The sequence below is a fragment of the Lolium rigidum genome, chromosome 6, assembly GCF_022539505.1.
Source record: "Lolium rigidum isolate FL_2022 chromosome 6, APGP_CSIRO_Lrig_0.1, whole genome shotgun sequence".
NCBI classification, from domain to species: Eukaryota; Viridiplantae; Streptophyta; class Magnoliopsida; order Poales; family Poaceae; genus Lolium; species Lolium rigidum.
Genome location: NC_061513.1, coordinates 91,930,763 through 92,002,851, shown reverse-complemented (window position 1 = coordinate 92,002,851; position 72,089 = coordinate 91,930,763). Strand labels below are relative to the sequence as shown.

Below are 72,089 nucleotides of genomic sequence, written 5' to 3'. Positions count from 1 at the left end.
AACCCTCAATGCCGGAGTTAACAAGCTCCACAATAATGCTCATGTTTAAGTAACCTTTAGTGTAAGATAGATCAACGCTACTAAACCAAGTACTAGCATAGCATGCACACTTGTCACCTTCATGCATATGTAGGAGGAATAGATCACATCAATATTATCATAGCAATAGTTAACTCCATAATCTACAAGAGATCATGATCATAGCATAAACCAAGTACTAACACGGTGCACGCACTTGTCACCTTTGCACACGTGCGGGAGGAATAAACTACTTTAATAACAAATCACTAGAGTAGCACATGGATAAATTGTGATACAACATGCTGCAATCTTAAAGAGATATAAATAAGCACCTCACTATACCATTCAATGAGTAAGTATTACGTGAAATCTAGCCTAAGAGACCCACACGGTGCACACACTTGTCACCTTTACACACGTGGGACGAGGAGTCTCCGGAGATCACATAAGTAAAACCCACTTGACTAGCATAATGACATCTAGATTACAAGCATCATCATATGAATCTCAATCATGTAAGGCAGCTCATGAGATTATTGTATTGACACACATAGGAGAGAGATGAACCACATAGCTACCGGTACGGCCCCGAGCCTCGATGGAGAACTACTCCCTCCTCATGGGAGCAGCGGCGGTGATGAAGATGGCGGTGGAGATGGCAGCGGTGTCGATGGAGAAACCTTCCGGGGGCACTTCCCCGCTCCGGCGGCGTGCGGAACGAGAGATCCTGTCCCCCGGATCTTGGCTTCGCGATGGCGGCGGCTGCGGCGGGTTTACGTGGGTTTCGTCAATTGGTATCGGGTTTTCCGATCCGGGGGCTTTATATAGGCGAAGAGGCGGCGCGGGAGGGCTGACGGGGGGCCACACCATAGGGCGGCGCGGCCCCCTGCGGCCGCGCCGGCCTAGGGTTTGGTGGCCCTGTGGCCCCCCTACGGTCCTTCCGGGTGTTCTGGATGCTTCCGATGAAAATAGGAACTTTGGCGTTGATTTCGTCCGATTCGAGAATATTTCGTTACTAGGATTTCGAAACCAAAAACAGCGAGAAAACGAGGAGCGGCACTTCGGCATCTTGTTAATAGGTTAGTTCCAGAAAATGCACGAATATGACATAAAGTGTGCATAAAACATGTAGATAACATCAATAATGTGGCATGGAACACAAGAAATTATCGATACGTTGGAGACGTATCAATAGCCGCCAATTTCTCTGCCAAGAAAGATAGAACTTTGTTAAAATATCGACAACAAAGGAGTAACAGAGTAATGGTACAAAAGAAAGCGGCAAGGCATCACCTTCAGTTTGGTGAGCATATTCACGATACCCAATGAATTGAGCACCGATGCGAATAAGCTCTTTGATCATGGGCTGTTAAGGAAAGAAAAGGACAAAGCAAGAAAAATTTCGGTATGAGGAAAATATAATGGCATTTAGAAACAAACAGAGGAAGTATAAACAGTGACAAGAGTATGGAGAACTTACATCATCCAAGAGAGGGTTCGAAGAGCTACTCAATTGGAGACTCGGCTCTGGAATTGCTTCAGTCCTTGCCCTTTTCGGCGAAGGGACAAGGGGGCTCGAAGGAGGAGTAGATGTGCTGACATTTTGTTGAGGAGGCGACGATTCTTCTCCTTCAACTGGCTTTTCCGAAATAACTAAAGTATGTGACGTACTCGTTCGAGCAGCCACATCCAAAGTTGGTGTTTCTTCATCATCATCACTGTGAAAAACAAAAAGGTGGCAGCATAAAAAGCAAGGCAAACAAAAATTCTTCGAATAGAAAAATAAAAAAAAGACAGGGAACTCACGAACTGATGAGACTCTCAAGGTATGGGTCATACGCTGCCTTTCGCGGTGAAGGAGCAACTTCTTCGGGTTGGGAGGTCCCGGAATCTTCGACATCATTCCTTTTCCTTTTGTTCTTGGGAGAAACAGCGGGAGGAGGAGATTGTGCCGAGGTAGTACCTTCGAAGCGGCATCCTTTTCAATAGATCCCGCAGATTTTCGAGAATCTGCGGGTTCATTCACAAAAGAGGGGGCCTCCTGGTTGTCATCGGCGACAACGGCCCTTTCCTCGACATCTCCACCCACAGGAAGAGGAGGAAGAGAATCCATAGTAGGATGGTTCTGCAAAAAAATAACGACAAAAGAAAAATTAGAGAGATATCAATACAATGAGACGCAGGAAAAACTCGGAACAAGATAAAAACTCGAGAAGACAAAATACCTTGGGGAGAGGATTGGTGGAGCTGTATGGTTCCACGCGGCAAGAGGAAGGAATAGGATCCCTCTTGCTCAGCGAGGAAATTCTTCGAATAAGCTTTTCCAAGTCCTTCACAGAAAGATCATTGGAGAGCCTATTGGCGTCATTGTCACCGACATATGTCCAAAGGGGATTTTTGCGAGCCTGAAGAGGCTGCACTCTAATCCTAAGGAAGTAGGCAGTGATTTGGACACCAGACAGCTCTTTGCCTCGAGTATTTTGAAGAGAATGAATACGAGATATAAGTGCTTCTGTCGCCTTTTTCTCTTCTTCGGAAGCTTCAGCATCCCAGGAACGGCGGCGTTGAATTTTAGCACTTCCGTCAAAAGGGACTATGTTGTGCTCGACAGAGTTGGCACTTTCTTCGTGTATGTAGAGCCACCTTTTGCGCCATCCTTGGACAGAATCAGGAAATTTGACGTCGAAGTAATCAACGTCAGTTCGGACACAGATAACAACTCCACCTATGTTATAGGTGGCGTTGTGAGCGCCATTGCGGCGAAGGAAGAAAATCCGTTTCCAAAGAACCCAATTAGGAGGAATTCCAAGGAAGCATTCGCACAGTGTGATGAAAATAGAAATATGAAGGATGGAATTGGGGGTCAGCTGGTGCAGCTGAATCCCGTAGACAAAGAGAAGGCCGCGGAGGAAATCGTGAATTGGGGTAGAAAGGCCGCGGATGAGATGATCAACGAAACTAACCCGGTACTCCATTGGAGGGTTGGGGTAGCTTTCTTCGCTGGGAAGCGGATGGCGTCTTCTTTCTTCATCAAGCCAAGCCTCTTCGGCATGTTGACATCCTGGTTGGAGATTTTGGATCTCTCCCACTCAAGATCTTCGGCAGCCATCTTGGATTACGGAGTGCTGTGGCGAGTGAGTCGCGTGCGCGGTGGCATCAACGGCACTTGGAAAAAGCAATGCTTGTGCGTGCGGGAGATCAAACGAGTTGGGCGCAAGGGAAGTTTTTGCGAGAGGGGAACAATGTGCGGCGCAAGCGAAGGAGTAGACGAGAGGTTGAAGAAAGGTTTATATAGGATTCGGACGAAGCAGTGCACCGTTGGATGAAGAAATCGTGTGGTGAAAAAAGGATCTTGTAGATACAAGGGTAAGAAGGTATTTTTACTGAGATGGAATGGAGCAAGCGTTACCGTACGTGCGCCAGGAAAAGCGGAGGACGTGTGTCCCCCACTTGCACGACGTGTCAACGTGGTGGGAACAATGGACCCACAAGGCAGAAAAATCCCGACTATTGATAGAGATGAAGTGAATTTGACAAAGGAAAGTATGTCGACAAGAAAAATAAAAAGAGAATGGCGACAGGACAAGTCATTTGAATACTTCGGGAGCCTTTGGTCAAACACAAGTTTTTGCCCAAAATGCTCGGGAGCTACTTCGATAAGAGTAAAATTTCGACTATGGCAATATAGAAATTGCGGGAGCCTACAACCAAGCACAAGTTCTTGGCTGTAGCCTCGGGGGCTACTCCCATCGGGAGCGCTGTTCGCGCACCCGAGAGATAAAAAAAAAGAATATTGGGAAATACTGGCAATATAGCGACAAGGTGGATTAAAATGTTGAGCCTACAACCAAGCACAAGTTCTTGGATGTAGCCTCGGGGGCTACTCCCATCGGGAACACTGTTCGCGTGCCCGATGGAATTAAAAAAGGAAAAGGAAGAAAGATAGAAAAGCAAGAGAGTATATTTCGAGTTATAATTAACTCTACATATACTCCCATCGGGAGATTAATATAAGTCATATTTGACTCGATAAAATATGTCATTCCAACAGCCGGAAAAGCACTCGACAATATATTCTCAGAACGCCAAAGTTGCGATCAATTTACGAATGCCGCAAATTTGCGAAGGTAAGACCCGAGATCCGTTCTGCTGGGCGTGGCATCGCCTAAGACTGCGCTCTGCTACTTTTATCCGTATCAACGAGATACGAAGAAAAATCCTAACGGACGCGTTAGGTACTCGATAAATTTGGTCGGGACTCGACGAATGGTAAGACCTTAAGCGGCACCTGTCGGAGTTTACACCGGTATCCCGAGATCATGTCCAGGGACGTGATCTTGAAGTAGGTTTTTGCGGATTGCCACTAGAGCGGTTAACTAGTACCCGATCCGTCGGATGAACTAGCCCCAACTACCGGTATCCCTGTACAATATAGAAATTTATATGAAGAAATATAGAGAAGTTTAAATTGTCAAATAAAAATAAACAGTGGAGATTTTCCCTGACTCTATGATTCAAGCAAAATCTCGGGGGCTACTGACATAGGCATCCCAAATGGGCCTGCCGGAGATTGTACCCGGGGTTTAATGAAGGCCCACTACCCGAAGAATAAGAAGATTCGGGATTCCAAGATATATTAAGGAAAGTAGAGTTGTAATAGGAAGTGTTGTTTGTAATCTGGCGGGATGAGTTAGAAACCGTCCCGGACTACGTAACTTGTACAAAACGAAACCCTCGGCTCCACCTCTTATATAAAGGGGGAGTCGAGGGACGAAAAGATCATCGAATCATTGCTCACAAACCCTAGTTTTCATAATCGTCGAGTACTTTTCGGCTGAAACCTTCGAGATCTACTTGCCCTCTACTTCTAACTAAACCCTAGCCTATAACCCGTAGGCATTGACAAGTTAATCCCTTGTCACTCAATGATGCCCTCACCGGCTTCGCCAACAAGGCAGGCCCCCTCAAAGTAGAGAGGAAATCCCGAGGAGGCTTGGTCTTAACCCACACAACCAACTTCCCCTGCCTCAGGCAGTCGACGCAAGACAATGGGATGGACGCGTGGTACGCCATCCTTCGGATGCGGGAGTACATAAAGTACGCAGATGACATGTTGCTGCCGGAGAATCTCGAAACAGGTTTGCAAACATGGCGGATGTCCACGATAGAGAGATTAGAAAGAGCTGTGGTCGCATCCAGCGGTTCATTTGCACGGTAATCCTGCGGGATGTCAACGCTAGGTACGGCGAGTTCTTCTACGGCTACGGTCTACCACCTAATGACGAGATAGAACTCCGCTTGGAGATGTCGCGTGATGAGAGGCCGTTCAACTCTCTTGAGGGCTGCCGTCCATTCCCCCTAGGCGTACAACCTGATCCTACGACGGGAACACTTGCTAAAGCTTGAACGATATGTCCTTGAACTTCCGTATTGTAATAATTGCTATATATTCCAATAGAATCGACTTGTTGCTTTTATTTAGTTGTATGAATGTGCATGTGAACATGTGTCTATAGTTTCATTTACTTTGCTATATATTTCAAGATTATGGCGTAGATAGCTTAATAATTATTTGCATTACTTGCCTCGTATTTGGAGTTCGCCGATGATTAGAATGTTCGGTCACTCGTACACTCGGGGGTGGAGCCGGTGAGCCTTGGTGCGACGGCCACAAGTATCAATCTCTTGTGCATCCTACCTAGCATCATCGACTCCATCCCTGGATGTTAATATTTGTTTCGACCAGACAAAGTATGAGGCACGCTATTTAATTCGTACTATTTGTCTTTTATTTGAGTTCACACTTCTTAATTGCATTGGCCGATGATTAAAATGTTCGGTCACTTGTACACTCCGGGGTGGGGCCAGTGAGGCTTGGTGTGATGGCCACAAATATCAATCTATTGTGCATCCTACCTAGCCTCGCTGACCCCATCCCTGTATGTTATTATTTATTTCGACCAACAAAGTATGAGGCACATGCTATTTAGTTCGTACTACTTGTCTCTTATTTGAGTTGGCACTTGTTCATTGCATTGGTACTAACATTTTACTTGTCTTGTGAATGGAGATGCCGACGACATATGTCGTGTACAAGGGGAGGGTTCCTGGAGTCTACGACGACTAGGAGGACTGTCGGAGACAGGTGCACCGTTTCAGCGGCAACAGCTACAAGGGATACCCCACTAGGGTGGAGGCGGAAGGAAGATACGCCCGTTATGTAGCGGGAGAGATGAGGAACATGAGGAGGAACCGGATGAAGACCATGGCCTTCGTGATGATGGTCATCATGACCATGTTGGTCATGTTCTATGTGATTGTAGTTTAGGTTAGGACCTACATTGTGAGGTGTATGACGATACTTGTGACGACTATGTACCGAGACTTCTAACTTTGTGAAAATTCGTCGTTCGGTGTTGCATATGCACATGTGTTGTATGAATCAACGAGACTTGCGTATTTGTGTATTGATACCGAAATGAAACTTGGCTCTCTATGTGCTTCTCATATTGCATGTCTCTGCTGTCTAAATGTGAACTGTTATATACTGCTATATAAATATGCAAATATGAATTGTAATATCTTTGGAAAAAGCGGGAAAATTGAATTTTCGAATATTACTGCCGGCGCACCTCAATGCCCTTACGCCGGCGCACATCGCACGCGCCAGTGCTGGCAGCCCTACTGCCGGCGCAGTGGCACGTGCGCCGGTGGAACAAGCCCTTTGCCGGCAAAGTAATGCTGGTGTGCCGGCAGTAGATGAACTTCCGCCGGCGCACAGGGTGGTGCGCCGGCAGTAGCCACTTATCACCGACCCGTTCGCACCGGCGGGCTAGGGTGCGCCGGCAGTAGACCAAATAGGTGCGCCGGCAATAGGCCTTTTCCTTGTAGTGGGTTGAATCCCTTCAAGCTCTTGAAAATCTCATCTGTATTTGGATTTTGGTGGATACCAACATTGTCCAGGGGCAAATGCAAGGTTAATTTGTAAACAGTTTGTTGCCCTACCTCCCTTGGCGGTCTTGCAATTCTCAATCATGATATATTTTCACGCGTACGTTGGCTTAGTTGTCCGTTACTTAAATGGACATAACCGTATAGATTTGAACTCCCCTGCAACAAAGACGACATGGAACTTGTTTTCTCCTAGGTGAAGGTTAGCATCGGGACGGGAATAAAGCTAGTTTTCGGAGTGCTCCATGGGGAGACGAAAATAGCCCCAAAACCATTGCTCCATCCATTTCCGCCTTTTCCAAAAAGAAGGCTTGGATGGTGAGAAAGGTCATGCATGAAAATGCTTAGGTTCAACAAATCGACTACTCCAACGGTCTTTTGGTCCAACACCTTGAGGAGTTCTCACGGCTTTGGCACTACACCTCGCAGTTCCACTTTCATGATGGCACCCAAGACTCGATTACTTGGAAACTCACTACTTTTGGGTCGTATTCTTCGGCCTGCGCTTGTGAGGATCAGTTTGTCGGAACTATCCACACGCAAATGAATGATAGTATTTGAAAGGTTTGGGAACCTCCCAAGTGTGTATATTCTCTTGGCTCATCATATATGCAAAATAGAGTTTCGACGGCATATCAACTTCAACAACGTGGGTGGCACAATTGCGGATATTGCCCCCTTTGCAACTTCGAATCGGCAACTCACATGCTATTTCAATGTTGCTCCTCCTATAAGCTAAGGAACATGGTGAAAATTGGCTTGGCCTTCCCCCCTTTGAGCCAGCGGAGTGGGCAACTTTTCAAGACATCAAATTATGGTGGCTTGACATTGTTCATGCTCACCTCAGAAGAAGGAAAGCATTGGCCACCCATGTCATGCTTGTCTCATGGAAGATAAGGAATGAACGCAATGTAGAAAGTAGGAGTTCCACTCCCTTGGTTGCTGACATGGGTATACCATATCGGGTACTCATTATTACCATCGCTGGTACAAAGTCCAGGAAGGAATAAGCGAAGGCTCATGAAGAAACCTACGTGAAGCCGAAGCCCAGTTCGTATGTAAGTAGGAAAGTTAGGCCCATATCGGGTAAACCGACGTACACGATGTAATTAGACCTAGAGGTGGACTCTGAGACCTAGCCTACTATATAAAGTCTAGGAGGAGCCACTGAGCGGACAGATTCCACAACTCGTAACACCCTGTTACCCTAATTCTTGATAATATAGCCTCGGCGATTTGCCTTTGATCATACTTTTTGAACTGGTCTTTGAATTCACCAGCGTTCTCCTTCCTTGAAACCCAAACCCGTCATTATAGACATTGATAAGGTTACCCCTTGTCAGTTGCGCTCGCATCAAACTAGAGGCTAGATCTTGGATCTTCGCCGGTACTGAACACTTGGGTTACATCAGTCTGGGAGAGTGGGCTTTTGTTGTTGGGTTGTAGCCTTTAGGCATAAGAATTTGTGCCATTTATTTATTCTTATTCAATGCATTAAGAAAAAACTTTTCTTGTTCGTTTTCGCTTTTTTTTTAATGTAACAACGGTTTATTACGAAACAAGAAGCCCCAGGAACCGAGAACAATTATTATGGAGTACCTGATAAATTGCACCTAGCAAACCACAATGGATTTGTGGATTATAAACCAAAATCCAAAATTAAGTCTAACCATATGACTCTAAGAGCTTGTTTGGTACTAGTGTATATGTGGAGATTATCCCTCGTAAACCTCAAATTTCCACTTATTACAAAAGCATGTCCGGATCCCATTGTTTCCCATAATCTAGTGTATTTTTCTCAATCCCAACATTTTAGGGGATTCATAATTTGAAGGGATGAGGTGAAGGCAAAGGTTTCACCCAATCATCTAAAAAATTATCCCCACTAATCTCGAAAAACCTATAGTACGTACTCTAAACAAGGCCTAAGGAGGAAGAAAATCAACACATAGGCTAGGTGATCGTATCTATTTGTAATTTTAATTTATTTGAGATATATTTATACTACGTAGTATTGCTGATGATTATTAATAGATTGATAAATTTCCAAAAACACTAAAAATATAGGTTGTTTTTTCTCTGACGGAAATACTTGCATTTTTTACAATGTAACGAATGAACAAATACAAGTTTTTCAATAAAGGATGCTTTATTACTTTTGGAAGCAATTACATCCAGCCTCTGCATAACCAGGATGCACACAGCCGTTCGAGTGTCTGAAGTCAAAATATAAAAAAGTAGGCGTAATACATATCGAAGCGATGAATCGTATAACGCCTAAGGCGAGGGTGGTGCTGCAATCCGTAGACTATGCTGCCACCCATGTACGGAAAAAGTATCCCTCGCCGTAGCCTCCAACCGTGTACAGACCTTCGTAAAGAGGTCTCGGTTCTCCACCCGCTGAAGAGGTAACCACGAACGGAGAATACCTGTACATCTGTAGATGACCTGCAACAAAGAACAATTTTTATCGTTAAAAATCTTGTCATTTCTACTTAGCCAAAGCGCCCAGATAACTGCTAGCGCCCCCATCCTAAGAAGCAACTTAAATCTTGATGAACAAATACAAGTACATATACAAAGAGGACATGGTGGACAGCTGTCGAGAAGAAAGAAAAGCATCCCGAAAGAAACAGAATTAACAGATAGGCGGTTTTACGACAAGGTGTTGTATGCTAACTCTGACATTATCATCGGCTCATCATTAAGACAGCTGGCTCGCCACCCCCCAAAACATATGGTACTCGATATAAACACGTGCGGATTGATCCAGAAAAGGAATCTTGTTCGATCTTCCGTACCACACATACGTCGGCTGCGCGAGATCCCCAAGTAACAACCGTCTTGGGCTCCGACTACCGTTAGCGTCGGCCGCGAGAACCTGCATCAACGATGGCGATGTCGGAGTCGTCGGAGTCGCCGCCGCAGCATCCCGCCGGCGCCGAAGCAAAGGCGAAGTACGTGGGCATTCCCGGCGTGCGGTTCGTGCCGTCGGACGAGGAGCTCATCCTCGACTACCTCCGGGCGAAGCTTGACGGCGTAGAGCAGCCCACCGACCTCGTGCAGGAGGCGGACGTCTACGAGAAGCATCCCAGTGTAGTGAGTGAGTTCGAGTTCTGACGCAGCTTCTGAATGCTCATTACCCCATCCTTCTTTTTCTCTCTCTCCAAGATCGCGAGCAGATCTTTCTTTTTTACAAGAACACCTGATCGCAACCCTATCAACTGATCCCTTTAGTTTAGTTGATGATGATGAATTGCTCTATAGTCCATACGACCGAGCATCCGAGCAACAGCTTTTCCCGTCGAACGGCGGCAGTTTTCTGCTCTTGCTCTTAGAGTAGATCGATATGCATTTAGACCACAGAACTTGATGGTTGCTCAATTTTTTGGGGTGGAACTTGTTTTGATGATTTTGGTGTTGGCAGCCGGGAGTCTGGGCGGCAGCGTGGAGGACTTCTGGTACGCGTTCACGTCGAGGCAACGCAAGTACCCCAAGGGGAAGCGGCCGAGCCGGAGCACGGGCGACGGCCGCTGGAAGCCGGTGGGCCTTAACGGGCCGGTCTGGGGCTCGGACGAGAAGATGATCGGGCACAAGTCGGCGCTCTCTTATGAGGAGTTCGTGCCCGACGACGGCCAACCCCAGGGGTCCAGGCGGCGGCGGCGGATGGTGAAGACGGAGTGGAAGATGTGCGAGTTCGTCGCCAAGGACACCAACAAACCCATCTCCTCGGCGCCCAACAAAATGCTGGTCAGTGCCCATCTATCCTACCCATGTCGACATCCCTGGCTGCATCTTCTTCCGAATGCCGATGTCGATTTTACTGAATAATAACAGACGTTTACACCGTGTGTTTTGTTCTGCAGCTGAACGAGTGGGTGCTGTGCCGGATTACGCGCAAGGCTGGTGCGGATCAGATGTTGCAGGAGGTTCACGGTGGGCAAGCAGCGCTCGTCATCACCGAGGACGAGCAGCTGCAGAATGCTGCTCCTCCTCCTGACGACCCGTCCCAGCAAGCGCAGGTAGACGACGGCGCGGGCCGTCCGGATGGCACCGAGGTTGGATTTCCGCCGTGCGACTATTATGATTATCCGCAGCTCTGGAACGAATGCGGCGAGGACTTTGATCACGAGCAACTGAACGTCCACGGGAACCAGGTTGGAGCGACTGCCGATCCTGACCCAATGGTGAACCAGATCAAAGCGCCTGCTGATCCTGACTCGACTGTGAGCCCGTCGGAAGAAGTGCCAACTGATCCCGAGTCTTGGGATATCAGTTTTCTCTTGGATGATTTCGTCAAGGCCATGGATGACGCTGAGAAAGGCAATACAGCAGCTGCTGCACCTTCACCTGCACCAGCACCTGCACAACCACCAGCAGCAGCAAACAAGACCTCCGCCTCCGCGCCGGCAACACCCTCCGATAAATAGAATTTCCGATTTGCTGTACCACATTGATCTTTTTGTTGCTGAGAAAAAAACCTCAGGCTGTGCTTTTGTTTTGAGACCAAAGTTTGAATTTTGTTTAGGGTAACTCATCTGGATAATCATGTGTTGAGGTGCTGGTGTGCTTTTGTTGGAATTTTTTGCTGTTAAGAAAAGACACTAAGGCTGTCCGTGTGTGCTTTATCATATTGAAATCACAACACCAGAACTGCCGAACCGTTCCCCATCCCCAAGTTGCTCCTCTAGCAGGGACTCAGGGTGAACCCTGAATTTGCCACCAACAGGGCCCCCACCTCCGCCTCCCTTTGCCGCCGCTACCACGGTCCATCGTTGTGGTGTCGGCGGGCACCCTCACCACCGAAGTTGCCGGGGGGGCGTGGAGGCGTTTTGAGGTGGGTGGTCTTCTGCTAGCTGATGGCTAAGGCAGCAGGTTGCCCCCCCCCCCCCCCTCCCCCGAGTAGGCTGCGACCGCTCGACGCGTTGATGGCACAAGAACAAGGTGGTGGGGATTCGTGGCTAGCATCCATTTGCGGTTGTTCGGCTGTTGCTCGTCAGAGTCGCCGTGCTCCATTTGTTCAGCGTCGGAAGATTAGTATGTTGTCCTCTTCTCTTCTATAGTTGGCTGGTGGCGTGGGGGTTGCTGGCTCGATCGGAATAAAGGAGGCGGTCCTAGATCCCCCTCACGCCATGACGAAGGTCTACTTGATGTTTCTCTTCATTGATCTTGCCGGAGTGTCGAGTGCTGGAAGGCTCCATCGACGAACTTCAATGGATGACATGTCAGGAGATTGCCGGATCGGATGGTATTCGGTCGCGTAGCCATGTTTTTTCTGGCCGTTTTGTTTTAGAAGAAGCGATGTGAAGTTCTGTATTATGTTGTCATCGTGGGAGATATCTTTGGTTCCATGGTGAAGTCGGATGCGGAGAATGGCATGAGGCTGAGATATGAGGACTAGTAGGTGGCGAAGAGATTTTGGCTTCCGATAAGTGGGGGTGACATCATAGGAGAAATTTAGAGTCCCTACTTGTAGGGTGAAAATTCAAGATCTGATCTTCATTGATTGGGTCCGGCAATTGCCTTGTTTAAGATTATTTTGTGGGCGCTCACTTCGTGGGTGAAAACTTATGATCTATAATCAGAATGATTATGGTGGTTGTGCACTGTTTTCGTTTTGGAGACGTTGCTTTTGGTGAAGATGAATTTTTAATGTTGGCTTGGATTCTTGGTGGACATTGATATAAGGACTAAATTACTCTAGAGGGGCTTTTTTTAATTTGTTTTTTTTGTTACGGGCATCCATAATGTCATTAGGTACTATATTATTGCAGAATCTGGATGTAGTTGGTATTGACGATATTATTATATGTTTTTCCGAAAAATCTGGATAGTCATTTGTTAAGGTGTGCTTTTGTTCGAATTTATTTTGTATACTACAGTAGTTTGAATTTAGCAAGAATTTTATCAGAACATAGAACCCTGTGTGCACCGACGGAACCTTGCTGCTTCCTTTCTCAACGAACCAAACCTTTGCCTCGCCTTGACAGTTGATACAACTTTCAGGCTCGCAGCCACTCGCCAGTCCCCAGCAATGGCGGGGAAGCAGTTCCCCTCGCTGGCGCACGCGCGCCCCGCCTCCTCCCGCTGCCTGCTCGCCGTCGGCGCGCTCCTCCTCCTCTCCGCCGTCTACTTCGTCCTCCTCGCCCCCTCCCCGCCGCGCCCCGTCCCCGGCCCACTCTCCAACCCTAGCGCCGCCACCACCTCCTTCGTCGCCTCCCTCGACCGCTTCCTCGACTCCCCGCCCCGACCCGCCGCTTCCCCCGCGGCCCCCGCGGACCTCGACGCCGCGATCCGGACGCAGGAGGAGGCCCGGCTGTACGGGGACCCCGGGAGCGCGTGGCCGGCGGCACCGGCGCCGCTCAGGGTCTACGTCTACGAGATGCCGCGCAAGTTCACCTACGATCTGCTCAGGCTCTTCAGGGACTCGTACCGCCAGACGGACAACCTCACCTCCAACGGGAGCCCCGTGCACAGGCTCATCGAGCAGGTACGCGAGCGAGCCAGCAGTCTTGGTTCGGTGCCTCGAGATCTCTGTCCTTCTAGATTTGATAGCAGTTGCTGTAGTTCGTACAGTACACGCAGTTTTAGCTGTCCAGAGGTTGAAGTCTCAGTACATTGATCTGCATTGCTTGCTGGTTAAGAGTGGGGACATTGCTAGTATAATCATTCCTGATGCATAACGTGTCTCTTCTCTGCTGCTATCGGAAGGCTTTTAAATGTTGCTGAAATGAACTGTATGCTTGGATCTATAGGGGTTGAAGTTTCACTACATTGATATCGATTGCTTGCTGGTTGAGAGTAGGAGCACTGCTATATTCATTTCTGATGCCGAATCGTATCTCGTGCCATTTAATTCCATGCCACAAGATCTCCGTGCTTCTAGAGATGATCATACAGAGCTTTATTTGGTTAGGGGTTGCAGTTTAACTACATTTATATCAATTGCTTGCTGGCTGATAGTAGGAGCATTGCTATGTTCATTCTGATGCTGCATATGCCCGTATGTTCTCTGCTGCTATTGGAAGGTTTTCAAATGTTGCTCAAATGAACTGTATGTTTGGATCTCGGTGAATCGTTATCTGCTTATCCGCTCTAGGAATTGTTCTAGGCTGGCCGTCTGTCGTATTTTTTTTATCTGATCAGACGCTACTAAGTTATTCTTGTCAGCCGCACATGCTTCTAGACTGGACCTATATAGAGTACTGTAGTTTTCATTTAACAGGAAACGGTAAAGCTGGAAAAGCATGAGCTAATATTGGCTGGGATGGGGAAAGTTTGCGCCTAAATAACTGTACTCTAGTTTCTGAGGCCTAGTCACGATTATAAGATGAATTCGCATGTGCGCTGCTTGTTCAAATCTATCATCTCTTGCGTGTCACAGATCAGTACAACACTTCTGCAGCATGGTTTTGTTACACATCTGCACATTTAGTAATAATGCAGCATTATGAATTTGGAGCTTCCCAATTTTTTTGTACCATCTTAATGGATTTCCATTTCCTTATGCAGCATTCTATTGACTACTGGCTGTGGGCTGATCTCATTGCTCCTGAATCACAACGACTTTTGAAGAATGTTATCAGGGTTGAGCGGCAAGAAGAAGCAGACATTTTCTATGTCCCATTCTTCACAACAATCAGCTACTTCTTGCTGGAGAAACAAGAATGCAAGGCACTTTATAGGGTGTGGGAGCATTTCTCAAGGTTTAATGTTTAGCTAGTGTTTGTCGTAGGACATGCATATGGCCAAGCTAATGTTATTTAGGAAAATCTCTTCATGAAAATGAAAGCTTTAATCCTTCCTACTAGAAGCATGTCATTCAGTAGGAAAGACATTAAATTTATTTCCCCAGTCGAACCAGAAATCGTAATACAGAGCATAGCCTGAACTCAATTTTTCATTGCTATCTACTACGTATAACGGCTCTGTTTTGGTTCAGCTGGCTGTAGGAAATCATCTGAAGTATCTCTGTTTAGAGTGCAAATTACTCACCTCTATTTCTTTCCAAGAGGATCTTACTAGTGTTACTTTTCTGGTGTTAGGAAGCATTGAAGTGGGTGACTGATCAACCTGCTTGGAAACGCTCGGAAGGCAGAGACCATATTATTCCAGTTCATCACCCATGGTCTTTTAAGTCAGTCAGGAGATTCGTGAAGAAAGCAATATGGCTTCTGCCTGATATGGATTCTACCGGGAACTGGTATGGTGTTCATTGTCCACCAGTTGGTCCTAGAGCTGCTTGTGTACATCAGTTGAACAACACACCTCACATTCTCACCTTATATCAGGTACAAACCTGGGCAAGTATATCTGGAAAAGGATGTTATCCTTCCATATGTCCCAAATGTTGATCTTTGTGATTATAAGTGTGTGTCAGAAACTCAATCTAAAAGAAGCACGCTGCTGTTCTTTCGAGGAAGACTGAAGAGAAATGCTGTAAGTTGTTTGGTACTATTTCCAGCTTTTGTTAACATCAGGTTTATCTATGTGTGTGATAGTTCCACTTGTTGTCGTTTGCTTTTTAACCTTTTTTTACCTTGCTTAGGGTGGTAAGATTCGGAGTAGTCTTGTGACAGAATTAAAAAATGTAGAAGACATAGTCATAGAAGAAGGGACTGCTGGAGTTGAGGGAAAAGTGGCAGCTCAGAATGGCATGCGCAAGTCTCTCTTTTGCTTGAATCCAGCTGGGGATACCCCATCTTCTGCTCGCTTGTTTGATGCAATTGTTAGTGGATGTATTCCAGTTATAGTAAGTGATGAGCTAGAACTTCCTTTTGAAGGAATACTTGACTACAGAAAGGTAAAGTTGACTCTTTGTTCTTGCACAGCATGCCTTTACCATTATTCAATTATCTTGAAGTATTTAATGTTTGTAAAGGTCGCTATATCTTATTGGAGCTCCAAAACTTAGCCTGTTACCCAGGAAAACAGACAATGCATCTTGCTAGTTCAATCCCTCAAATAACCAACAAATATATTCTTATCATTAAGTCGCTAACAACAGTAGAACTATTGCTGGCTTGCTGCACTTTTTATTGGCAGTGGACATGTCTGGATTCTATTCTGCAAGGGCATTGATAGTTGGGCAGTGGTGCCTATATTTTGACAGATACCAACCTTGTTATCTGCACGAATAATGTTTCTGAAGCTTGTGTAAACATTGATATTGGTCGCTAAACAAAAGATAAGCTGCACGGGCAATTTTGATCAATTGTAAACTGCTGTGAAGATTATGTCTTTGTGTGGGCATGCATAGAAAAGATTGCGCATGCAGTCTTGTAGCTGTAGATATTAAACTCCATCCAGATAAATATAATCATTTCATTATGGCATGATACTTATGTCTCTGTGTCTCACCATTGGTCATCTGCATTTCTTTGCTGCATTTGGAAAACACAACTTTTCTGTAGTGTGAAACATGACGCGCTCAATGATGGTGTTATTATTTTTCTCTCCAGATAGCATTGTTTGTTTCATCAAATGATGCTGTGCAACCTGGCTGGCTGGTGAAGTACCTAAGAGGAATCGATACCAAAATAGTTAAGGAAATGCAATCTAATCTTGTCAAGGTTAGCTGTTTACCTCAATCAAACTTATCTCGCATTAGGTTTTCTCGGAAGATACAATCTTTTTGACTATTTTTTACTCATGATGCATTTACAGTACTCAAGGCATTTTATCTATTCAAGTCCAGCTCAGCCCCTTGGACCAGAAGACCTTACATGGAGAATGGTAATTCCGCATCATTCTTCTAGCCCTATTACATTTGCATAATATTTTTTCTTTGTCGTTAGATTGGTTCAACTATTGTGATTCTTAGTCCTTACGCAAAAAGAGTTATCTTATCTGCATTTTCGTTCATATATTTTATTAATATTAACTTTACTATCCTCTGTCAGGAATACATAGTACTCCGTATATCTTTTTTGAGATTGGAATACGTAGATTTCACTATAACAGTTTATCTGTTTCGTGCCTGAAATGCAGATTGCTGGTAAGCTGGTAAACATCAAGTTGCATATTCAGCGTTCACACCGTGTGGTCAGAGAATCTAGGAGCTTATGCACTTGCGAGTGTCGAGTTGGGAACATCACGAGGCTGCTCTAAAGTCTGAACCGTTTCTCCTTGTACCCAATTTCCCAAACAGTCATTCTTTAGTCATTGTTAGCGTACATGTGCCACGTTCTTTTGTGAGATCGACGGTAGTTTTGACCCGCCCCCTCGTCCCTGTCCCTTGTGTGTAGTTGGTGTAACTGATGCTACAGTGACATATCCCATTGTAGCTAACCAATGATGAGACAAACTGGAGTAAGTGTATTCTAACGGATTTCTAGTAATTGTATACATGCTATGCGCATGTCTCATCTATGAGCAAAGATTTTTTCTTGGTGTGAGGGGTTCTCCGTGATATCTCGTGATGTGATGCAAAATCATTGGAGCAATGTGATCCGTTTTGATTTAGACAGTTTGATGGCTACCATAATCTGGATCCACCACAACTCTTGCTTTTCATATTATTATTAGTTGTAGTAGATGCAATGAAAAAAAACTACCCCTATCCCAAAATATAGGGCAACCTTAAATTTTCCTGGTCAACAACCACAACTTTGACTACGATTTATGCTTATTTGTATAAATATATGTGAAATAAAAGAGATTTGAAAGACATATAATTTAGGAGAAATACAGAGTGGCTCCCGGGTGCCACACACCCCTATACTTGGAAAAATAAAAAAATATATTAAAAAAAGTTTAAAAAAATTTAATTTTTTTTGGAAATCAAAGATGATCAGGTATTGTACCTGAAACAAAATATTTTCCTAGAAAATTACTTTTATTGTATCCTGGGTAAAAAAAACAAACTCGAAATGCCCCATGACCAGGTACTATTCACTTTTTTTTTGTCATAATTTTGTCTTTTTTGCCCTGGTGTCCATGGGAATCATTTTGTGTCCAACCATTTTTTTACGAGTACAAACTTGATCATCTTCTATTTCCAGGAAGATTCAATTTTTTTTTAACTTATTTAAATTATTATAATTTTTTTGGTCTATGGGGGTGCGTTGCACCCAAGAGCCAAAAGTCCGCGTTATATAATTTAGTATATATCATCGGCCATGCATCAAAGACCATGAAGTGTGCCTTTTATTTTGGAACTGAGGGAGTTATGTAGAACATAGGGAAGCAATTTCTTAGGAAATTTGCAAATCCATTTTGTAGATTCCAACCAATCCTCCGGTCCTATTTAATTGACTCAGATTTAGTATAAAGTTATGCTAAATCCGAGTCAATTAAAGAGACAGGAGGGAGTAGATAACAGTCATGGCAGAAACTTCTGAACAATATGCCAACCTATTAATCTGGATATAGTCGGTAGTTTCACTTTACGCGCTTGAATTCACAGTTGCGCGCAAAGAGCTTAGTTCAACTTAACCTAGTACCAAAATTGACCTCACAAGGCCTACGGTCAGAACTCAGAACATGCCTGTGTCACAACGGGCATTGCAGTTTGCGGAGTTTGACAATAATCTACTACATACTTCCACTACGGCCAAGTCATGAGGCGAGCCACTTGAGACGCTCCTACCTCCTTCAGACTTGAGCACACTTCCCTTCTTCCAGGTACCACCAGAACGGCCAAAAAATTATCTGCAAAAGACCAGAACCAACAACCAAGAGATCATCCAGAGGCAGGTTCACGAAAAAATAGAGATGGCTTGTTTACAACATCAGAAACTACATCCACTCTGGTAGTAACACAAGTAAAGCAACAATTGGAAGCTAATAGCGGAGGATAACAGAAAATCATAAGCAGGATATGATATGCATTGACAGATAGTCCAAATGTAAATAAATCGCTGATCCAAGATAATTTATATCATGTACTAAACCATAAAATGTCTGAGTTCTTAGAAGAGAATTCCTGAAGTTACTAGACAGGACAGGAATAACATTGTTCTCACATGCATTCCTAAATGTACACAATTTCTATTACAGCTGCAACGAAGCTAAACTGCAAATATCCCAACTAGTATCTATCAGCACAAATTGGTTGCTTATGCAATACTGATAAGACTGACTGTAAATATGCATGACAAGCAGGGATGTCCAACAACAAAGGAATTACATGTGTGCATGATGATCAATTCAGAGAATACCATTCAGTTCTTACCTAGAAAATAGATTGGCATGTTGAGAAACAGAATTCACATCTTCCATAATCAGCAAAAGTAGCCCCGGCAATTTGAGGATCCACAGAGGCAGCTCTTGGCTCTAGGAGAACCTATACCACTAGAATCAGCTCCAATCTCACCGTAGTCATAGGTCAGCTCTGTCATGGGAGGGATATGCTTGAGCGCAAAGAACATGATGTGTGGGTGACCATCATCTCCATGGTCAAATTGAACTGGCTGCCAGAAGGCGTTAGGGGCACAGCTATGGTTCATGAAACGTGAGATGTTCCCCATCTTCTTTGCACTTATCTTAATTGGCAGTGGCTCGAAAGTATCAGGTGAAACGTTTGTGCTTTGCTCCCCTATCAGTTCAGGCCCATAATTCCATTTCAATGTCTTCCGACCAGGGCACACAGTCTGAAAAAGGTAATCATCTTCGCTGTCATCCAGACTGAATTTCTCATCATCAATAACCTCACCAACATACTCGCAAATGAATGAGCCAGCCCGTATAGGATCCCATGAACGAAGACCCCAGCCTCGATTCTCTGTCCTGAAGACCTCAAAGTGAATCTTAGCCCCCTTCTGGGTCACCCTGTTACGGCAGTTAACTGAACACAGGCAAGATTCACCACATTCATATATCATAGGTTTGCGGCATACAAGCAACCCAGTTGAACTATATGGTAAGTTACCTCCATTACACTGCGCACAGCCACAAGTGGAATCAGTAGGCAGACAAGCACTAACGCATCTACAACCCTGTAATGGTTTCAGAGAACTTAGTGGCTTCAGGTATTTGACCTCAGAAATATAGGTGAAAAGGCCCGGTCCTTTCTCACTGTTAACATCATTGACAAGACACACCGGGAGATACTCAGCACCAGATGATAGATCAGGGTGTAGAACATTGTCTCTAGTGTCTGGATTCGCTACCCATTTTCGCGACATCTTCCAGATTGCAAATCCCTCAGGCTGTCCCGGTTCCCGCACCAGCTTGTACTTGAAGCAATTGATCCCAGCTCTTGTTCTCTCCTTCCAGGACTCATGAATCTTATAGAGGCCATCATACATATAAACCTTCCCAGCCAAGCAACCTGGATCTTTATATCCCCGTACAACCCGGATCACGTTCTTTCTCGACAGGCTCCTCTCAAGGGCAAGGTTACCTCTCTCAAGCTTCTGGTCATGCATATCCTCATTGTTCCTGTTATTACCTCCTGAACCGCTGTAGACTAGCGTGTCTGTGGCATCATCATCATTCTCATAAACACCTGCAGCGACAATACATATTGCCACAGAATCATCATCCCTATCACCAAACGTGGCAGTCATATAATCAATCCCAGCCATGCTAGGAGCATGCAACCCAATAATGCTTAGCTCCATCCTGAAGTAGAAAATATCCCCTATCTCAACTCCAGGGACAACTCCGATCCTCCTCCCGGCGTTAGCCCTTAGATTTTTGGCATTCATGATGGCAGAAGCCTTAAGGTCTGCACGTTTGCCAGTCTCTTGCGCCTCATCCAACTGAAGATGCCTACGCCGCAGTGCCTCGAAGGTCATGAGAACCTCCTCCACAACCTCCCTGGGATCGCTGGACGAATGGGGCTCCAAGGTAAACTCATGGTCAGTACCAGCCATCCTGTTAGAGGACTTGTGTCGCTTGTTCTTCACTCCACTATTGCTGTCACTGCCCAAACCACCACTCGTCCTATATCCACTTAGGCGGGATGGCCTCTTGATTGCTCGCCCAGATGCTGATGTCTGGTTGACAGCGTAATCATCATCATCGTCGTCGTCATCCAGTTGTATGACATTTGGCGTCTTAGGCTTGTAAGCTGCAAGAGGGGTGGCGAAAATTGGCGCGTCAGCACTGCCGCTTGCATTTGAAGTTCCATCTGCAGCAGTGTGGCCTCCGTTATCAGCAGACCGGCAACCGAAAGCAGAAGCTGGCGGTGTCGACTTGTAGGCTGAGATAGGGATGGCGTCAATTGGCATGTCAGCACTGGCGCCTGCATTTGAAGCCCCATTGGCAGCAGTCCTGCCTCCATCACCAGCAGACTGACCACCAAAACCTGCAGCATGGCCTCCATTCCCAGCAAACTGACCACCAAACCCTGTAGCCTGGCCTCCATTACCAGCAGGCTGACCACCAAACCCTGCAGCCTGACCTCCACTACCAGCAGGCTGGCCACCATAACCTGTAGTCTGACCATTGCACGAAGCAGGCCGCCGTCCAGCAGCATCCTGCGCACCGAAAGCAGAGAACGACCTGAGCCCAGGAAACTGCCCAGCTGTAGTGACAAACACCAAGGGCGGGGTGCCAGGGCTGGACGGCTGGTTGAAGGTGTTGAGCCCCAGCGGAGCCGGGAACATCGGAGACAGGGTCCGCAGGGGCTTGATGTCCAGCACATCCTGGTCAGGCGTCGGCACGAAACTCGATGGCCGGCTCATCGCGGCCCGTCGCAGCTGGACCCCTGCATCATCAAACATGTACTAGCAGAGTCAGTGTCCGTGACTTGCCCTAGCCGTGCGGGGGAAATGTAAAGTTTCGGTTTTTCCGCGGACTCGGGAGCCGCCATAGCTCGAAATGGAAGAATCAGAGGAAAACCCGAAAGACAGTAGTAGATGACATCGATTCTGCAGCCATAAAGATGGTAATCGCGGAGTAAAGCAGGAATCAATCGAACTACCCGAGGAGGGATTGTTGGAGGAAACCCTAGAACGCCCTCTCCCCAGCCCGGGAAACCCCAATCCGGCCGCCGCCAACCAGGTTCGTCAAAAAATGGGGTTTTTGCGGGTTGGGGGCGGAGAGATCCCCACGAACCAGCGGGAGACACCCAAAGAAAACCAAGAACTGCGAGGAGCTTCGCTCTCCGTGTGGAGAAGGGCTCACCTTGGCGAGAATCCGGGGCTTTGGCGTGCAGATTCTACGAGGCGGGGGAATCCATGGGCGGCGGGAGGCGGGCAGAGCTGTTCTAAACTTGATAGGAGGGGGAATTTGGGTGTGAACTGGTCTTTGGACTGTGGACTGTGGGTGTGGGTGGGGACTTTATTTGGGCTTGTGGGAAATGCCGAGGCACGGTGGGTCTCCAGTGGTTCGTTCTCGTCCGTTGATCGAAGAATGGACGCACCAGATGCGGTGTCGTAGAACATGGAACGTCTGAACGGGCTTCTCGCGTGCGTGTAGTAGGAGACAGGTCCGTGTGTGTGTCTGGGGGAATTTTTGCGAGTACTCTGTGCGGTACATTTTTCTCTCGTGCATACATTTCTCTCTTTCAACAAAGCTTTCTTATTTATTTTTTTGAACATCAAACAAAGGCCTCGAGAGGCCTAGAAGCTGCATTAATAAAAGGCGTGTACAAAATTACCAGAAGGCCCTCTAACGTCTATTGCGCTAGCAAACGTAGAATTTGAAGATAAGACCTTAACTTTTACAAAAAGGGCCCTAGCAGAAAGAAAACAAAGCAATCAAGTGTCAGAGATCCTCCTCCGCCGGTCGCCGGTGACCTCGAGGGCATAGAAAACGCCGAGGTCCGAGAAGAAGGTGCCTAAGATAATCGCATTGCCGACGAAGAGCCGAAACCGCCGGCCACAACAACGCCTCCGGGGACGCACTACTTGAAGGAGAAGCAGTGTCGAGCTCCAACGATTGACTCCAAAGAGGACCTCCGCGATGGAGGCAGCATTCGGACCGCACTTTTGGGCAAAGATTAATCTAGGACACCGCGTGCTCCACGCAAGGAGAAGAATAAGCAGCCTCGGATCTTCCCCGATCCCCTCCCAATTTGCAGACCACCACACCATACCACTCCACCACCTCGCCACCACGTCCGGGTAGGAAGAGTGGTAGATTAACAGGCCTCCAAATGAGGAGAAAGATCAAACTAGCCCGCCTGTTGAAGAAGGCCTCACCATCTGCTGGTCGTGTGAAGCCTCCACCTTAAAGGCTTGACGAGCAGCTTCACCGGTGACCACTCTGCACCACGGGAGAGCGCAATAGCAGCTAGCCTAAAAAAAACAGGAACAAGAAGATGGCCTTATTTCCGGAGATGCTCTGCTCCATCCATCCCATTTGCCACCATCGTAAGAGCATCTCCACTCGTCTCCCCGACGAGGCCCCCGAGCGACGTTTTTTCCATCCGGACGGCGTAATTCGGCCCAGTCGCGCCCCCGGTTCCTCGTTTTCGTCCGGATTTGGCCCTTCATCCATCCGGCGAGCCCTCGCCATCCCTGGTCCCCCGGGGTGCGCTCGGGGACTCCGGATGAAAGAATTTGGCGCGAAACGTCGTGTGGACCCGCGTAGTCGGCGACAGGAAAACCAAATCCTGTCGATTTTCCCTCCAATTTGCTTGCATATCCCCATTCTCTCCCGCCGAATTTGTCCATTCTCCTCCTCGTCTTCCAGTTCCCGGCCTCGTCTTCTCGTCCACCACCGCTCTCCTCCTCGTCTTCTCATCCACCACAATGCCGCCGAAGGCGACGACGAGGAAGCCGCGGGCGAAGAAGGAGCAGCCGCCGGGCATGACGAACGCAGAGTGGGCGGCGGACGAGAAACGGCGCGAGGTTGAAACAAGCGGCAGGGCGGAGAGGGTGAAAAAAGCCGCCGCCAAGAGGGCGGCGGCGGCCCAGGATGAACAAGCGAGGAAGATCAGCATGGCCATGAGCATGGGCCATGTTCCCGGTGGCGGCGGCGGCGCCATGTTCCCCGGCCAATGGCCGACGCAAGGTACAAGCAGTTCCCCATCGTCCTTCTCCCCTTCGATGTACTCGCCGTCGCCGCCTGCCATGTTCCAAGAGGGTGCTGATACGCTGATACGCGTATAGCACGCGTCCGTTGGGAACCCCAAGAGGAAGGTGTGATGCATACAGCGGCAAGTTTTCCCTTAGTAAGAAACCAAGGTTTATCGAACCAGTAGGAGCCAAGAAGCACGTTGAAGGTTGATGGCGGCGAGATGTAGTGCGGCGCAACACCAGGGATTCCGGCGCCAACGTGGAACCTGCACAACACAACCAAAGTACTTTGCCCCAACAAAACAAGGTGAGGTTGTCAATCTCACCGACTTGCTGTAACAAAGGATTAGATGTATAGTGTGGATGATGATTGTTTGCGAGAGAACAAGTAGAACAAGTATTACGATGAGATTGTATTCGATTAAAAGAATGGACCGGGGTCCACAGTTCACTAGTGGTGTCTCTCCCATAAGATAAATAGCATGTTGGGTGAACAAATTACAGTTGGACAATTGACAAATAGAGAGGGCATGACCATGCACATACATGATATGATGAGTATTGTGAGATTTAATTGGGCATTACGACAAAGTACATAGACCGCTATCCAAGCATGCATCTATGCCTAAAAAGTCCACCTTCAGAGTTATCATCCGAACCCCTTCCAAGTATTAAGTTGCAAACAACGGACAATTGCATTAAGTATGGTGCGTAATGTAATCAATAACTACATCCTCCGACATATCATCAATGTTTTATCCCTAGTGGCAACAAGACATCCATAACCTTAGAACTTTCCGTCACTCGTCCCGCATTTAATGGAGGCATGAACCCACTATCGAGTATAAATACTCCCTCTTGGAGTTAAGAGTAAAAACTTGGCCGCAGCCTCTACTAATAACGGAGAGCATGCAAGATCATAAACAACACATAGGTAATAGATTGATAATCAACATAACATAGTATTCTCTATCCATCGGATCCCAACAAACACAACATATAGCATTACAGATAGATGATCTTGATCATGTTAGGCAGCTCACAAGATCCGACAATGAAGCACATAAGGAGAAGACAACCATCTAGCTACAGCTATGGACCCATAGTCCAGGGGTGAACTACTCACTCATCACTCCGGAGGCGACCATGGCGGTGTAGAGTCCTCCGGGAGATGAATCCCCTCTCCGGCAGGGTGCCGGAGGCGATCTCCTGAATCCCCCGAGATGGGATTGGCGGCGGCGGCGTCTCTGGAAGGTTTTCCGTATCGTGGCTCTCGGTACTGGGGGTTTCGCGACGAAGGTTATATGTAGGTGGAAGGGCAGGTCAGGGGGCCACACGAGGGGCCCAGACGACAGGCCGGCGCGGCCAGGGCTTGGGCCGCGCCGCCCTGGTGTCTGGCCACCTCGTGGCCCCACTTCGTCTCCTCTTCGGTCTTCTGGAAGCTTCGTGTGAAAATAGGCCCCTGGGCGTTGATTTCGTCCAATTCCGAGAATATTTCCTTACTAGGATTTCTGAAACCAAAAACAGCAGAAAACAGCAGAATCGGCTCTTCGGCATCTCGTTAATAGGTTAGTGCCGGAAAATGCATAAATATGACATAAAGTATGCATAAAACTTGTAGATGTCATCAATAATGTGGCATGGAACATAAGAAATTATCGATACGTCGGAGACGTACGCATCCCCAAGCTTAGTTTCGCTCGTCCCGAGCAGGTAAACGATAACAAAGATAATTTCGGAGTGACATGCCATCATAACCTTGATCATACTATTGTAAGCATATGTAGTGAATGCAGCGATCCAAACAATGTAAATGACATGAGTAAACAAATGAATCATATAGCAAAGACTTTTCATGAATAGTACTTCAAGACAAGCATCAATAAGTCTTGCATAAGAGTTAACTCATAAAGCAATAATTCAAAGTAAAGGTATTGAAGCAACACAAAGGAAGATTAAGTTTCAGCGGTTGCTTTCAACTTGTAACATGTATATCTCATGGATAGTTGTCAATGTAAAGTAGTATAACAAGTGCAATATGCAAGTATGTAGGAATCAATGCACAGTTCACACAAGTGTTTGCTTCTTGAGATGGAGAGAGATAGGTGAACTGACTCAACAATAAAAGTAAAAGAAAGGTCCTTCAAAGAGAAAAGCATCGATTGCTATATTTGTGCTAGAGCTTTGATTTTGAAAGCAAGAAACAATTTTGTCAACGGTAGTAATAAAGCATATGTGTCATGTAAATTATATCTTACAAGTTGCAAGCCTCATGCATAGTATACTAATAGTGCCCGCACCTTGTCCTAATTAGCTCGGATTACCTGGATTATCATCGCAATGCACATGTTTTAACCAAGTGTCACAAAGGGGTACCTCTATGCCGCATGTACAAAGGTCTAAGGAGAAAGCTCGCATCGGATTTCTCGCTATTGATTATTCTCAACTTAGACATCCATACCGGGACAACATAGACAACGAGATAATGGACTCCTCTTATATGCATAAGCATGTAGCAACAATTAATTTTCTCATATGAGATTGAGGATATTTGTCCAAAACTCGAAACTTCCACCATGGATCATGGCTTTAGTTAGCGGCCCAATGTTCTTCTCTAACATTATGCAATGCTCTAACCATTCTAGTGGTAAATCTCCCTTACTTCAGACAAGACGAACATGCATAGCAACTCACATGATATTCAACAAAGAATAGTTGATGGCGTCCCCAGAAACATGGTTATCGCTCAACAAGCAACTTAATAAGAGATAAAGTGCATAAGTACATATTCAATACCACAATAGTTTTTAGGCTATTTGTCCCATGAGCTATATATTGCAAAGGTAGAGGATAGAAATTTTAAAGGTAGCACTCAAGCAATTTACTTTGGAATGGCGGAGAAATACCATGTAGTAGGTAGGTATGGTGGACACAAATGGCATAGTGGTTGGCTCAAGGATTTGGATGCATGAGAAGTATTCCCTCTCGATACAAGGTTTAGGCTAGCAAGGTTATTTGAAACAAACACAAGGATGAACCGGTGCAGTAAAACTCACATAAAAGACATATTGTAAACATTATAAGACTCTACACCGTCTTCCTTGTTGTTCAAACTCAATACTAGAAATTATCTTGACCTTAGAGAGACCAATTATGCAAACCAAATTTTAGCATGCTCTATGTATTTCTTCATTAATGGGTGCAAAGTATATGATGCAAGAGCTTAAACATGAGCACAACAATTGCCAAGTATCACATTATCCAAGACATTTTAGCAATTACTACATGTATCATTTTCCAATTCCAACCATATAACAATTTAACGAAGAAGAAACTTCGCCATGAATACTATGAGTAAAGCCTAAGGACATACTTGTCCATATGCAACAAGTGGAGCGTGTCTCTCTCCCACACAATGAATGCTAGGATCCATTTTATTCAAACAAAACAAAAACAAAAACAAACCGACGCTCCAAGCAAAGCACATAAGATGTGATGGAATAAAAATATAGTTTCACTAGAGGAACCCGATAATGTTGTCGATGAAGAAGGGGATGCCTTGGGCATCCCCAAGCTTAGACGCTTGAGTCTTCTTGAAATATGCAGGGGTGAACCACCGGGGCATCCCCAAGCTTAGAGCTTTCACTCTCCTTGATCATGTTGTATCATCCTCCTCTCTTGATCCTTGAAAACTTCCTCCACACCAAACTCAAAACAACTCATTAGAGGGTTAGTGCACAATTAAAATTTACAGGTTCAGAGGTGACATAATCATTCTTAACACTTCTGGACATTGCACAAAGCTACTGAAAGTCAATGGAATCGAAAAATCCATCAAGCATAGCAAAACAGGCAATGCGAAATAAAAGGCAGAATCTGTCAAAACAGAACAGTTCGTAAAGATGAATTTTATTGAGGCACCGGACTTGCTCAAATGAAAATGCTCAAATTAAATGAAAGTTGCGTACATATCTGAGGATCACTCAAGTAAATTGGCATAATTTTCTGAGTTACCTACAGAGAATTAGGCCCAGATTCGTGACAGCAAAGAAATCTGTTTTTGCGCAGTAATCCAAATCTAGTATGAACCTTATTATCAACGACTTTACTTGGCACAATGATACGTCTCCGACGTATCGATAATTTCTTATGTTCCATGCCACATTATTGATGATATCTACATGTTTTATGCATACTTTATGTCATATTTATGTGTTTTTCGGAACTAATCTATTGACGAGATGCCGAAGGGCCGATTCTGCTGTTTTCTCGCTTTTTGGTTTCAGAAATCCTAGTAAGGAAATATTCTCGGAATCGGACGAAATCAACGCCCAGCATCTTAGAATCCCCGGAAACATCCAGAACACCCGAGAGTCGCTGATACGTCTCCGACGTATCGATAATTTCTTATGTTCCATGCCACATTATTGATGTTATCTACATGTTTTATGCACACTTTATGTCATATTCGTGCATTTTCTGGAACTAACCTATTAACAAGATGCCGAAGTGCCAGTTGCTGTTTTCTGCTGTTTTTGGTTTCGGAAATCCTAGTAACGAAATATTCTCGGAATTGGACGAAATCAACGCCCAGGGTCCTATTTTGCCACGAAGCTTCCAGAAGTCCGAAGGAGAGACGAAGAGGGGCCACGAGGGGGCCACACCCTAGGGCGGCGCGGCCCCCCCTTGGCCGCGCGGCCCCCCCTTGGCCGCGCGGCCCTGTGGTGTGGGGCCCTCGTGCCGCCTCTTGACCTGCCCTTCCGCCTACAAATAGCCTCCGTGACGAAACCCCCGAGCACCGAGAGCCACGATACGGAAAACCTTCCGAGACGCCGCCGCCGCCGATCCCATCTCGGGGGATCCAGGAGATCGCCTCCGGCACCCTGCGGGAGAGGGGATTCATCTCCCGGAGGACTCTACGCCGCCATGGTCGCCTCCGGTGTGATGTGTGAGTAGTCTACCCCTGGACTATGGGTCCATAGCAGTAGCTAGATGGTTGTCTTCTCCCCATTGTGCTATCATTGTCGGATCTTGTGAGCTGCCTAACATGATCAAGATCATCTATACGTAATTCTATATGTTGCGTTTGTTGGGATCCGATGAATAGAGAATACTTGTTATGTTGATTATCAAAGTTATATCTATGTGTTGTTTATGATCTTGCATGCTCTCCGTTACTAGTAGATGCTCCGGCCAAGTAGATGCTTGTAACTCCAAGAGGGAGTATTTATGCTCGATAGTGGGTTCATGCCTACATTGACACCCGGGACGAGTGATGAAAGTTCTAAGGTTGTGTTGTGCTCGTTGCCACTAGGGATAAAACATTGATGCTATGTCTAAGGATGTAGTTATTGATTACATTACGCACCATACTTAATGCAATTGTCTCGTTGCTTTGCAACTTAATACTGGAGGGGTTCGGATGATAACTCCGAAGGTGGACTTTTTAGGCATAGATGCGGTTGGATGGCGGTCTATGTACTTTGTCGTAATGCCCAATTAAATCTCACTATACTCATCATGATATGTATATGCATGGTCATGCTCTCTTTATTTGTCAATTGCCCAACTCGTAATTTGTTCACCCAACATGCTCGTTTATCTTATGGGAGAGACACCTCTAGTGAACTGTGGACCCCGGTCCAATTCTCTTTACTCGAAATACAATCTACTGCAATACTTGTTCTACTCGTTTTCTCGCAAACAATCATCTTCCACACAATACGGTTAATCCTTTGTTACAGCAAGCCGGTGAGATTGACAACCTCACTGTTTCGTTGGGGCAAAGTACTTTGGTTGTGTTGTGCAGGTTCCACGTTGGCGCCGGAATCCCCGGTGTTGCGCCGCACTACATCCCGCCGCCATCAACCTTCAACGTGCTTCTTGGCTCCTCCCGGTTCGATAAACCTTGGTTTCTTTCCGAGGGAAAACTTGCTGCTCGTGCGCATCATACCTTCCTCTTGGGGTTCCCAACGAACGTGTGAGTTACACGCCATCAAGCTCTTTTCTCGGCGCCGTTGCCGGGAGATCAAGACACGCTGCAAGGGGAGTCTCCACTTCTCAATCTCTTTACTTTGTTTTTGTCTTGCTTAGTTTTATTTACTACTTTGTTTGCTGCACTAAATCAAAATACAAAAAAATTAGTTGCTAGTTTTACTTTATTTGTTATCTTGTTTGCTATATCAAAAACACAAAAAAATTAGTTTACTTGCATTTACTTTATCTAGTTTGCTTTATTTATTGTCTTGCACTCTATATTAAAAATACAAAAAAATTAGTTACCATGTCTAGCTCTGAACCTGTTACTTCTTCGCCTGAAGAATTAGTCTTCACTTTTAAACAAGGGGATGAGGAGAGTTTTAAGGATGCTTGGTCTAGAATTTTTACTTCTTATCGTAAAACTGAACCTCAAATGACTCTAAGTTTGCTCCTTAGTAATTTTTATTTTGGTCTTATGGTTCGCTATAGATATGCTTTGGACACTTTAGTGGGAGGAGATTTCCTTCATTGCAATGGGGATCAAGCTTTTAATGCCATAAAGAAGTTGGTTGCGTCACATGATTCAGCTAATAACTTTGATTCAGCCCTCACTAGCATTTATAATAGATTAAACAATCTCGAGATAAGTACATCTCGCTTGGATGATAACTATTGCCATGTTCGTAATCGTCTTGACCAAGTTTTAGTGAACTCTAAACTTTCATTGTGGGATCCTACTGTTAAAATTGTTATCGGTGATCGAACTCTTCATGCCTACTGTGATATTATGTCTGAATTTTGCCTTATGCCTGAGAGCATTTATAAATCTTTGAAACTTTGGGGAGTCGAGGAAGGAGGAGAAGAAATAACTTTCATTGATAACTCTGTTATAATTCCTAAGGGAATAGCTGCAGGTGTGCATACAACCATTCTTGGAAGAACCAGTATCCATTGATTATCTTGTTATTGAATGTGTAGGGACAGGAAAACTCACACTCGGAAGATCCCTGCTGAAACTATTGGGAGCAGTCATTGATGTGGGAGAAGGCACTCTGAAATTCACCTCTATACCGGGGGGAAATCATATATTTCCTAAACCAAAGGGAAAGAAAAACAATAAGAAAGGTAAGGGTAAAGCCCAAGGTAAGGATGACGCACCACCCCTTGATAATACTTGATATACACTTTCTGCGCCTAGCTGAAAGGCGTTAAAGAAAAGCGCTTATGGGAGACAACCCATGTTTTTACCTACAGTACTTTGTTTTTATTTTGTGTCTTGGAAGTTGTTTACTACTGTAGCAACCTCTCCTTATCTTAGTTTTGTGTTTTGTTGTGCCAAGTTAAGCCGTTGATAGAAAAGTTCATACTAGATTTGGATTACTGCGCAGAAACAGATTTCTTTGCTGTCACGAATCTGGGCAAAATCCCCTGTAGGTAACTCAGAAAATTATGCCAATTTACGTGAGTGATCCTCAGATATGTATGCAACTTTCATTCAATTTGGGCATTTTCATTTGAGCAAGTCTGGTGCCATTTTAAAATTCGTCAATACGAACTGTTCTGTTTTGACAGATTCTGCCTTTTATTTCGCATTGCCTCTTTTGCTATGTTGGATGAATTTCTTTGATCCATTAATGTCCAGTAGCATTATGCAATGTCCAGAAGTGTTAAGAATGATTGTGTCACCTCTGAATATGTTAATTTTTATTGTGCACTAACCCTCTAATGAGTTGTTTCGAGTTTGGTGTGGAGGAAGTTTTCAAGGATCAAGAGAGGAGTATGATGCAACATGATCAAGGAGAGTGAAAGCTCTAAGCTTGGGGATGCCCCGGTGGTTCACCCCTGCATATATCAAGAAGACTCAAGCGTCTAAGCTTGGGGATGCCCAAGGCATCCCCTTCTTCATCAACAACATTATCAGGTTCCTCCCCTGAAACTATATTTTTATTCCATCACATCTTATGTGCTTCGCTTGGAGCGTCGGTTTGTTTTTTGTTTTTGTTTTGTTTGAATAAAATGGATCCGAGCATTCACATTGTATGGGAGAGAGACACGCTCCGCTGTAGCATATGGACAAGTATGTCCTTAGTTTCTACTCATAGTATTCATGGCGAAGTTTCTTCTTCGTTACATTGTTATATGGTTGGAATTGGAAAATGATACATGTAGTAATTTGCTATAATGTCTTGGGTAATGTGATACTTGGCAATTGTTGTGCTCATGATTAAGCTCTTGCATCATATGCTTTGCACCCATTAATGAAGAAATACATAGAGCATGCTAAAATTTGGTTTGCATATTTGGTTTCTCTAAGGTCTAGATAATTTATAGTATTGAGTTTGAACAACAAGGAAGACGGTGTAGAGTCTTATAATGTTTTCAATATGTCTTTTATGTGAGTTTTGCTGCACCGGTTCATCCTTGTGTTTGTTTCAAATAACCTTGCTAGCCTAAACCTTGTATCGAGAGGGAATACTTCTCATGCATCCAAAATACTTGAGCCAACCACTATGCCATTTGTGTCCACCATACCTACCTACTACATGGTATTTTCTGCCATTCCAAAGTAAATTGCTTGAGTGATACCTTTAAAATTCCATCATCACCTTTGCAATATATAGCTCATGGGACAAATAGCTTAAAAACTATTGTGGTATTGAATATGTAATTATGCACTTTATCTCTTATTAAGTTGCTTGTTGTGCGATAACCATGTTCATCGGGGACGCCATCAACTATATTGTTGAATTTCATGTGAGTTGCTATGCATGTTCGTCTTGTCTCGAAGTAAGAGCGATCTACCACCTTATGGTTAAGCATGCATATTGTTAGAGAAGAACATTGGGCCGCTAACTAAAGCCATGATCCATGGTGGAAGTTTCAGTTTTGGACATATATCCTCAATCTCAAATGAGAAAATTATTAATTGTTGTTACATGCTTATGCATAAAAGAGGAGTCCATTATCTGTTGTCTATGTTGTCCCGGTATGGATGTCTAAGTTGAAGAATAATCAATAGCGAGAAATCCAATGCGAGCTTTCTCCTTAGACCTTTGTACAGGCGGCATAGAAGTACCCCTTTGTGACACTTGGTTAAAACATGTGCATTGTGATGATCCGGTAGTCCAAGCTAATTAGGACAAGGTGCGGACACTATTAGTATACTATGCATGAGGCTTGCAACTTATAAGATATAATTTACACGATACATATGCTTTATTACTACCGTTGACAAAATTGTTTCATGTTTTCAAAATCAAAGCTCTAGCACAAATACAGCAATCGATGCTTTTCCTCTATGAGGACCATTCTTTTACCTTCAATGTTGAGTCAGTTCACCTATTTCTCTCCACCTCAAGAAGCAAACACTTGTGTGAACTGTGCATTGATTCCTACATACTTGCTTATTGCACTTGTTATATTACTCTATGTTGACAATATCCATGAGATATACATGTTACAAGTTGAAAGCAACCGCTGAAACTTAATCTTCTTTTGAGTTGCTTCAATGCCTTTACTTTGAATTATTGCTTTATGAGTTAACTCTTATGCAAGACTTATTGATGCTTGTCTTGAAGTGCTATTCATGAAAAGTCTTTGCTATATGATTCACTTGTTTACTCATGTCATATACATTGTTTTGATCGCTGCATTCAATACATATGCTTTACAAATAGTATGATCAAGATTATGATGGCATGTCACTCCAGAAATTATCCGTGTTATCGTTTTACCTCGCTCGGGACGAGCAGAACTAAGCTTGGGGATGCTGATACGTCTCCGACGTATCGATAATTTCTTATGTTCCATGCCACATTATTGATGTTATCTACATGTTTTATGCACACTTTATGTCATATTCGTGCATTTTCCGGAACTAACCTATTAACAAGATGCCGAAGTGCCGATTCTGTCGTTTTCGCTGTTTTTGGTTTCGTAAATCCTAGTAACGAAATATTCTCGAATTGGACGAAATCAACGCCCGGGGTCCTATTTTGCCACGAAGCTTCCGAAGTCCGAAGGAGAGACGAAGAGGGGCCACGAGGGGCCACACCCTAGGGCGGCGCGGCCCCCCTTGGCCGCGCGGCCCTGTGGTGTGGGGCCCTCGTGCCGCCTCTTGACCTGCCCTTCCGCCTACAAATAGCCTCCGTGACGAAACCCCCGCACCGAGAGCCACGATACGGAAAACCTTCCGAGACGCCGCCGCCGCCGATCCCATCTCGGGGGATCCAGGAGATCGCCTCCGCACCCTCGCCGGAGAGGGGATTCATCTCCCGGAGGACTCTACGCCGCCATGGTCGCCTCCGGTGTGATGTGTGAGTAGTCTACCCCTGGACTATGGGTCCATAGCAGTAGCTAGATGGTTGTCTTCTCCCCATTGTGCTATCATTGTCGGATCTTGTGAGCTGCCTAACATGATCAAGATCATCTATCTCGTAATTCTATATGTTGCGTTTGTTGGGATCCGATGAATAGAGAATACTTGTTATGTTGATTATCAAAGTTATATCTATGTGTTGTTTATGATCTTGCATGCTCTCCATTACTAGTAGATGCTCGGCCAAGTAGATGCTTGTAACTCCAAGAGGGAGTATTTATGCTCGATAGTGGGTTCATGCTCGCATTGACACCGGGACGAGTGACGAAAGTTCTAAGGTTGTGTTGTGCTGTTGCCACTAGGGATAAAACATTGATGCTATGTCTAAGGATGTAGTTGTTGATTACATTACGCACCATACTTAATGCAATTGTCCGTTGCTTTGCAACTTAATACCGGAGGGGTTCGGATGATAACCCGAAGGTGGACTTTTTAGGCATAGATGCAGTTGGATGGCGGTCTATGTACTTTGTCGTAATGCCCAATTAAATCTCACTATACTCATCATGATATGTATGTGCATGGTCATGCTCTCTTTATTTGTCAATTGCCCAACCGTAATTTGTTCACCCAACATGCTCGTTTATCTTATGGGAGAGACACCTCTAGTGAACCGTGGACCCCGGTCCAATTCTCTTTACTGAAATACAATCTATCGCAATACTTGTTCTATCGTTTTCTCGCAAACAATCATCTTCCACACAATACGGTTAATCCTTTGTTACAGCAAGCCGGTGAGATTGACAACCTCACTCGTTTCGTTGGGGCAAAGTACTTTGGTTGTGTTGTGCAGGTTCCACGTTGGCGCCGGAATCCCTGGTGTTGCGCCGCACTACATCCCGCCGCCATCAACCTTCAACGTGCTTCTTGGCTCCTCCTGGTTCGATAAACCTTGGTTTCTTTCTGAGGGAAAAGTTGCTGCTGTGCGCATCATACCTTCCTCTTGGGGTTCCCAACGAACGTGTGAGTTACACGCCATCAGTCGCCAGAGTGGACCCACAGGGGGCCCAGGAGGTAGGCCGGCGCGGCCCAGGCCCTGGCCGCGCCGCCTTACCCCCTCACCGCCTCATCGCCCCTCCGACTCCGCCTCTTCGCCTATATAAAGGTCCTCGACCTAAAACCTCGAGACGAAAAAGCCACGGTACGGGAAACCTTCCGCGAGCCGCCGCCATCGCGAAGCCAAGATCCGGGGGACAGGACTCTCGTTCCGCACGCCGCCGGGACGGGAAAGTGCCCCGGAAGGCTCCTCCATCGACACCACCGCCATCTTCATCAACGCTACCGTCTCCCATGAGGAGGGAGTAGTTCTCCATCGAGGCTCTGGGCTGTACCGGTAGCTATGTGGTTCATCTCTCTCCTATGTACTTCAATACAATAATCTCATGAGCTGCCTTACATGATTGAGATTCATATGATGATGCTTGTAATCTAGATGTCATTATGCTAGTCAATGTGGATTTTACTTATGTGATCTCCGGAGACTCCTTGTCCCACGTGTGTAAAGATGACAGTGTGTGCTCCGTGTGGGTCTCTTAGGCTATATTTCACGTAATACTTATTCACCGTTATGAAGAGCATAGTGAAGTGCTTATTTATATCTCTTTATGATTGCAATGTGTTTTGTATCACAATTTATTTGTGTGCTACTCTAGTGATGTTATTAAAGTAGTTTATTCCTCCCGCACGGTGTAATGGTGACGAGTGTGTGCATCGTGTTAGTACTTGGCGTAGGCTATGATTGTGATCTCTTGTAGATTATGAAGTTAACTATTGCTATGATAGTATTGATGTGATCTATGCCTCCTTTCGTAGCGTGAAGGTGACAAGTGTGCATGCTATGTTAGTACTTGGTTTAGTTGTGTTGATCTGTCATGCACTCTAAGGTTATTTAAATATGAACATCGAATATTGTGGAGCTTGTTAACTCCGGCATTGAGGGTTCGTGTAATCCTACACAGTTAGTGGTGTTCATCATCCAACAATAGGGTGTAGAGTCTAGCATCTATCTATTTATTTATGTGATCAATGTTGAGAGTGTCCACTAGTGAAAGTATGATCCTTAGGCCTTGTTCCTAAATACTGCTATCGCTGCTTGTTTACTGTTTTACTGCATCTCTACTGCCCGCAATATTACCACCATCAACCACACGCCAGCAAGCACTTTTCTGGCGCTGTTGCTACTGCTCATACTTATTCATACCACCTGTATTTCACTATCTCTTCGCCGAACTAGTGCACCTATTAGGTGTGTTGGGGACACAAGAGACTTCTTGCTTTGTGGTTGCAGGGTTGCATGAGAGGGATATCTTTGACCTCTTCCTCCCCGAGATCGATAAACCTTGGGTGATCCACTTAAGGGAAACTTGCTGCTGTTCTACAAACCTCTGCTCTTGGAGGCCCAACACTGTCTACAAGAATAGAAGCTCCCGTAGACATCAAGCACTTTTCTGGCGCCGTTGCCGGGGACGAAAGGTAAACGGCACACACACAACGGAACCCGGCAACTAAGCACTTTTCTGGCGCCGTTGTGTGTGTGCTCGAAGCTATTTCCTTTAGATCCTGCAATTGCATCTTTTTGTTTCTTGTTTACACTAGTTAGGCATAATGGAAAACAACAAAAATATGAGAGATCTTTATGAACTTTATCTTGAATTAGGACATGATGTGTTTGAAGAGAGAATTAAAAAACCCATGGAACTTTATATGCATGCTAATGGGAATCTTATTAATATGAATGCTTTGAACACTATTGTTGCTAATGCTATGGAAAATTCTAAGCTTGGGGAAGCTGGTTTTGATGAGCATGATCTTTTTAGTCCCCCAAACATTGAGGAGAAAATTTACTTTGATGATACTTTACCTCCTATTTATGATGATTATAATGATAGTAGCCTTTTGGTTCCACCTGTTATGGAGGATAAATTTGATTATGATTACAATATACCTCCTATATTTGATGATGAGAATAATAATGATAGCTACTTTGTTGGATTTGCTCCCACTATAACTACTAAAATTGATTATGCTTATGTGGAGAGTAATAATTTTATGCATGAGACTCATGATAAGAATGCTTTATGTGATAGTTATATTGTTGAGTTTGCTCATGATGCTACTGGATATTATTATGAGAGAGGAAAATATGGTTGTAGAAATTTTCATGTTACTAAAATACCTCTCTTTTTGCTGAAAATCTTGAAGTTGAGCTTGTCTAGTTTTTCTATGCTTGTTGCATTATGCTTCTTGAATTTATTTATTTACAAGATTCCTTTTCATAGGAAGCATGTTAGGCTTAAATTTGTTTTTAATCTGCCTCTTTATGCTCTCTTTTGCTTCAAATACTATTTTTCGCGAGTGCATCATTAAAACTGCTGAGCCCATCTTAATGGCTATAAAGAAAGCACTTCTTGGGAGATAACCCATGTGTTTATTTTGCTACAGTACTTTGTTTTATATTTGTGTCTTGGAAGTTGTTTACTACTGTAGCAACCTCTCCTTATCTTAGTTTTGTGTTTTTTTTGTGCCAAGTAAAGTCGTTGATAGCAAGGTTCATACTAGATTTGGATTACTACGCAGAAACAGATTTCTTTGCTGTCACGAATCTGGGACAAATTCTCTGTAGGTAACTCAGAAAATTATGCCAATTTACGTGAGTGATCCTCAGATATGTACGCAACTTTCATTCAATTTGAGCATTTTCATTTGAGCAAGTCTGGTGCCTCAGTAAAATTCGTCTTTACGGACTGTTCTGTTTTGACAGATTCTGCCTTTTATTTCGCATTGCTTCTTTTGCTATGTTGGATGGATTTCTTTGTTTCATTGACTTCCAGTAGCTTTGGGCAATGTCCAGAAGTGTTAAGAATGATTGTGTCACCTCTGAACATGTGGATTTTTGATTATGCACTAACCCTCTAATGAGTTGTTTTGAGTTTGGTGTGAAGGAAGTTTTCAAGGGTCAAGAGAGGAGGATGATACAATGCGATCAAGAAGAGTGAAAAGTCTAAGCTTGGGGATGCCCCGGTGGTTCATCCCTGCATAATTCAAGAAGACTCAAGCATCTAAGCTTGGGGATGCCCAAGACATCCCCTTCTTCATCGACAAATTATCAGGTTCCTTCTCTTGAAACTATATTTTTATTCGGTCACATCTTATGTGCTTTACTTGGAGCGTCTGTATGTTTCTTGTTTTTGTTTTTGTTGAATAAATGCTTGTGTGGGAGAGAGACACGCTCCGCTGGTTTGTATGAACACATGTGTTCTTAGCTTTTAATTTTCATGGCGAAGCTTCTTCTTCGTTAAATTGTTATATGGTTGGAATTGGAAAATGATACATGTAGTAATTGCTATAATGTCTTGGATAATGTGATACTTGGCAATTGTTGTGCTCATGTTTAAGCTCTTGCATCATATACTTTGCACCTATTAATGAAGAAATACATAGAGCTTGCTAAAATTTGGTTTGCATAATTGGTCTCTCTAAGGTCTAGATAATTTCTAGTAAAGAGTTTGAACAACAAGGAAGACGGTGTAGAGTCTTATAATGTTTACAATGTGTCTTTTATGTGAGTTTTGCTGCACCGGTTCATCCTTGTGTTTGTTTCAAATAAACCTTGATAGCCTAAACCTTGTATCGAGAGGGAATACTTCTCATGCATCCAAAATCCTTGAGCCAACCACTATGCCATTTGTGTCCACCATACCTACCTACTACATGGTATTTCTCCGCCATTCCAAAGTAAATTGCTTGAGTGCTATCTTTAAACAATTCAAAATTTATTACCTCTGATTTGTGTCAATGTTTTATAGCTCATGAGGAAGTATGTGGTGTTTATCTTTCAATCTTGTTGGGCAACTTTCACCAATGGACTAGTGGCTTCATCCGCTTATCCAATAATTTTGCAAAAAGAGCTGGCAATGGGATTCCCAGTCCCAAATTAATTAAATAAAAATAGACACTCCTCCATGGTATGTGATTGTTGGACGGCACCCGAAGGATTCGGTTAGCCATGGCTTGAGAAAGCAAAGGTGGGGAGGAGTGTCATCATAATAAAACTAAAATAAAAAGGCACTCCTTCATGGTATGAGATTGTTGGCAGGCACCCGAAGGATTCGGTTAGCCATGGTTTGTGAAAGAAAGGTTGGAAGGAGTGCCACACAAAAATAAAAATAAAATGGGAGCCGCTCTTTGAAGGTTTGTCTGGCAAGGTGGTTAGAGTGCCCGCTACCATTCGTTGACAACAACAAACACCTCTCAAAATTTTACTTTTATGCTCTCTTTATGTTTTCAAAATAAAAGCTCTAGCACAAATATAGCAATCAATGCTTCCCTCTGCGAAGGACCATTCTTTTACTTTTATGTTGAGTCAGTTTACCTATCTCTCTCCACCTCAAGAAGCAAACACTTGTGTGAACTGTGCATTGATTCCTACATACTTGCATATTGCATTTGTTATATTGCTTTGCATTGACAACTATCCATGAGATATACATGTTACAAGTTGAAAGCAACCGCTGAAACTTAATCTTCCATTGTGTCGCTTCAATGCCTTTACTTTGAATTATTGCTTTATGAGTTAACTCTTATGCAAGACTTATTGATGCTTGTCTTTAAGTACTATTCATGAAAAGTCTTTGCTTTATGATTCATTTGTTTACTCATGTCATTACCATTGTCTTGGATTGCTGCATTCATTACATGTGTTTACAATAGTATGATCAAGGTTATGATGGCATGTCACTCCAGAAATTATCTTTTTTATCGTTTACCTGCTCGGGACGAGCAGAAACTAAGCTTGGGGATGCTGATACGTCTCCGACGTATCGATAATTTCTTATGTTCCATGCCACATTATTGATGATATCTACATGTTTTATGCATACTTTATGTCATATTTATGCGTTTTCTGGAACTAACCTATTGACGAGATGCCGAAGGGCCAGTTGCTGTTTTCTGCTGTTTTTGGTTTCAGAAATCCTAGTAAGGAAATATTCTCGGAATCGGACGAAATCAACGCCCAGCATCTTAGAATCCCCGGAAGCATCCAGAACACCCGAGAGTCGCCAGAGTGGACCCACAGGGGGCCCAGGAGGTAGGCCGGTGCGGCCCAGGCCCTGGCCGCGTCGCCTTACCCCCTCACCGCCTCATCGCCCCTCCGACTCCGCCTCTTCGCCTATATAAAGGTCCTCGACCTAAAACCTCGAGACGAAAAAGCCACGGTACGAGAAACCTTCCAGAGCCGCCGCCATCGCGAAGCCAAGATCTGGGGGACAGGACTCTCTATTCCGGCACGCCGCCGGGACGGGGAAGTGCCCCCGGAAGGCTCCTCCATCGACACCACCGCCATCTTCATCAACGCTGCTGTCTCCCATGAGGAGGGAGTAGTTCTCCATCGAGGCTCGGGGCTGTACTCGGTAGCTATGTGGTTCATCTCTCTCCTATGTACTTCAATACAATAATCTCATGAGCTGCCTTACATGATTGAGATTCATATGATGATGCTTGTAATCTAGATGTCATTATGCTAGTCAATGTGGATTTTACTTATGTGATCTCCGGAGACTCCTTGTCCCACGTGTGTAAAGGTGACAGTGTGTGCACCGTGTGGGTCTCTTAGGCTATATTTCACAGAATACTTATTCACTGTTATGAAGAGCATAGTGAAGTGCTTATTTATATCTCTTTATGATTGCAATGTGTTTTGTATCACAATTTATTTGTGTGCTACTCTAGTGATGTTATTAAACTAGTTTATTCCTCCTGCACGGTGTAATGGTGACAGTGTGTGCATCATGTTAGTACTTGGCGTAGGCTATGATTGTGATCTCTTGTAGATTATGAAGTTAATTATTGCTATGATAGTATTGATGTGATCTATGCCTCCTTTCGTAGCGTGAAGGTGACAGTGTGCATGCTATGTTAGTACTTGGTTTAGTTGTGTTGATCTGTCATGCACTCTAAGGTTATTTAAATATGAACATCGAATATTGTGGAGCTTGTTAACTCCGGCATTGAGGGTTCGTGTAATCCTACATAGTTAGTGGTGTTCATCATCCAACAAGAGGGTGTAGAGTCTAGCATCTATCTATTTATTTATGTGATCAATGTTGAGAGTGTCCACTAGTGAAAGTATGATCCTTAGGCCTTGTTCCTAAATATCGCTATCGCTGCTTGTTTACTCGTTTTACTGCATCTCTATCGCCCGCAATATTACCACCATCAACCACACGCCAGCAAGCACTTTTCTGGCGCTGTTGCTACTGCTCATACTTATTCATACCACCTGTATTTCACTATCTCTTCGCCGAACTAGTGCACCTATTAGGTGTGTTGGGGACACAAGAGACTTATTGCTTTGTGGTTGCGGTGGTTGCATGAGAGGGATATCTTTGACCTCTTCCTCCCTGAGATCGATAAACCTTGGGTGATCCACTTAAGGGAAACTTGCTGCTGTTCTACAAACCTCTGCTCTTGGAGGCCCAACACTGTCTACAAGAATAGAAGCTCCCGTAGACATCACACAACAATGCAACAAAACTAAGATAAGGAGAGGTTGCTACAGTAGTAACAACTTCCAAGACTCAAATATAAAATAAAAGTGCAGTAGTAAAAATATGGGTTGTCTCCCATAAGCGCTTTTCTTTAACGCCTTTCAGCTAGGCGCAGAAAGTGTATATCAAGTATTATCAAGAGATGATGCATCAAAATCATAATTTGTTCTAATAATAGAATCAAAAGGTAACTTCATTCTCTTTCTAGGGAAGTGTTCCATACCTTTCTTGAGAGGAAATTGATATTTAATATTACCTTCCTTCATATCAATGATAGCACCAACAGTTCGAAGAAAAGGTCTTCCCAATATAATGGGACAAGATGCATTGCATTCAATATCCAAGACAACAAAATCAACGGGGACAAGGTTATTGTTAACGGTAATGTGAACATTATCAACTCTCCCCAAAGGTTTCTTTGTAGAATTATCAGCAAGATTAACATCCAAGTAACAATTTTTCAATGGTGGCAAGTCAAGCATATTATAGATTTTTCTAGGCATAACGGAAATACTTGCACCAAGATCACATAAAGCATTACAATCAAAGTCATTGACCTTCATCTTAATGATAGGCTCCCAACCATCCTCTAGCTTCCTAGGAATAGAAGTTTCGCGATTTAATTTCTCTTCTCTAGCTTTTATGAGAGCATTTGTAATATGTTTCGTGAAAGCCAAATTTATAGCACTAGCATTAGGACTCTTAACAAGTTTTTGTAAGAACTTTATAACTTCAGAGATATGACAATCATCAAAATCCAAACCATTATAATCTAAAGCAATGGGATCATTATCCCCAATGTTGGAAAAAATTTCAGCAGTTTTATCACAGGCAGTTTCAGCAGTTTTAGCAGTTTCAGGCAGTTTTTCGCGCTTTGCATTTGAAGTGGAAACATTGCCAACACCAATTCTTTTACCATTATTAGTAGGAGGTGCAGCAACATGTATAGCATTAGCATTGCTAGTGGTGGTAATAGTCCAGACTTTAGCTATATTATCTTCTTTTTCATTTTCTTCTTTCTCCCACCTAGCTGCAATTCGGCCATCAATCTTATATTCTCATTAATTCTAACTTGGATGGCATTTGCTGTAGTAACAATTTTATTATTATGATTCTCATGAGGCATAACTTTTGATTTCAAAAGATCAACATCAGCAGCAAGACTATCGACTTTAGAAGCAAATATATCAATTTTCCCAAGCTTTTCTTCAACAGATTTGTTAAAAGCAGTTTGTGTACTAATAAATTCTTTAAGCATGGCTTCAAGTCCAGGGGGTGAATTCCTATTATTTTTGTAAGAATTCCCATAAGAATTACCATAGCCGTTGCCATTATTATAAGGATATGGCCTATAGTTGTTACTAGAATTGTTCCGGTAAGCGTTGTTGTTGAAATTATTATTTTTAATGAAGTTCACATCAACATGTTCTTCTTGAGCAACCAATGAAGCTAACGGAACATTATTAGGATCAATATTTGTCCTATCATTCACAAGCATAGACATAATAGCATCAATCTTATCATTCAAGGAAGAGGTTTCTTCGATAGAATTTACCTTCTTACCTTGTGGAGCTCTTTCCGTGTGCCATTCAGAGTAATTAATCATCATATTATCAAGAAGCTTTGTTGCTTCGCCAAGAGTGATGGACATAAAGGTACCTCCAACAGCTGAATCCAATAGGTTCCGCGAAGAAAAGTTCAGTCCTGCATAAAAGGTTTGGATGATCATCCAAGTAGTCGATCCATGGGTTGGGCAATTTTTAACCAAAGATTTCATTCTTTCCCATGCTTGTGCAACATGCTCATTATCCAATTGTTTAAAATTCATTATGCTACTCCTCAAAGATATAATTTTAGCAGGGGGATAATATCTACCAATAAAAGCATCCTTGCATTTAGTCCATGAATCAATACTATTCTTAGGCAGAGATAGCAACCAATCTTTAGCTCTTCCTCTTAATGAGAAAGGAAACAATTTTAATTTTATTATGTCACCATCTACATCTTTATACTTTTGCATTTCACATAGTTCAACAAAGTTATTGAGATGGGCAGCAGCATCATCAGAACTAACACCAGAAAATTGCTCTCGCATAACAATATTTAGTAAAGCAGGTTTAATTTCAAAGAATTCTGCTGTAGTAGCAGGTGGAGCAATAGGTGTGCATAAGAAATCATTATTATTTGTGGTTGTGAAGTCACACAACTTAGTATTTTCAGGAGTACCCATTTTAGCAATAGTAAATAAAGCAAACTAGATAAAGTAAATGCAAGTAACTATTTTTTGTGTGTTTTTAATATGGAGTGCAAACAAGATAGCAAATAAAGTAAAACTAGCAACTAATTTTTTTTGTATTTTGATATAATGCAGCAAACAAAGTAGTAAATAAAATAATGCAAGACAAAAACAAAGTAAAGAGATTGGGATGTGGAGACTCTCCTTGCAGCGTGTCTTGATCTCCCCGGCAACGGCGCCAGAAAATCTGCTTGATACGCTGATACGCGTACAGCACGCGTCCGTTGGTAACCCCAAGAGGAAGGTGTGATGCGTACAGCGGCAAGTTTTCCCTCAGTAAGAAACCAAGGTTTATCGAACCAGTAGGAGCCAAGAAGCACGTTGAAGGTTGATGGCGGCGAGATGTAGTGCGGCGCAACACCAGGGATTCCGGCGCCAACGTGGAACCTGCACAACACAACCAAAGTACTTTGCCCCAACGAAACGGTGAGGTTGTCAATCTCACCGGCTTGCTGTAACAAAGGATTAGATGTATAGTGTGGATGATGATTGTTTGCGAGAGAACGATAGAACAAGTATTGCGATAGATTGTATTCGATTAAAAGAATGGACCGGGGTCCACAGTTCACTAGTGGTGTCTCTCCCATAAGATAAATAGCATGTTGGGTGAATAAATTACAGTTGGACAATTGACAAATAGAGAGGGCATGACCATGCACATACATGATATGATGAGTATTATGAGATTTAATTGGACATTACGACAAAGTACATAGACCGCTATCCAGCATGCATCTATGCCTAAAAAGTCCACCTTCAGGTTATCATCCGAACCCCTTCCAGTATTAAGTTGCAAACAACAGACAATTGCATTAAGTATGGTGCGTAATGTAATCAATAACTACATCATCGGACATAGCATCAATGTTTTATCCCTAGTGGCAACAACACATCCATAACCTTAGAACTTTCTATCACTGTCCCATATTTAATGGAGGCATGAACCCACTATCGAGTATAAATACTCCCTCTTGGAGTTAAGAGTAAAAACTTGGCCAGAGCCTCTACTAATAACGGAGAGCATGCAAGATCATAAACAACACATAGGTAATAGATTGATAATCAACATAACATAGTATTCTCTATCCATCGGATCCCAACAAACACAACATATAGCATTACAGATAGATGATCTTGATCATGTTAGGCAGCTCACAAGATCCGACAATGAAGCACATAAGGAGAAGACAACCATCTAGCTACTGCTATGGACCCATAGTCCAGGGGTGAACTACTCACTCATCACTCCGGAGGCGACCATGGCAGTGTAGAGTCCTCCGGGAGATGAATCCCCTCTCCGGCAGGGTGCCGGAGACGATCTCCTGAATCCCCCGAGATGGGATTGGCGGCGGCGGCGTCTCTGGAAGGTTTTCCGTATCGTGGCTCTCGGTACTGGGGGTTTCGCGACGAAGGCTATATGTAGGCGGAAGGGCAGGTTAGCGGGCCACACGAGGGGCCCAGATGACAGGCCGGCGCGGCCAGGGCTTGGGCCGCGCCGCCCTGGTGTCTGGCCACCTCGTGGCCCCACTTCGTCTCCTCTTCGGTCTTCTGGAAGCTTCGTGTGAAAATAGGTCCCTGGGCGTTGATTTCGTCCAATTCTGAGAATATTTCCTTACTAGGATTTCTGAAACCAAAAACAGCAGAAAACAGCAACTGGCTCTTCGGCATCTCGTTAATAGGTTAGTGCCGGAAAATGCATAAATATGACATAAAGTATGCATAAAACATGTAGATATCATCAATAATGTGGCATGGAACATAAGAAATTATCGATACGTCGGAGACGTATCAGGTGCCTACGTCCAACCGTCCAGGTTCACGCCGTCGCCGCCCGAGCTTGTCGTCGGCAGCGGCGGCCAGTTCGAGGGCACCTCGCCGGCCCTGCGACGAGGGCCACTCCCGTTCGGTGCGATGACGGCGCCGAACGACGAGGAGATCCACGAGATGATCACCTCCGGCTCCATGGCCGCCGCTGCGAGCCCGGGGTTCTTCACGCAAGAGGAGGCGAGGGCGACGGCAGCTGTCGCGGCGTGCAACGAGTATGGGGAGGATGTTGCCGACGGAAGCCAAGCCGTCGAAGAAGAAGACGAAGAAGAAGAACAGCCAACTCAAGCCGCCGCCAACCTGTCGAAGGGGAAGAAGAAGAGGAAGAAGGACTCACCGCCTGCCGAACCGCGTATCAAATGGACGCCGAAGGAAGAGGAGTGTCTCGCCGAAGCTTGGATGACCATGTCCATGAACGGCATAACCGGGGCCAATCAGTCGTTCGACACATATTGGCTTCGAGTTAAGCAGGCGTTCGACGAACGCAAACTCGTCGATCCCTACTTCAACAAGACGAACATGAACGTGTACCGGGGAGACAAGGCAATGGCCACCCATTGGGGGATCATGCAGACGGCGTGCATCAAATGGCACGACATACAGGAGAGGTCGAAGAACGGCCGATCAGCGGCCACGACTTGGAGCAAAAGGTATGCTCCGTCGACCCTGCATCACCGAGGTTAGCTGTGCACCGTGTACATCGTCGTGAGCTGACCCGTATCGCCGTACTCTTTTTCCCCAGCTGCGCCGTGCTTTGGACATGTACATGGACGACACCGGCATGCAGTTCAAGTTCCTGAACGTCTACGCCCGCCTCGAGAACTGCGAGAAGTGGAAGGAAACCCGCAAGACCCTCTCGAAGAGCAAGACCGAGCAGTACAACCCCGACGCTCCGGCGGCTGGCGCGGCGGAAGGGCGCCCTGAACTCGGCCAGAAGAAGCTCAAAGAGCTCAAAAAGACGGGCAATCCCGCCGACAGGATGCAGGAGTCGATCGACAAGTGCTGGGCCGACTTGAGGACGCAAGCCGACGGGAGGAACGACAAGTTCGACGGCAGGTGGCGGGAGATGCTCGCCAACCAAGGCGTCTGGATCGCCCTGCTAAAGACGACGGCGGCGGCGAAGAAGAGGAACACAGACTTGGCGTTCCTAATGGGCGGCGGCAACATGGAACTGATGGACGAGGAGACGAGGAATTGGTACCAGGGCCACTGCAGCGACATCCTCCGAGCCACTCCGGCCAGTCCTTCGTTGTCTCCGCCGGCTCCTACCTCGTCTTCCTCACCGTCTACCTCGTCGACTGCCGCTGCTTTGACGTCCACTACCGCTGCTTCTTTGTCGACTGCCGCAACCGCTTCGGCCACGGCGTGTGAGGAAACTGGTCCGTCGGACACCGCCGTGTCGGCCGGGACTGCCGATGAGCCTGTTTCCGTGTAATTTCCCTCCGATCGCCGATCTGTGGCTGATCATTTTGCTCCTTTTGCCGATCAACTGGCCGTATTTGTAGCGCGGGACGATGGTTTGTTTGAATTTAAACTATGTCCGCTGAACTCCGGGTGGACGACTGGAAATACGGTACTCCCCACGACTTTATTTCGTCCAATCCGGCGGTTGTTTCGTCCGGATTTCGCCGTGGGGAGCGCCAACGAGTGGAGATGCTCTAACACAAGGGAGACGAACGAGCAGAGGACGTGCCCGATCTAGCCGATGAGACCTGGCAGCCTACTCCAAAACTCCACATGGGTGCTACATCTACAACTATAGAGAAACCTACCTACGCCGGCACCTCGCCTACGAAATTTTGACAAAAGAGACCACCTGCCCCAATTCATTGACAAAAAGAACCACCTGTGAGGCAAATTGACAAAAAGGACCACGTCGTGCGTGGCAGCAGCGCCCCCAGCCGACAAGTGGCGCTTGCCGCCGGAGGGAGGGCGGCAGGGACCCGCCGCCGCACCAGGTGGCGGCACGTTAGCCTGCGTTGTCGCCGTCCGTCGCGCCGTCAGCCGCCGTCCGCCCCTGTGGGCCATGCCGCCGATGCATGGGGCGGCATCCCCAGGTGGAGCCTGCCGCCGCACCGTGTGGAGGCAAGTCCTCGAGGGAATCTCCCCGGCCGACATCCTGCTGCTGACGCTGACTAAAGAAACGGCGTTGATTCCGAGGCGATTAGAGACAAACTGCGCTGATTTTTATGTGACTTTGCTGATTGTGATGATTCCCGCTCGCGAAAGTTTGCAACGTTTTTATCAGTGGATGCACTGCAGTGTACAGAAATTAGACTGAGATTTGTAACAGTGGACAAACGGCGCTGATTTCGATATGCCCTGTGAAAGATGCTCGACTCTTCTTTATTGTGTGTTTCGTCCGCGCGGAATCAGTCACTCGGTCTCTCATATTTTGCCTCTCGCTGCAAACTCAGACGCTTAGCGTACCGTGCAGCACTCAATCTCTCTCGCTTTAGCCTCTTGATGTGAACACACGTTTAGTGTACGATGCAGCAGATTGAGTTGCAGAGAAGACAGATCAAAGTAAGTCTCTCATGCTTTGCCTCTTGCTGTGAATGTTATTAGCACGTGTAATTAGAGAGAATGTGATTAGGACATTTGTTATTTTAAAATTCGTATGACTATGATTACGCATGTAGTTAGTGGGTATGGCCGCATGCATGATGGGAAACGAGTGGTTTGTGCAAGTAATGAGAGATTTAAGGGAGGCTGTGCGCATGCATGTAGGGGTAAGAAAGAAAAGATTTTTTCAGCTAATCACTCCTTAATAATCGCGCAAGAATATATACGCCTTAAGCAATGAACCGGAGGGAGTAGTTTAGTTGCAAAGAACATTGTAGAGTAGTATATTATGGCTGTCGTAACACAATAATATTTGTAGAGTTCATATTCTGAGCGGATTAATATTTGGTAGTATTACATGTGGTAGCACATGTGAATATTTGTAAATATATTTGTAAAGATAGGGGCACATGCGAATATTTGTAAATATATTTGTTGAATATGAATTTTAGGTGTAATAGAAGTGGACCGCTTGTGGTGTTGACGATTTGCATTATTTGGGAATTTCGTGGCGCCTAATTTATTACTGGAAGAACCGTCATCTTCAAGTTGAGGTATAAATGATGTGGTCTTATATTTGATGTTAGAATATTTATCTGATGGATGGAAATTTATTCCAGATTTTGTATGGAATTAATAATTGAAAATTATTAAGTGCATGTTATAATTGATATAATAAATTATGAAAAAAGTAATATGAGTACAGCTGCGATTTTACTAATATAATTTTAAAAATATGGTTGTGCGGTAGGTACGATGGAAACTGTGTTAGTGTTTTATGGAGACGTCGTACACGGCGAATTTTCTGGTGTCGATGTGTCGCGCTGCGACTCGATGAAAGTTGTAGTGATAGACATGGTCAATAGAGAATTTTTGGATGTTAGAAGATGCATCCGAGCACAGTTTGGGCGTGAGATGCATGGGAAGAAGATGACCGTTGAGGCTCTCATCGTCGTAGGAGGGAATGATGGGACACCTGCCCGTTGGGGTTTGCGGGAAGTAAAGAGTGATAGAAATTGGGGTACATACATGAGGTTTGCAAGCACACCTGGTGCTGCTATGTACGGAGAGCCCATGGTGTATGTTCAGTTTATATCAGGTGATGATGGTGTCGGAAGTAGTACCGGCGCTGGTGAAGATGAGATGGCCATCATCACAGGACCGAGCACCGTTCAATCGAAGCATTTGGCCCTGACTGCAGCAGGCATGATAGGCCAATCAGAGCATGAGGCACTGACTGCAGGCCATAGCACCGGTCCATCGGAGCAGATGGTCGCCCAGTTTGCTGCCGAGCCGAGATACCGGTCCGCGTTCGTTGACATTAGCGAGCGTGTGGAGGGACTGCCAGAGGCGTTGGACGATGACGCTCGTTCTTCTTCGTCTGAATCCTCCTCGGACGAAGAAGGCGTCGGTCCTTCCCGGAGGGCGGTTGCGGAACCAATGGACCCTGAGTTCTTAAAAACAATGACCACCAGCAATGAATTCCGCTCTGTTCCAGGCCTAGGGGAGGTGAGTCTGCAGGTTGGGCAAACTTTCCCAGACAAGGACTCGGCTGACCAAGCAATCAAGAGGTATGCGTTGGTCATATCTCGGCAACACAGAGTGAAGCAGTCTGATCGAAGGCAGCTGAAAGTCATATGCGTCAAATTGAATGAGGGTTGCAGGGGGAGAGTTATCGCTCGGGTGAGCCCTGGGGTATGTCAGCCATGGCATATCTCAAAAATAGAACCCCATAGCTGCGAGAAATTGGGGGCTCTCGACAACCACCGCAACGTCACTGCAAAATATGTATCACATATCATGCAAGTGGAGGTGGAAGAAGATATAACCCTTGGTACAAAGAAGCTGCAAAAAACCGCGGAAGATCTGATTGGCTTCCCGGTCAGCTTTAGTAAGGCAATGCGGGCGAAGGAGGAGATTTTCCAGAGATTGTATGGCACCTATGAGGAGGCATATGATCTTGCCCCGAGACTACTCCATCAGATAGCAGCAACTAACCAGGGGACTCAAGTGTCAGGAGAGTTCGTCAACACCCTCTGGAGAAAAACCAAGAAATCCTTGATCGTTTATTCTGGGCATTCCCCCAGACTATACTATACGTGCATTCCATCACTGCCGCCCGGTGCTGTCAATAGATGGTACCTTTCTCACAGGAAAGTACACGGATACACACTTGGTGGCGATCGCAGCTGACGCAAATAATCAGCTCTTGCCTATTGCCTATGCACTTGTCGAGAGTGAAAACAAAGATAGCTGGTTATGGTTCCTCAGCTGCTTGAAGATGGGAGTCGTGATAGATCGGCCCGATGTTTGCATCATATCAGATCGCAACACAGGCCTTTTGAGCGCTCTCGAAATAATCAAGAATTCATCGGACAGATCACTCTATTTGCCCTGTGTCCACCGTGGCCATTTTCCGGACTTGTCGCCGCGTTCTTCTACCGCTTGCGCCTCGGCAGCTCTTTCCCTTAATCTCTTCCTCTCCGCTTCACGGGCCTCTCTGCGCACTTCTTCCTCTGCATACCTACGTGCAGCCTCATCATCCATCCTCTTCTGATTCACCTCACGATTTCGAGCTTGCTCCGCCCTTAATTTTTGTATCTGTCTCTCTTTCTGCTTTATCATTAGCGATAGCCTTTTCGAAACGCTCCTCCTCATGGAACCTTGCCCATGCACGCCGTTGTTTCTCCTCCACCTCACGGCGTGCCCACTCCGGCTGCTCCTGGTCTATCCAGTGAAACCACATGCAAAGGGGAGGGGAGACTGCAACACAAATACTACGGTTAATCAACGAAAATTAATGACATACAAATAAAATTTTTAATCATGCTGTTACAACATACCGCAGGCCTCGAGGACGATGAACTTGTTTGCCTGGGTGGATCATGATCATAGCTCGCACACATGAAATATTTCATGCCAAACTTATCAGAAAAATCAACCACCTCCTTCACCTTCGCAAGGCGGCCGCACCAACACCTCTCTGCTCTCACCCCCGGTGGCAAGCTTGCATTATTACCCTTCATCGGCCTAAAATCCTGGTCCAAAGTACACTCATACTCACTTCAATATTTTGCGCACGAAAGAGAGACGCGGAGAAGGCAAACTCGATCCTGCTGTTTCATTTCTATGCGGGTAAGACGGCTTATATAGCCTTCAATTAGTGTGAGCCGTACCAACAAAGTAGTGCAGAATAATTGGCGCACACTTTCGGTGGTCTATTTGCTGTATCAGTCTGCTTTCGGTGTTTAATTTTCTGTATCGAGCGGAAACTGCTGCCTCCACCGCGCACTTAAGCAGCATCAAAATCAGTGCTACCAAAATTTGATGGAACCTGTCGTCTGCGTGCATGTCGGCCAGCTTGCTGCAACTGGCCAAAGTTTGTCGCACGAGGCCAGATACCGCGCGGTCGTCGGCCATGTAAATGGCGGGGCCTGCCGCCACCGGCGTTGGAGGCATCCTCCACGTCGACCTGCCGCCGCACCGTGGGGCGGCATGGCCCACCAGGCAAACGGCGGCCTGACGGCGAGCAGGGCCGGCTAACGTGCCGCCACAGCCCCTGGCGGCGGGGCCCTGCCGCCCCTCCCTCCGGCGGCAAGCGCCACGTGTCGGCTGGGGGCGCTGCCGCCACCCACGACGTGGTTTTTTTTGTCAATTTGCCTCACAGGTGGTCCTTTTTATCAATGAATTGGGGCAGAATTGGGGCAGGTGGTCTCTTTAGGAAAATTTCCCTCGCCTACACCCTCTCCGAACGGCAACTCTGGCGGAGAAAGCTTCGGTTCGGCCCAAGGCGGAGAGAGCGACTCTCAAGGTACCATAGCAGGAGAGAGAAGAGAAAGGGGGGAAATGAGCAACCACATCGCTTCCTTTTTATATGTTAATTGTTTCGATCACTCAGTATCCTGTTTCGATCATTCAGGTCTGTTACTATATTCCTTCTGTGTGAATAATCTAAACAAAATGAATGATCGAAATAGACTACTCTTGTGCCAAAATACAACAGTATAACAAACTTCAGCAGCACCAATTCATCATTTACTTTGCATGACTAAACACAGATAAGATCAATTGACCAAGCCAAGCAGGTCAGTACATTTCACAATTACACACAAACTACAAAATTAGTGACAGAAGTTTTAATATTTGGCACAACTGAAATTTCGCTGTCTAAATTCCTAAAATGGGCACCGTTTCTTGCACGAAATCAGCTAATCAGGAAAGGTTGGACTTCTAAGATCAATGGAATTTCCTTCAGTTCACTTCATGATCACTCCAAGAACTGGGCTAAAGGAAACAAAACCTGCAAGGAGTCGATAGAAAAATAAATACCGGGAGCTGGAACTATCTCTGCTTAGTCACTTTCAGCATTTGACCTAGCTGAAAGATACATTTGATTTAACAGTGAGCTACAAATGATTTATTCCGAGTTAAAGTTGGACTGGATATTTATCTGAAATCTTAGAAAGAGCAAAAATAAGTTAAAACTCGTTAACTTGATTCAAATGTGAACACAAGATCAGCTTATGTCTACTTCAGTTTCTTCAGAAAAAACAAGTTTTTGAAAATTTAACCTCACACTGGAATGATTAATCATGAATAAAATGTACTACCTCTTGTCGAAAGCTTGTCTAAATTTAGATGTATCTAGACACATTTTAGTGTATATATACATCTGAATTTAGATAAACCTTCGACACCCTTTTATGGACGGAGGGAGTATGTTTTTCCCCAAACAATTCATTGCTGAAAATTCAATTAATTCATAATGAAATAGAGGAGAACAGTAAGTTGTCAGTTTGAAAACACGTAGACAACTATGGCATGAACATGTTTAATATAATAAGATGCTAATGAAATATAAAATATCGTCACTTTGAGGTTCTGTATCGAATTTAGCAGGCCAACTGTAATCCATTCAACCACCAAAACAGAAACTTGTTCGAAAAAAGGAGAACAAGAGCTTGCCCCAGGACAAGAGTTTGTTTCTAGTAGACATCTAAAAAGGATGTTAGCAAGTGGTACAAGTTATGACACAGCCACACACGTAACGATCAAAAAATATGTGTACACCGTATATTATGGAGATAACATCATATTAAGACTTTGGTTTCAAAGCTGCTTTGAACAGTTCACTCCGAAAAATAGTGGCCTGAAGCTAGTCCATTGTGTTGTGTTGCCTGTAACTAGTTTTGTTCAACACAGTAATATTAAGATGGTTTCTGCAAATGGATATATCTGATAAATGACCATAATACCATTGCCTGGCACACAAGATGTTGCCAAGTGTGAATGAGTAATTGTGGCTGCACCACAAATTGCTTTTATGTCTAAATTTATGGTATGAACAACTCTGTCAACAAAAACTACAATCTCAGTGTATGTCTCTTAATCACAGAGCTACATACGGGAATATCAGCAGGAAAGGATCAAAACATTTAGCCAAGTAAAATCAAGAAACTAAAAATAGACCCTCTGAGCATAATCTAGGTGGCACACTAACAGGTTTGCTATGTCCGCTGTTGGTTATTCTTTCGGGTAAATCCTATATATCTGATCTTTTGATTTAAAATTCATCTATAAGAGAGGCTGCTATGATTTTAATAAGTATATGCTATTTATTGGATAAGGATGAAAAGCACATCACAAGATCCTCCGAGTTAAGTAAACAAATGACAAAACAGAAGGCAGTGCAACTCACCAGACTAAATAGGCTGACACATGGAACCTGATATTGCCTTCCTGAAGAAGCACATGAGGTAGCTGCCCTTCACAAGGTGCAGGGCTATTGGGGTAGTACAGTTCAACACCAACAGAAGCATCCGCATCTGAGCCAATAATAATCTCAGCATACCTTCCTCGGTAGGCAGCAGACGCCATTGAAGAACATTGAGGGATGCACTGCCAGGCGCTGAGCACGTTGTAGTTCATGCAAGCACATTCTATTTCACTCACCCTCAGGCAACGTTCTCTTATGTATGTACATATAAAATGAAAAGGAGTAAAGGTCTCCTATTACAGATCACATAATAATACATGCTAATCCCATTATACTTATAGCTGCATGAGCATGCTCAGAAGGCACAACCTCTGATTACATCCGTTAAGTAGTAGCTTCTGTTGCAAACATGCATCCGTCCATGATCACATTCTAGCACTTAATAATTACAACTATGTGTTAAATTTATATTTCCCCAATGAGAAAGATGGCTGAGTTTGCAAAGCACATGACGGAAGTAATTCCAATGTAAAGCCCATCCGCTCAAGTGCCTCCCATATGCAAGGATGAAAAGCTCAAAATTATAGACAAGCACACAAACCGCGAACGAAGATGAAGCTTATAGACAGGGAAAAAGAGCCCGATCACCGCAAAATGTTAGCCGGAATTTACAAGCTGTTTACACGATCTCACCCTAAAATTCGACGGCCAATCTGGCCAGATCAGCCCCAAGAATCTAACCCACGACGAGCCAATGGAACCCATGTATGAAAGAATTGCGCGACATCTGCGAACCGAATAATTTCTTTGCAACGAAACCAGCCTCAGCGCTCAGCAGAACTCGATGAATGATCGCGAAATGCATGCTTGATTTTACAGATGGGGGAACAGAACAGGTGAGGGCGTCGTCAGAGGAAGCCGAGGAGGAGGGCGGCGCCGAGCACGAAGAGCCAGACGATGTGGACGAGCAGGAGCGCCTGGCCGGAGACGGGCGCGGAGCCCGCGCCGACCTCGCAGTAGCCGCGGCGGGCCACGGTGGCGCCGGCGCAGGCCGCCTCGGGGCAGCCGCACCAGTAGGTGGTCCCGTCGGCGCCGCAGACCGGGTCCGGGCGGAAGCAGCGCACCGGGCAGAGCGCGACCTCGTCGGGCGCGGCGGAGGAGGAGGCGGAGGAGAGGGGCGCCGCGCAGGGCTCGGCGGCGGCGTCGGCGGCGGCTAGGGTTGGGGAGGAGTGCAGGAGGAGCGCCAGGGCCGCGATGGAGAGGAGGATGCGGGCGGGCGACATGGCGGCGTCGCCGGCGTCCGCCCGGCGGCCGGCCTAGCCTTTTTGTGGGAGGAGTGCGGCGGTGGAGGTCAGGTCCGTTGGAGGTTGCCGGCGCCGGCCAGCTTTTGTTTGGCGTGGCGACGCGTTTGGTTTGGTTTGGTGGGTGCGTTTGGTTGGACTGCTCCAGGCTCCAGCTGGGTCGCGTTGGCAGCGCTTTGATTCTTTCCTGCTTTGGGGAGAAGAACAAACGAGGAAAGAAGTACCTGCCCTGGCCTTGTCTTGGTTTTTTACCGAGTCCACACGTTTCCGTCGAGGCCAGGAATAGCATTTTCGACACGTTTTGGTCGTTTCGAAAGTCTCAGGCCGTCTTTCCTTGCTTCGCGGGTAAGAGTTAAATTCTGGCCATTACCCATGGTTTCCTAAAAGAAAAACCTAGAACCTCATATCGCTTTGGAGCCCGAACCGAAAATTTCCGATCCCGAACCCGTATATCCTGAACCTGGAAAACCCGAGCACCAATTCAAGAAGGTGTTTGCAATTACTGTATATATTTTAGAAATTTCGAGCTTGTAGTCTTCACCCGAGTATCTCGAAAAGCCCATCAACATTTAGGATATACAAAGCCCAAACGCGGAGACGCCTTGAAACCACCCAAGTGGAGCAACGTGTAACCCTAGACAACCAGTACCACAAGGTACAAGCGCACACACAACATCTCCTCCACTTTCCCGCTGGCCGCCTCCACTCGCCACAACCGCACCCGTCGGCCGCCCGCTGCCACTCACCATACCGTCTGCCGCCACCTCCTCGTCGACACCTCCCAGTCGTCCTCTTCTCATAGACGCCTCCTCGTCACCCTTGACGCTCGACCGGACTCCTCTGCCTTCCATCCTCCTCGCCCCACGACGGCAAGCTACACCTTCAACGCATCAACTAAAAGACTACATCTCCAACACTGCTCAACTTTTTTCAGTTTCTAATTTCGGGGTATTAGGTATTAAATTTAAGTACCGTGGGTGCATTTTACTAAAAAAAAATCTAGGCCATGGTTAGTATAGCGCATGATGTTTCACAGGAAACAGTCACTTGGAAGACATTGTTGTGGCAAGTGGAGCTATCATGGCACATTGGGCAACTTTACAGGTGTTGTGAGGCTTGCGTGGATGGGAGGATGATAAAATTGAGACAATTGTTTTTACAAACAATACCACACATATTTACAATACATTGTACAGATATACGAGTTGTCTCCAATAAAATAAAGTCTAAAAGAAATGATTGAATATTCAAGATTTTTAAACTTGTTTTTCTTTCATCACATAATCTTGTACTTATATGAAGGAAACACAAAATAGATACCAAACCATGCATCTATGAATATCAAAGAAGGTTTTTCTATAATTTAAATTTGAGTTGCAATACCAAAGATACGTGCATACATGTAGCTACTAAACTAGTCAATTAATATCGGTAAGAGTAGCAACACCATTATAATTATAACAGGTAAAAGTAATCGAATAGCCTGGTCGATGTGTTGGGAAGGGTATGAATCTGTGCTAGCGCCTGTCACGGCCCGTGTATATATGGGCCTTTGCGTGTCGGGCTGGCCCGTTGGACAGGTTTGGGCTGGAGATTGGCTGTGTATTCGCTGGCCTCGCTCGACCCCGCACCCCTTCGCTCTCGTCCTCTCTCAACTCGCACGCGGAAAGGCTCGCACGGAACCCTACCGTCGCCGGCGGCGGCGCAGGTAGCCCGCCCTCCTGCCCTCCTTCTCCGCCTCAGAACGGCTTCTTCAGCCTCCGCCCGACCTTCCAATCCCCGTGGGGCTCACTCTCTCCTGGTATCTCTCTCCCGCCCCTCTCATTCTCTGTCTTTTCCCTGTGAAGGTTTCGCAGGTGCTCCGGCGGCGCACGTACCTCCCGAGATCCGGCGACCTTCGTCCGGCGCAGGTTTGTGCCGCAGGTCCCCGTCCTCCCCTCGATCTGCTGCCCCTGACCTCTCTCCCTATTTTCTCACTTGATGCGCATGATTTGATGGCCGATTTGTGTGCCAGCTCTTGGTTGTCAATTTCTGAAATATTGTTACTACAAATTGCATGTGCCATGCTAAATAAAATTGATTTACATTGTGGTTGCAAAATGCTGGACGAGTTAGCCATGGTTTCTTACATTACAGAGGAAAACAAAAGAACCAGAGATAGTATTTAGCACGTAGCAGAACCAGAATACAATCCAGAATGAAATTGAATGCATACAGCAGAAAGGGTCAGGTAGTTAGCTCAGAATAGTTCATTTGAGCAATCTGATTGGTATAAGTTGGTTTAAACAAGATCTCTGTATGTATTGTTAGCTTCCCAAGTGGTAGATTGGAGAAGGGGGTGATTTGTAGTATTTGTTGCTAAAATTTATGTACAAAGGGGTAATATAACCACCCCAAGCAAAGAGGTCATCATAACAATCTATCCACCCTCATCGCTTCAGTTAATCATGACATTGGATAGCCCTAACCACTTCTTATTTTTCCAACCTGATTTTTTTTTGCCTCATTACACCCACCCAACCAAACAGAAAAAAATGATATCCCCAATGCACCCACCCTTGCCCTCAAACCAAGCGCACACTTGATGTCAACCTACTCAGTAGATAGTCTTGACATTTTTGCCTCCCTGTTTGTGTGAGATTGCTTGAATTAGGCCGAGTGACACATATATGATTATAAGGCTATTAAGACCCGAGTTGTAGAGCATGATTTAAGTGAAAGAAGTCAGTTTGTGGTAGGTCGTTGGTCACAGGAGGGTGCAGGGGGCTTCCATGGCTATAATAAGTGTACTAGTTTCTTTGAATCTATGCATGCTGGAGGTTTTACCACAACAGATGTATTCCTGTGCTTACTTGCCTTCCGTGTCTCTTTCATAAAAAAAGGCATGTATCGTAACTCGGCATGAATTCATGGTGTGTGTAAATTGTTCGTCAATCAAGAGACAGGCTAATGACGTTTATGTGTCAAACTTGGGGCCATTAGCTTTTTTCGCAAACAGTCATCTATCGGTTGATGCTTTATTTTTGCAACAACAAAATCAAAGCCTTTTCTCCCAAGCAAGTTGGGGTAGGCTAGATATGAAACCCAACAGAGCAAACAAAGTAGGAGTAAACTAAGATTCTGGCACATGGATTGCTGATTTCCATGCAATCCTGTTAAGAGACAAATCTGTAGGTACATTCTAATCCCTCAAGTCCCTTTTTACCCCTCCTCCCATGTCAACCTTGGTCGCCTTCTGCTCTTCCTAGTATTTTTTGCTACCCTTTGGAATTGCACTATCTGATGCTTCAGAAGCTCTCTGCTGGATATGCCGTAACCACCCTTAGTCGGTGCTGGACTAGCTTCTCTTCAATTGGTGCCACCCATACCCTATCATGTATTACCTCGTTCCTAATTCAGTCCTTTCTTGTGTGTCATATGTCTCTTGATGCTTTGTTTTTGTTCGAGATAATTCTGTAAAGTTCGAGATAATTATGTAAGTTCCAGTGAAGTCTGTATTGTTCTCCTGAAATTACTAGTGAAAACTGTGAGTGCCCATTCCAGGCTATGGCTATCTTGATTGGTTAATTAGTAGCAGATTTGCATATGCCAACAGGACTGGTTAGGCCCATAAAATCAAAATATCACGTGAATTATTTGCCAGGGGTTATGGTTTTGCATGTTATCTGCTGGAGCAAGAATTTTGTGTAGACCAAATTACAGATTTCATGTTACAGTTGCCAGCATAGCTTGAATGAGAATTGCTCACTGGAGCATTTGGTGAGTTCATGTTGCATTTGCCAGCTCAAGAAACCTGTATGAATATATGAACATTGCTCATCCATGTTCTGGGTATTTCTTTTTATTCTCCTCGACATATGAACTACGAAGGGTGTCAAATATGTCTGGTTGCTAAACAGGGTTGCTGTTTCATCATCAGGACCCAGAAATAACCTTAGGACATCTTGCTATTACAGGTTTACTCATAATTAATTGGGCCAAGCAGAACAGCATAACTTTCCAATGGATGAACTAACCCAAAATAGCTAGTTGTATTTGCACTTTAGTCAGGTCGGTTGTTTCTGTAGCAACCTCTGAACCTTAGTCAGGGCAGCATGGTTTATGATTGGATAAGACAAAAAACGCCCTCCAGCGGGGCGACGCAAAACGTCCGCAGTGTCCGTCCTGACGCAAACGTGGACCAAATATGCGCCAGGAATGCGTCTCTGCGGACGCGTCCGCGCGTCCGTTTGTGTCCGGTTGGTCTGCATGCAGCCCTCTCTCTCCTCCTTTAATCACGCATGCGTTCATTCCTAGCCACACAAACAGAATCTTTCCCTCTCTCTCCTCTCTAATCACGCATGCGGTCAAATAAATGCGTCCCTGCCGCTGGAGAAGGGGCAGACGCATGCGGACGTTTTTTGTGTCCGTGCCCGACGCAAACGGACATAAATATGCGTCGCCCCGCTGGAGATGCCCTAATAATTATTTACTGTGCAAACATCAACTTTCTCTCGTGACTGACAGTTTGAAAGAATACTCCGTAGGTTCTTTGGTTCAATACTATTGGTCACAAGAGCTGTTGGTATGCTTCAGCAATATGTCTGCCTTTGAATGCTCTTTGTGGATTTTTTTTTTGCTTCAGCGTATTTCTTTGAGTATTGAGTCATAGTGATTATTGGCATCTACGTTCGGACTGTTCTCTGTTTTCTCCCTTTCTGAAAATTTATCTTCTGATTTTTTTCACTTGGTTAGTTATCTGTATGGTTTTGATACTGCAATGAAAATTTTACCTTGTTGATTCTAACAAGAATGTTCATTTTCTCTCTGCAGGTTTCTTTGTGATACCTTTCTGTGGTTAGATCCCTCGCAAGGAAAATGGCAAGCAGAGCAGGTGGCGACGGCAAAGAACCCATAAATGAGCAAGTAGTCGCAAATACCTATGCCAACATGCGCACCGAAATGAACCAGCTCTACACCAAGATCACGGAGCTGGAGATGGAAGTGAGCGAGCACTCTCTTGTGGTTGGTGCAATCGAGCCTCTGGACCCCACGAGGCGTTGCTACAGAATGATCGGTGGAGTCTTGGTGGAGAGGACGATCAAGGAGGTGCTGCCCGCGGTGCACCGCAACAAGGAGGGCCTCGAGGAGGTGGTCTCTCGCATGAAGGAGGCGTTGGAGAAGAAGAAGCAGGAGATCACTGAGTTCGAGCTCAAGTACAAGATCAGGATCCGGAAGGGCGACGGCAATGCCAAGGATGTCACCATGAAGGAAGCCTCTGCACAGGGTGTTCTTGTTGGCCCCGCAGGTGGCCAGTAGAGCGTAGTGGCAGAAGAGGGAGACTTGCATTGTTCTCTATCAAAATCAGACTGCTGTTTGCGGTATGTGTATGTCAATCGATATAGTGAGACTGTATCTGGGTTCATGCTACACGTATGCTGTAGTACTGTTGAATCCTCATGTGTAAAACTGGAGATTATGCTAGATCATAACTTTGCTGGTAACTGCAGATTTCGCGAAGATTGCAGAATGACTTCCGTGGTCCTCCTTTTGTCGTGCCGCCCTTTACTGTTTTGCATTGATATATCAAAAACCTGTCGAGAGATTTAGCATGAAAATTTCCCACCCTGTACTTTGTTGCATTGATATCAAAATCCGTCGATACAATTAGCATGAATTTCCAAATGGAAGTTGGATATATGGCGAGGGCGCTGTGTTTTCCCCATGATAGGAAAGTGACTAATAATAACCGTACGATCTTGGCGTGTCCGGCTCAGGGCCACTCCCAAATCCCCTCCCGATCGACGCTCGCTGGTCTCCTCGCATAGCACAGATATGCAGTTGGATATATGGCGAGGGCGCTGTGTTTTCCCCATGACAGGAAACCCCAAGGCAGCCACCACATCAACATGGTCTCCGCCGCGGGAAAGCCGAACACAAACGCCGGCGGCGACACCAAGGGGAGGAAGCGCAAGTTTCTCCCCCACGGCAGGCCGGTGACACCAAGGGCTTCTCCATCACCTGCGACGGCGGCCGCAAGCAACAGGCCACCCGCGAGGCAATCTCCCTGCTGGACACCGTAAGTAAGACACCGCTTCCCTACTTGCCTGCACCTAGGTGATCTGCTCCCTTTCCTGCGTGAGCGTCACGCGCAGTAGCTGTTCGTCGTATTGCCCTGGTCGGAGTAAGTGTGCAGGTAACGTTTAATTAGTATGAGTGATAGAGAGATGTACATGCTCCAGTTCAATATGAGTGATAGCGCTATGTCTATGATCCTGTTTAGTTGATTGTTAGTGTGGCGGACCGCAGTTTACATGTCTATGCTGCTTCATAGTGCACCTTCCAACTCGCTGATAAAATGTGAAGAGATGAATTATGGTTACACTAATGATTATGTTCTTTAAAAATAATTCTTTTGAATGCTTAGAAAGTAAACGTTAGAACCATTTCTGTTAAGTCTTAAAGTGAATAAATGCTCTTAACATGGCAGTGATGTGGTGTACTATGGGTACTGCTATGTTGTGACTGTTCAAAAAATCGGCCGAGATATCGATTTATCGGCCGATTTATCGTGAATCGGCTGTTAAGATTTCGACATCTCGGCTAATTTATCACCGCACCGATATTTCGGCCGATTTTTAGTCGGATGACCGATATTTTGGCCAATTTTCAGTGAAATTTCGTTGAAATTCGATCTCGCATTCGATATTTACTTTCTGTAGTCTTGTAGAACTATGCATTAGCTCAATATTTCCATTTTTGTTGATTCAAATGCAAGGAATCAATGTAATACTTCTGCTCAATGCTTCAATATTATCTATACATAGCATATTATATAAAATTTAGTGTCGAAAATTAGAATTTACAAAAAATTAAGCCGATAAATGGTCAACGGTTAAAATCGATAATCGTCCAATAAGCGACTAATCTCCATTTTGAGGCTGACCGATAAGTTAGCGATTCACGATTTCTTGAACATTGGGTCTGCTAAGGTTCGACCTCCCACCCTGGCGGCGGCGGCCCTTTTATAGCCACGGCCAGGATGGGAAATGACAGGGCACGCGGGAATCAATGGGACCAAGAGGCCGCGCGGGAGGCTGGTGTTGTGGTTAGCGACGGGGCGAGACGGCATTGATCACCGGGTTGGCCACGATCACTGGGTTTTGCCCCCGACCCAAACGGACAAGGGGGAGGGCACATCCAATTTTCTTTCCGCAACCCAACCCAAACTAACCAAAACAGACAGATGTGGTGTCCGAAATGGATCGGGCCGCTGGAGATGTCCTAAAACACTAAATTTGAGGGGATCGGTTAGTGATGCCCTCCATCTAAAATGATCCCGATTTTTAAAGAATCTGAACATCACACTTCGGTGTATATAAATTCTAAAAGTTACTTGTTTCTTCAGCCACTTGGCCTTGATGCTGTTGCGCGCTCATCTGCACACTCACTGTCGTTGCCTAATCGACGGTACCTCGGAGGAGGGATCCTCACGAGGGGGAGAAGAAGTAGGGGCCATAGGGCGGAGTGCACACGGGACGGTGATGAGGCATGTGGACCATCGGGCGGCCCAGTTGCTGTTGATCATGAAGGAAGAAGTCCAGCCCAGGATCAGTAAGCCGGATCCGTACCGACATAGGAGTAACCCGGATCCATGGAGGCCCATGAGGGACCCGGATCCGAGTACGATGTATATGGAAGGCGGATCCGTGACGTGCACGACAAGATATTGTATCGTAGTTAGGCTATCTGTAATCCGGCTAGGACTCTCCATGTAAACCCTAGATCCGTGCGCCTTTATAAGCCGGATCCCGGGAGACCTAGAGGCACAACCACAACTCATTGTAACAACGCGAAAGCGCCCAGATAATTCCAGACAAGCAGCAGTAGGCCCTGTCATCGTGCAGATGTTCCGAAGCTGGGTAACTCGCGTACCACCGTCCCGTGTGCACTCCGCCCTATGGCCCCTACTTCTTCTCTCCCTCGTGAGGATCCCTCCTCCGAGGTACCGTCGATTAGGCAACGACAGTTGGCGCCCACCGTGGGGCCTGCGGCGTGCGGAGGCCGGAACCGGGAGGGTTCCGCCATGGGAAGCTACGACGACACCATCGCCGTGGGGCGTGTCCTTTACGCCGGAAATCTGCCGATCGTCCCTCCGGATGAGTGTTGGATTCCGGCTAAAACCGACCCCATCAAGCTCTCCATCGTCCCGAGTTGGCGGCATACACATCTTCATCGGGGAAACCGTCGATTCCGACGGAAACCCACCGGTAAGTAGCGCCGACGCGACCGCCGCCGAGCGAGGACGCGAGTCGCGAAGATCCGATCCGAGACGCCGGAACTTCCTAGCGAAGATTCCGCCTTAGATCCGGAAAAATCAAAACCCACCCAATCCGCCCCCGAGCGAGAAGTAACGGTGGAAGACCAATGCGGATCCGCCCGGGTCTCCCGAGTGTTAGAGAAGCAAAGGTGTCACTTCGTACACTTCTTGGCCCATACCGCCGGAACCGCCCCTCATGAAGTCGGAGCTGGTCCCGTGCGAGGTTGAGGCCCCGGAAAACAACGCTGCTCCGGATCGGCGAGGAGGCTGTCGGAGAAAGCGAGACTCCGGCTGAAGAATCGATCTTGGGAAATCTAAGCCCAATTTCCGGAGACTCCCCGTCCACGGAATCTGACGACTTCGTCCGCAAGCTAGGGGAGTATGGTTTCAGCGATCAGCCTAAAGTCGACTCCGCCCAGCCTAAGCAGGTTCTCGCAATTGTAGCGGCGCTTGGAGAAGACGGATCCGAAGCGGCAGACACTCAATCCGACCCCCAGCCATCTCATCATGGATCTCCGATGTCGCGGGAACGGCCCCGTAGGGATCCTTCCTCGGAGAGCCTCCTGTCGCCTGAAGAGATAGTCGCACAAGCACGCATGGATTTGGTCGCAAAGTCAGACGTCCTCAACAAACCAATAACTCCTGGCGATGCCGCAGATCCGGAGGCTTTAGAGGCCACTAGAAAGGAGATGCTGGCCACAGCCAGAAAGTTCGCCAACACCGCAGCTGCTATATTGGATGAGAGGGAAGAAGCTGCACTGATCATGGATCGCTTTGAGAGACGAGGATCGCGAAGTCACCGCAACGCTCGAGCAAGTCAAGAGTATGAGAGCGGAGTGGGAGGTGAAAATGACCTACGCACGGGCGGAGGCCGATAGAATCGTCGGAGAAGCAATCCCTCCCCGCAGGATCAACTTCGCAACCCTCGCCGAACGGCGGCCGCTCGCCACCCCAAAGGACAATTTGGCAAGAGCTGCAGAAATTCGAAGAAAAGTGACGAGGAGGTGGACATCAACTACTTGCGCACGCTCGTCGCTTCAGCGGTTAAACAACAGAGCAAGGCGAGATACTTCGCGCAAGTTGGAATCCAACCCGGAGCATTGCGTCTCCACTGCGCAGAAGGACGCCCGCAACGATCGCCATCGAGATGACGAGTTGCGAACCGGATCCTCGGAACGCAGAAGGAGAGCCAGGGAACACCCAAATCCAATCCCCGTACCATCAAAGACGCCACCGTCAGATCCAAGAAAGGGAAAGGACGCAATGTACTCTGGACGAGACAAGTACCGCAACGCCTCTCCTCCGCCTAATGGTTACTGATACGTCTCCAACGTATCGATAATTTCTTGTGTTCCATGCCACATTATTGATGTTATCTACATGTTTTATGCACACTTTATGTCATATTCGTGCATTTTCCGGAACTAACCTATTAACAAGATGCCGAAGTGCCGGTTCCGTTTTTCGCTGTTTTTGGTTTCGAAATCCTAGTAACGAAATATTCTCGGAATCGGACGAAATCAACGCCAAAGTTCCTATTTTCATCGGAAGCATCCAGAACACCCGGGAAGGACCGGAGGGGGCCACGGGGCCACCAAACCCTAGGCCGGCGCGGCCGGAGGGGGCCGCGCCGCCCTATGGTGTGGCCCCCCGTCGGCCCTCCTGCGCCGCCTCTTCGCCTATATAAAGCCCCTGGATCGGAAAACCCGATACCAATTGACGAAACCCACATAAACCCGCCGGAGCCGCCGCCATCGCGAAGCCAAGATCCGGGGGACAGGATCTCCGTTCCGGCACGCTGCCGGAGCGGGGAAGTGCCCCCGGAAGGCTTCTCCATCGACACCGCCGCCATCTCCACCGCCATCTTCATCACCGCTGCTCGCTCCCATGAGGAGGGAGTAGTTCTCCATCGAGGCTCGGGGCTGTACCGGTAGCTATGTGGTTCATCTCTCTCCTATGTGTTTCAATACAATAATCTCATGAGCTGCCCTACATGATTGAGATTCATATGATGATGCTTGTAATCTAGATGTCATTATGCTAGTCAAGTGGGTTTTACTTATGTGATCTCCGGAGACTCCTCGTCCCACGTGTGTAAAGGTGACAGTGTGTGCACCGTGTGGGTCTCTTAGGCTAGATTTCACAGAATACTTACTCATTGAATGGCATAGTGAGGTGCTTATTTATATCTCTTTATGATTGCAGCATGTTGTATCACAATTTATCCATGTGCTACTCTAGTGATTTGTTATTAAAGTAGTTCTATTCCTCCTGCACGTGTGTAAAGGTGACGAGTGCGTGCACCGTGTTAGTACTTGGTTTGTGCTATGATCATGATCTCTTGTAGATTATGGAGTTAACTATTGCTATGATAATATTGATGTGATCTATTCCTCCTACATATGCATGAAGGTGACGAGTGTGCATGCTATGCTAGTACTTGGTTTAGTAGCGTTGATCTATCTTACACTAAAGGTTACTTAAACATGAGCATTATTGTGGAGCTTGTTAACTCCGGCATTGAGGGTTCGTGTAATCCTACGCAATGTGTTCATCATCCAACAAAAGTGTAGAGTATGCATTTATCCGTTTCGTTATGTGATCGATGTTGAGAGTGTCCACTAGTGAAAGTGTAATCCCTAGGCCTTGTTCCTAAATACCGCCGAGTTACTACCGCTTGTTTACTACTCGCTGCGTTACTACTGCTGAGTTACTACCGCTTGTTTACTTCGTTTTACTGCGTTACTACTCGCTGCAATACCACCACCATTAACTACACGCCAAGCACTTTTCCGGCACCGTTGCTACTCGCTCATACTTATTTATACCACCTCGTATTTCACTATCTCTTCGCCGAACTAGTGCACCTATTAGGTGTGTTGGGGACACAAGAGACTTCTTGCTTTGTGGTTGCGGGGTTGCATGAGAGGGATATCTTTGACCTCTTCCTCCCCGAGTTCGATAAACCTTGGGTATCCACTTAAGGGAAACTTGCTGCTGTTCTACAAACCTCTGCTCTTGGAGGCCCAACACTGTCTACAGGAAAGGAGGGGGAACGTAGACATCAAGCACTTTTCTGGCGCCGTTGCCGGGGAGGAAAGGTAAAAAGGCTCTCATACTACGGTCTCAGGTAAAGTAATTTTCTGTTGCCGTCGTGTGTGTGCTCGAAGCTATTTCCTTTAGATCCTGCAATTGCATCTTTTTGTTTCTTGTTTACACTAGTTTGGCATAATGGACAACAATGAGCTTCTTATTCTATTTCCTGATTTAAAATATGGATTGTTTGATGCGAAAATTAAAAAACCTATGAAATCTTATTTGCATGTCTGGTAGTAATATTAGTATGAACGTTTCGAACACCATTGTTGATAATGATATAGAAAGTTCTAAGCTTGGGGAAGCTGGTTTTCATGATATTTTTAGTCCCCCAAGCATTGAGGAGAAAATTTTCTTTGATGATACTTTGCCTCCTATTTCCGATGATGATAATGATAGTGGTCTTTTTGTGCCACTTACTGCTGAGAGTAAATTTTGTTGTGATTATACTATGCCTCCTACACTTGATGAGAATAATAATGATAGCTACTTTGTTGAATTTGCTCCCACTACAACTAATAAAATTGACTATGCCTATGTGGAGAGTAATAATTTTATGCATGAGACTCATGATAAGAATGCTTTATGTGATAGTTATATTGTTGAGTTTGCTCATGATGCTACTGAAAGTTATTATGAGAGAGGAAAATATGGTTGTAGAAGTTTTCATGTTACTAAAACACCTCTCTATGTGCTGAAATTTTTGATGCTACACTTGTTTTATCTTCCTATGCTTGTTACTTTGCTCCTCATGAACTTGTTTATTTACAAGATTCCTATGCATAGGAAGCATGTTAGACTTAAATGTGTTTTGAATTTGCCTCTTGATGCTCTCTTTTGCTTCAAATACTATTTCTTGCGAGTGCATCATTAAAACTGCTGAGCCCATCTTAATGGCTAAAAAGAAAGAACTTCTTGGGAGATAACCCATGTGTTATTTTGCTACAGTACTTTGTTTTATATTTGTGTCTTGGAAGTTGTTTACTACTGTAGCAACCTCTCCTTATCTTAGTTTTGAGTTTTGTTGTGCCAAGTTAAGCCGTTGATAGAAAAGTAAGTACTAGATTTGGATTACTGCGCAGTTTCAGATTTCTTTGCTGTCACGAATCTGAGCCCACTGCCCTGCAGGAAGCTCAGAAAATTATGCCAATTTACGAGCATGATCCTCAGATATGTACGCAACTTTCATTCAATTTGAGCATTTTCGTTTGAGCAGGTCTGGTGGCCTAATAAAATCCATCTTTACGGACTGTTCTGTTTTGACAGATTCTGCCTTTTATTTCGCATTGCCTCTTTTGCTATGTTGGATGAATTTCTTTGATCCATTAATGTCCAGTAGCTTTATGCAATGTCCAGAAGTGTTAAGAATGATTGTGTCACCTCTGAACATGTCAATTTATATTGTGCACTAACCCTCTAATGAGTTGTTTCGAGTTTGGTGTGGAGGAAGTTTTCAAGGGTCAAGAGAGGAGGATGATATACTATGATCAAGGAGAGTGAAAGCTCTAAGCTTGGGGATGCACCCGGTGGTTCACCCCTGCATATATCAAGAAGACTCAAGCGTCTAAGCTTGGGGATGCCCAAGGCATCCCCTTCTTCATCGACAAATTATCAGGTTCCTTCTCTTGAAACTATATTCTTATTCCATCACATCTTATGTGCTTTTTCTTGGAGCGTCTCGTTTGTTTGCTTTTGTTTTTGTTTGTGTTTGAATAAATTGGATTACATCATGCTTGTGTGGGAGAGAGACACGCTCCGCTGGTTCGTATGAACACATGTGTTCTTAGCTCATAATATTCATGGCGAAGTTTCCTCTTCGTTAAATTGTTATATGGTTGGAATTGGAAAATGATACATGTAGTAATTGCTATAAATGTCTTGGGTAATGTGATACTTGGCAATTGTTGTGCTCATGTTTAAGCTCTTGCATCATATGCTTTGCACCCATTAATGAAGAAATACATAGAGCATGCTAAAATTTGGTTTGCATATTTGGTTTCTCTAAGGTCTAGATAATTTCTAGTGTTGAGTTTGAACAACAAGGAAGACGGTGTAGAGTCTTATAATGTTTACAATATGTCTTTTATGTGAGTTTTGCTGCACCAGTTCATCCTTGTGTTTGTTTCAAATAAGCCTTGCTAGCCTAAACCTTGTATCGAGAGGGAATACTTCTCATGCATCCAAAATACTTGAGCCAACCACTATGCCATTTGTGTCCACCATACCTACCTATACTACATGGTATTTTCCCGCCATTCCAAAGTAAATTGCTTGAGTGCTACCTTTAAAATTCCATCATTCACCTTTGCAATATATAGCTCATGGGACAAATAGCTTAAAAACTATTGTGGTATTGAATATGTAATTATGCACTTTATCTCTTATTAAGTTGCTTGTTGTGCGATAACCATGTTTCTCGGGGAACGCCATCAACTCATTGTTGAATTTCATGTGAGTTGCTATGCATGTTCGTCTTGTCGGAAGTAAGGGCGATCTACACTGAGTTGAATGGTTTGAGCATGCATATTGTGAGAGAAGAACATTGGGCCGCTAACTAAAGCCATGTTCCATGGTGGAAGTTTCAGTTTTGGACAAACATCCTCAAATCTCTAATGAGAAAAGAATTAATTGTTGTTGAATGCTTAAAGCATTAAAAGAGGAGTCCATTATCCGTTGTCTATGTTGTCCCGGTATGGATGTCTAAGTTGAGAATAATCAAAAGCGAGAAATCCAAATGCGAGCTTTCTCCTTAGACCTTTGTACAGGCGGCATAGAGGTACCCCTTTGTGATACTTGGTTAAAGCATATGTATTGCGGTGATAATCCGGGTAGTCCAAGCTAATTAGGACAAGGTGCGGGCACTATTAGTACACTATGCATGAGGCTTGCAACTTATAAGATATAATTTACATGATGCATATGCTTTATTACTACCGTTGACAAAATTGTTTCATGTTTTCAAAATAAAAGCTCTAGCACAAATATAGCAATCGATGCTTTTCCTCTATGGAGGACCATTCTTTTACTTTCATTGTTGAGTCAGTTCACCTATTTCTCTCCATCTCAAGAAGCAAACACTTGTGTGAACTGTGCATTGATTCTTACATATTTGCATATTGCATTTGTTATATTGCTTTGCATTGACAATTATCCATGAGATATACATGTTATAAGTTGAAAGCAACCGCTGAAACTTCATCTTCTTTTGTGTTGCTTCAATACCTTTACTTTGAATTATTGCTTTATGAGTTAACTCTTATGCAAGACTTATTGATGCTTGTCTTGAAGTGCTATTCATGAAAAGTCTTTGCTTTATGATTCACTTGTTTACTCATGTCATATACATTGTTTTGATCGCTGCATTCACTACATATGCTGTACAAATAGTATGATCAAGGTTATGATGGCATGTCACTCCGAAATTATCTTTGTTATCGTTTTACCTGCTCGGGACGAGCGGAACTAAGCTTGGGGATGCCGATACGTCTCCAACGTATCGATAATTTCTTGTGTTCCATGCCACATTATTGATGTTATCTACATGTTTTATGCACACTTTATGTCATATTCGTGCATTTTCCGGAACTAACCTATTAACAAGATGCCGAAGTGCCGGTTCTCGTTTTCTGCTGTTTTTGGTTTCGAAATCCTAGTAACGAAATATTCTCGGAATCGGACGAAATCAACGCCAAAGTTCCTATTTTCATCGGAAGCATCCAGAACACCCGGGAAGGACCGGAGGGGGCCACAGGGCCACCAAACCCTAGGCCGGCGCGGCCGGAGGGGGGCCGCGCCGCCCTATGGTGTGGCCCCCCGTCAGCCCTCTCCGCGCCGCCTCTTCGCCTATATAAAGCCCCCGGATCAGAAAAACCGATACCAATTGACGAAACCCACGAAACCTGCCGGAGCCGCCGCCATCGCGAAGCCAAGATCCGGGGGACAGGATCTCTGTTCCGGCACGCTGCCGGAGCGGGGAAGTGCCCCGGAAGGCTTCTCCATCGACACCGCTGCCATCTCCACCGCCATCTTCATCACCGCTGCTTGCTCCCATGAGGAGGGAGTAGTTCTCCATCGAGGCTCGGGGCTGTACCGGTAGCTATGTGGTTCATCTCTCTCCTATGTGTTTCAATACAATAATCTCATGAGCTGCCCTACATGATTGAGATTCATATGATGATGCTTGTAATCTAGATGTCATTATGCTAGTCAAGTGGGTTTTACTTATGTGATCTCCGGAGACTCCTCGTCCCACGTGTGTAAAGGTGACAGAGTGTGTGCACCGTGTGGGTCTCTTAGGCTAGATTTCACAGAATACTTACTCATTGAATGGCATAGTGAGGTGCTTATTTATATCTCTTTATGATTGCAGCATGTTGTATCACAATTTATCCATGTGCTACTCTAGTGATTTGTTATTAAAGTAGTTCTATTCCTCCTGCACGTGTGTAAAGGTGACAGTGCGTGCACCGTGTTAGTACTTGGTTTGTGCTATGATCATGATCTCTTGTAGATTATGGAGTTAACTATTGCTATGATAATATTGATGTGATCTATTCCTCCTACATATGCATGAAGGTGACGAGTGTGCATGCTATGCTAGTACTTGGTTTAGTAGCGTTGATCTATCTTACACTAAAGGTTACTTAAACATGAGCATTATTGTGGAGCTTGTTAACTCCGGCATTGAGGGTTCGTGTAATCCTACGCAATGTGTTCATCATCCAACAAAAGTGTAGAGTATGCATTTATCTCGTTACGTTATGTGATCGATGTTGAGAGTGTCCACTAGTGAAAGTGTAATCCCTAGGCCTTGTTCCTAAATACTGCTGAGTTACTACTGCTTGTTTACTACTCGCTGCGTTACTACTGCTGAGTTACTACTCGCTTGTTTACTTGTTTCTATCGCGTTACTACTGCTGCAATACCACCACCATTAACTACACGCCAAGCACTTTTCTGGCACCGTTGCTACTGCTCATACTTATTTATACCACCTGTATTTCACTATCTCTTCGCCGAACTAGTGCACCTATTAGGTGTGTTGGGGACACAAGAGACTTCTTGCTTTGTGGTTGCGGGGTTGCATGAGAGGGATATCTTTGACCTCTTCCTCCCTGAGTTCGATAAACCTTGGGTATCCACTTAAGGGAAACTTGCTGCTGTTCTACAAACCTCTGCTCTTGGAGGCCCAACACTGTCTACA

General features: G+C 45.3%; 4 protein-coding genes across 4 annotated transcripts; 2 read left to right on the top strand and 2 right to left on the bottom strand.

Moving 5' to 3' along the window:
* The first annotated feature begins 13,006 nt into the window (after window positions 1–13,006).
* LOC124661467 (probable arabinosyltransferase ARAD1) lies at window positions 13,007–17,369 on the top strand. The gene is made up of 8 exons (XM_047199324.1): window positions 13,007–13,462; window positions 14,485–14,658; window positions 15,018–15,175; window positions 15,264–15,411; window positions 15,521–15,775; window positions 16,434–16,544; window positions 16,639–16,707; window positions 16,963–17,369. Exons 1-8 carry the CDS (start codon window positions 13,007–13,009, stop codon window positions 17,080–17,082), a joined length of 1,491 nt encoding a protein of 496 aa, XP_047055280.1. The 3' UTR covers window positions 17,083–17,369.
* A 939-nt stretch (window positions 17,370–18,308) lies between these two features.
* Window positions 18,309–22,157, bottom strand: LOC124664089 (histone-lysine N-methyltransferase, H3 lysine-9 specific SUVH1-like). The gene is made up of 3 exons (XM_047201690.1): window positions 22,048–22,157; window positions 19,148–21,628; window positions 18,309–18,624 (listed from the first exon to the last, which is right to left on the bottom strand). The coding sequence occupies exon 2, from the start codon at window positions 21,603–21,605 to the stop codon at window positions 19,197–19,199; it is 2,409 nt and encodes an 802-aa protein (XP_047057646.1). The 5' UTR covers window positions 21,606–21,628; window positions 22,048–22,157; the 3' UTR covers window positions 18,309–18,624; window positions 19,148–19,196.
* Window positions 22,158–55,047: 32,890 nt separating this feature from the next.
* On the bottom strand, window positions 55,048–55,473 carry LOC124659965. The gene has a single exon (XM_047197770.1). The coding sequence runs from the start codon at window positions 55,471–55,473 to the stop codon at window positions 55,099–55,101; it is 375 nt and encodes a 124-aa protein (XP_047053726.1). The 3' UTR covers window positions 55,048–55,098.
* Window positions 55,474–57,224: 1,751 nt separating this feature from the next.
* On the top strand, window positions 57,225–61,017 carry LOC124662037 (probable prefoldin subunit 2). The gene is made up of 2 exons (XM_047199923.1): window positions 57,225–57,401; window positions 60,304–61,017. Exon 2 carries the CDS (start codon window positions 60,349–60,351, stop codon window positions 60,787–60,789), a length of 441 nt encoding a protein of 146 aa, XP_047055879.1. The 5' UTR covers window positions 57,225–57,401; window positions 60,304–60,348; the 3' UTR covers window positions 60,790–61,017.
* The last annotated feature ends 11,072 nt before the right edge of the window (window positions 61,018–72,089 follow it).

What these genes read in the sequence shown, in the direction of transcription:
- LOC124659965 (XM_047197770.1), bottom strand. Translation starts at nt 55,473, where the DNA reads ATGTCGCCCGCCCGCATCCTCCTCTCCATCGCGGCCCTGGCGCTCCTC.
- LOC124661467 (XM_047199324.1), top strand. Translation starts at nt 13,007, where the DNA reads ATGGCGGGGAAGCAGTTCCCCTCGCTGGCGCACGCGCGCCCCGCCTCC. An exon ending in ATGGATTCTACCGGGAACTG is followed by an intron (nt 15,176 to 15,263) that starts GTATGGTGTTCA and finishes ACCTTATATCAG; the next exon opens with GTACAAACCTGGGCAAGTAT. An exon ending in GAATACTTGACTACAGAAAG is followed by an intron (nt 15,776 to 16,433) that starts GTAAAGTTGACT and finishes TTTTCTCTCCAG; the next exon opens with ATAGCATTGTTTGTTTCATC.
- LOC124662037 (XM_047199923.1), top strand. Translation starts at nt 60,349, where the DNA reads ATGGCAAGCAGAGCAGGTGGCGACGGCAAAGAACCCATAAATGAGCAA.
- LOC124664089 (XM_047201690.1), bottom strand. Translation starts at nt 21,605, where the DNA reads ATGAGCCGGCCATCGAGTTTCGTGCCGACGCCTGACCAGGATGTGCTG.